General features: G+C 42.8%; 1 protein-coding gene across 1 annotated transcript; it reads left to right on the top strand.

The window, feature by feature from the left end:
* Positions 1 to 14,265: 14,265 nt before the first annotated feature.
* Positions 14,266 to 38,311, top strand: LY86 (lymphocyte antigen 86). Its single transcript, XM_010227034.2, has 5 exons — positions 14,266 to 14,423; positions 27,452 to 27,538; positions 29,155 to 29,283; positions 35,862 to 35,914; positions 38,161 to 38,311. Exons 1-5 carry the CDS (start codon positions 14,303 to 14,305, stop codon positions 38,254 to 38,256), a joined length of 486 nt encoding a protein of 161 aa, XP_010225336.2. The 5' UTR covers positions 14,266 to 14,302; the 3' UTR covers positions 38,257 to 38,311.
* The last annotated feature ends 33,778 nt before the right edge of the window (positions 38,312 to 72,089 follow it).

Here is a 72,089-nt window from a genome sequence, read left to right as displayed (position 1 = left end):
AGATAAAGAATATTACTATATTAATACATATATGTATATTCCTGCCCCTCCCACCATCTTCCTCCCTTGCCATCAGCAACTAGCATATCTGATGAGAGATGCAGCAAGGAAACAATTTCAGGTTAAGTGCATCACGTACTGACTCACTGCCATGAAGCTCTACACTTCAACAGAATTCCTGGTGAACGACTATGAAATATTCATCATCTCATATTTGTAAATGGCCCGGGAACATACTGAGTAAATGACCTCCGATGAAGCGCCTCACATTAAAATGGAACAGCAGCCAGCTCGAGCAAGGGAGCTACAAACTACGCATGTTTTGTCAGCACAGACAAGCAGCAAACACAAACAGAAAGAAATCTAGTTGGAATCATCATCCTGACAGGGAGAAACAAATGAGGAGCTAGCCTGTTTACTTCAGAGAGACCCAGCGGTGGGGCTGCCTGAGACAGGAGCAAGTAGGGTAATCTGGGCTAAATTTTAATCTCCGCCCTCTCTCATCATTGGGAAATTAACTCAGTGAGGAAGGCGCATGAGCTGTTCTGTCCTCTCCCTGTGTATATTGGCCACAGTTATCAACACCGTCCCCTCCCTTCTTCCTGCATTTACACTGCATAGTACAACTACTCCTTAACCAAGGGGTCTGGTCCCTAAGACAGGAAACACAAGTCTGTACCTCCAGAGCCAAGGGGGAGTCTGGTCTCCTGCAGTAGGTAGCCAGACCCGAGCAAAAGCAGCCCCACACTTTGCATGTCTTGCCTTCCCTGCGCATTTTGGTGTGAGTCCCTTTCCAGGTAGAGCTGGGGCTGTTCAGGGTGCAGGCTGTGAGAAGAGGGGATGTGTCCAAGCCTTGCTTTGTTGGCTGCATTATTACACAGTGATGATTTAGGGAGCAGAAGGGTGGATTCTCTGTCCTGCTTTCAGTTCTCATCATTATTCAGGATGCGTGATTCCCAGGGAGGTTGCCAGCACTGCACTGCACCGCTTGTGACGGTTAATCCCTGTAAGGGAAAGCTCCACAATGGAAATTGTGAGGAGAATGCGAAATAAATTAGGCAAACCTAGCAGGCGATTGTAAGCCTCCACAAAATGCAGAGGCAACCAAGCTTAGCTTCCCCCAGACCTTATCCAAGGTGCTTTCTTGAAATCAAACTTAAAAAAAAAAAAGAATGTTGCTTCAAGGCCTTGCAGAAAGGTGAGATCCTACACCCAGAGCCAGATTAGGATGCACGCTTTCTTATTATTTATTTATTTATTAATTAAATGCACTATGGTAAGGAACATTTGCATTCAAGTCCATAGTTCTGCAGGACGGTAGCGCACACTGCAGCTGAGAACTTAAACAAACAGCACCATCAGGTGGTTGATGTAGAAATAGACGCCCAGAGCCACCACTTTGCAAGTCACCTGCTTACCTCAGGGGAGATGATGCCCCAGCCCCTCCTAAGAAAAACTGTCCACATCCAAAATTGTAAGAAAAGGTTTTGATAACAGCAAAATATATCCAGGCAAAACATCAGGGAAAATATCCAACACCCTTCTTTCATACATGTACATCCTTTACAGCTTGTCCTACTTATTGCTGATGATTGAATATATCTCAGCTTTAACTAAAAAGTTCATTTAAACAGACAACAAACAATACACCCTGGCAGTCAGAATGCTGATTTGAACAGAGCTGAAGTCTTAATCCATCTCAACCCCTTCAGACGTCTGGGGCACTGGAGAAAAAAACCATCCTTACTGTGCAAACCTCTTGGAGCTATTGCTGTTATCTACCTATTCCAGTTTCTACAGGGAAGAAGAAGGATATCCCATTTCATCTCAAACAGGTGCTCTTACACCAAAGACAGCCCTTGAAATAACTTGGCTCCTTGGCTCCTCACTTTCCTCCTTCTCTGTTCACACATTTGGTTCGTGCAACCTGTGAGTCGAACTCTTGCCCAGCAACAAGCCAGAGCCCCATCTATTTTATGGGAATCATGGATCAAATACTGTCCCAAAATATTTCAGCAACTGGATGAGCATAAAGATGAAGCAACTTCAAGTCCTAACCTTCCAACTTCGAGAATGTCATCTTTGCACTCACAGTTTCACAGATACAGTCCTCACATAACCTTCTTTGGATGAAAGAATCTGAAGAAAATCAAAATATTGTTTTTCTTACAGGCCTGTAGTCCTACTTGAATGCAACCATAGCCACACTGTTCACATTGCTACCAAGGGAGAAATCTACCCAGTCTCAGTTGCTTTCCTCATACCCACATATCAGAAGATTTTTGTTCAGAGTATTTCCCAGTCTACAGTATGAGATATTTTTGTCTCCTAGCAGAGCTTAGATAATCGAACTAGGAATAAACATAAATATGTATAAACAAGTACACATACAGCCATGTTCATAAATTTAGAAGAAAACTACTCAAATACATGGTTACTCAAATACTTTAGGAAACACCACAGTACACATTTCAACTTTGAATACCCAGTTACAGCAGCCACCCTGAAAATTAGTACCTTCCATAGTTACATTTGTGTTTATGTATATGCATATAGAAGGGTTGATTTACATATCATATTTCAGTCTAATTTTCAAAAATTTGTGGGCTGAACAGGAAGTCCTATGTTTCTAGCTATGGTACCTCTGGGGACATTTCTGTATGAAGTGCATCATCCAGTCACCTTGACGGGAGATTAAAGCATTGGAAGTTGTTGACAGCCCATCTCAAAATCTCTGCCTTCTGTCATAAAGAGACCTCCGAATTCCCAGATATGCTCAATGCAATAAAATTTCAGAACATCCCACATCAAGATGATAACAGAGCACCTAACACAAAAGAAGAAAAAATGAAGGAGATTAGATTATGTTTCTCACAATGGCATCTACATTAAGCTAGGTATTGGCTTTTTTCTGCCATAATTGGGTAGAGACATTTTAAATTTCATTTGCTTTATGCACCTTGCTCTGAGACTGGGAAAAAAATAATGCATAAAACAGCACTGAGGTGTACAAGGCAACCTCTCACCAGTTGCTGCTAATGATGTCAGAAGAGGTCACATGGACATAGAAGTCTGAAATATCTCTGCATTTGTACATTTTTGAGTTAGTAAACAATACCCAGGATGGTTGAAGTAATCCTAGGACGGGAGAAATACAGAGAACTAAGAAGCAATATCTTTTTTTTTCCTGTCACCTTAATTCGCTTTGCTTTTTAAGTCCTTATGTAGGCCTTGCCTTAAATTATTTAACTATAAAAAGAGAATGTGACTCTAAGGCAAGTCAGCTTGCAGCAGGGCTGGTTCATGGGAAATCCTACAGAAGCCACCTCCGGGTGGTTCTGCAAGTACATCTGTACTTTTCTATGCTGGGCTCTCACTTGTGCTGCTCTATTCTAAGTGAAAAGCCATGGAGCAGGATGCTTGGGGTAGGTTTGTTGGCAGATCAATAGGAACTCAAAATATGCTTGCTAAATTCTTTTTTTTTTCATGTGACCTGAGCTTAGGTTGGAACATCGGTGTTCCAAACAGAGGGAAGTTTGAGCATCATTGGTAATTTGAAGGCCAAGGGATCTGCAAAGCTTCTCTCCAGGCAGTACAATCCTATTTTCTTATGTCATTCTTTGCAGCTAGTGTGGAGCTAAGGCTAGGGTGCTCACAGCAAACTTGAGTCCTCAAAACCAAAGTAATTGCTCTTTCTCACCACCACCTATTCTCTGGAAGTGTTTGTTACCGAAGTGGAAAGAAAGACAAGCTCATTTTTGCTAGGAAACAGACCCTCATTGAACAAGACTGCTAGCAAAACTTTCCCCTGCTGGAAGGAGCTCTGAAGAAATCCCACTTCATCATCTCACAGTAATTTTGAACTCATACTCAACTACTCCAAACTGTCAGGTCCTAAGTCTGAAAGTCTGCACTTGCCTCCTTCCCTGGGAAGCAAAGCTATTGAGCAAAGATAGATAGACTTTTCTAAAGCAAGCCATCCCTAGCCACACTGGACTGTCAGGACGAGAACATCCATACATTAATTTTAGATTTTCGGCAATCCATACACTAGAAATAACTTGTGCTTCTGATCCATACTGTCTTCTATTAAGGAAAGAGAAGCTGGAATGAGCTGGAACCTCTCACAGATGATGCTCCCTGAATACCCATTCAAAAAAAAAATCTGCCCTAATACACCGCTTTGCCCTAATACAGTCATACAATCATAGAATCACAGAATGGTTAAGGTTGGAAGGGACCTCTAGGGATCATCTAGTCCAACCGCCCTGCACACGCAGGGTCACCTAGAGGCACAGGACTGCGTCCAAGCGGTTTTTGAAGATCTCCAGAGAAGGAGATTCTACAACCTCCCTAGGCAACCTGTTCCAGTGCTTCATCATCCCCACTATTAAGAAATTTTTCCTTAAGTGCCTGTGGAACTTTTGGTGTTTTGTTTTGGCAGTACTTGCCCCAACCCAAAAAAACTTATTAAACAAAACAAGTTCAGCTTCCTGATGAGGCACAAAGATCCTCTGAGCATCACGATGAGCTCTCAAGCCATTTTTTTTCTCAGAAGCAAATAGGGGTAATACACAGCTTATTCTGTCTATTTCTGAACTTTCTAAATCTTCTTTTACCACTGCGGAGGTTGGACCAATGTTGTCCTAGCCCTGACACTGAGCAGTCTCATCCTCAAATGGCTTCTATCATTCTTTCTGGAAACATTTGAGAAATGGAAATGGCCCTTCACACGTGTAATCCCGTATCTATAATTGCTGCCTTGTTGGCAAATTCTACTCACAGATTGCACTCAGCTCTATTCCATCCTCATATCAGATGCAAACCACACCAACCTCTGACTGATGGGGGGCCTGGCTGAGGTAACTGGGTGGAGAACAGCTCACTGTGTTCACATGCCCAAAAGACTGAGGAGTAACTCAGATTTCACCAAGCCTGAAAAATGCCTCTCCTCTGAAGCTGTCCTTGCACCAACTCTGTCTGCTGTGCCTGCCTGAGGAAGGGATGTAGCACATCCTTCTCCCCACCTACCAATGAGATGTTCTCCCTCCTGTCACACTGAGATTCAGTTGAGCTCTCCAAGCATAATTACTGCAATTCTTCATATGGAGAAGGCTAAACCTTCCATGAAAGCAGTATTTGAAAAGATAGCATAAGTCACTGAAAAAAATTACCTCCCAGCATTCTTATCATGGCATCATGCTGAAGACAAGGTGGCATTCAAAAACCTGTTGTTTCTACAGTGTGAGAACAGCTGGATTAATTGAGGAATGGTTTCATGAAGAGCAACTGTGAACTCCCTTACCAAAACACTTCTGCTGGAGGAAAACAACTGGAAGAACATCAGCACCAGCCATAAAACTAACCTGCAACAGAAACACCACTTTTTGGGAAAAGGCCAACCAAAGTTACTCTCCGCATCCATTACAGTCCAATTTTAACTTAGTCCTCCTTTTCTATGTTCACCTGTTTTTCCATGCATCCCAACAAATCCATCCTCACCACCCATCAAGCAAAAAGGACAGCAGACTACGAGCCTAGGGAACACCTGCATACCAAATGGGATTCAGTGCAAGAGGTAGCTTGATGAAATTCAGAATCATTGTCTAATCTAAGTCCTATTTTTTGTCTGGAAGGTCTAAGCAATGTTCCAAACCCCTGCTCATGGATAATTATCCAAGCCAAAACCACACTGAGCTGCTAAATTCCCGAAAATATTACTTGTGTGACTATGAAATTTTACACTGCTGATCACCACTTCCTGACCCTTCATTTCAGTCACCTACAGATAGAATTTTTAAAGTCAGAAATTATCTTATTTGCATAATCATTAAATAGATCTTTGCTGAATCAGCTTCATCAGGTGGTCTCAGGCAGGTATTATGAAGGGCTGCATAGATACAGCTGAGCATTTCACCAGCAATGGGTTGTGCTGACCCTATTCTACACAAGAAATTACATTAGCCAAGATGCAGAAATATTCATTTCCATTGACTCCAACAGAAGCCACAGACTATAACTGTTAACACCACACTTCGGTTTGTGTGTTACAAATGTGGGTAGCTGCTGCACCTTAGAGCCAAACCAGTGCCAATTTGCATTGTTCCAAAGTTGCACATCATCACAGCATTTGTTGGCAAACAAATTCAGTCTGTGCAGCAGGGCTGCAGGATTTTCATGCAGGCCATTGATCCACTGTGATTCTGATCCCAACACCAATTTAAACATATTGCCTGGCTGAGCAGCTGCTCACGAGCACAGGCATGAAGCACAAGACAGGCTGCAGTGTGAACTGCAGAGTTCGGGCTAATCCAGATGCTGTTCTCTTAGCTAGTTGAAGTTTGCTCACAATAGCAACTCTTCAACATGTTGCTGCCACTGCCAGGCACAGAGAATCAGTCCACAGAAGAGACATAAGAGCAGAATGAAACACCCTTTCTCTTCCCTCTGCAGTTTGAGGTTTCAAAGCTTCCTCGACTCTGAACTGCATCTGAACCGAAAGAGGACATCATATGGCAGTTGGGAGTCTGTTAGCGCAGGAGAAATCCACAAACAAATCCTTGCTTTGAATTTCAGCCCCACAAGAAGTAAAAAATTTCATTAACTACACAGGATAATCTGGAATAGGAATTTCCTGCTAAATACAGTATTTACTCTTGTTGCTGAGAAAATTCTCCCACTGGTCTGCACATTCCCACCAAATTGTATGAGTGTTTCCATAAGAACTTTTGGACTCAGTAATGTATTTTTTTTTCTGAGAAGAAAAGTATTCACTAGAAAATTCCCACCCACTTCATAACCTTATTTGGCAAAGCAGTAATTCTGTACAGCTATGGAGATGGGCTGGCGGAAGCCCAGAGGAAAGATGGAGAGGCAGATGATTTTTTTTTTTTAAATTTTCACCAAAAACTGTCATTGTTGCTTCCACCTCTGCTAGGATTAGAGAGACCACATGCTTAAAAGACAGTATTTTCCTTTAGCCTTAGGCTCATGTGCCTTTGCCTCATGTAATGGCAATGCAGACCACAAGTAAATGCATGCATCCATCACGGTCTCTGTTCTCAGCCATACTAAGTATGCTCCCCTCCTCCTCATTTCTTTATTCAAAAGTACACACTGCAGAAGGAGTGGGCAAGCCTGGCAGCACTCATCCAAAAATAACATCCCAGACTTTTCAGACTCTCACTGCACATGTGGACATGTCTTGTCTTAGCCACATTACAAACATGGCTATCCTCTACAAAGAACAAACTTCTACATTTCCTCTCTGCATGCAAACACAGGGCAAAGGGGTATGATATACATCCCCAATCCCCATGTGCTTTTTTTTCTGATGCTCTCACAGTTTTTCTTCTCAAAAAAGGCAGCATGACAAAGCAAAGTGGCCATGCAGGAAACAATCTATTTTTCTCCACTTCAGCTCTGTGGGGCTGAGCACGGAGTTCGTACTACCAAAGAACAACTGACAACTGAGGGCAATACAAGAACATAATGACAAATGAAAGCTGGAGACCAGACAATTCTCTTGCCTAGGTACCACTGCCTCTTCCTAACTATGTTTCAAGAGCTACCTTTATTGCTAGTGGAAGCTTGCAGGCATGTAAGTCAGAATATTTTCAGTCTGTTTTTCAGCATTTTATGAGTAAAAGGGATGTTTAGCATATAATCTATGTTTTTATATGAAGACACTATGTAATCACAATGCAGGAATTGCATTAAAGCATTTGAAGTACTGGACACTATAAGCACAAGGATTCACATGGTAAAATCCAGAAGTAGTCAGCATGCTTAATTTATGACAGCAGATTGATTTGCCCCTTTTCTGTGACTGACCATCAAATTCCTCCTTAAGAAATGCTGTCTGCAAGCAGAAGGAAACAGTGCAAGGCTTCCCTTTTGCACAAAACTGTTACAGTTACACAGCCTTTACTGTGAGCTAATGAGAGTGCATGCCCTTCTGCGGGAACCTTCAGTCTTTCTTAGAGATTGTAGACTCCAGGTACAGTTAGGAAAGGCTCTAGTGGGCAAGGTATGAGAAACACAAGCTCCAGATGACATCAACATTACCAGAATTCTAGGGTTGGAATTAGTACTTTCCTCCATCCTCATGTGTTTGTTTTTCGTACCAAAAAAAAAAAAAAAAAAAAAACTTCCTTAAAGATACTGCTTTAAAGAACGTTATAACTACAAACAACCTTAAGTGGATTTATGAATATTTAATATAAGTGATAAAAATGAGAATGCTATCTCCTTTTCTCCAAAGCACTGCAAATTTGAATTTTAAAAGGAACAATTAAAACTAGCAAGGTATAGAAGTCTGCTACTAGTTGAGGCACCAAAGCAGCCAAAACCTGACCTGCATAAAAGCTTACAGTCTCATGCTATATACAACAGCACCAACGTTTTCACAAGTAGCAGGTATTCCTGAGGAGCAGTTCAGCCATTGAACAGCCACAAAGAGCTTGTGCCAAGAGCACACCAAAACTGTTAAAGCTCTGTTTTATGGTGCTCAGACAATGCACTAAACAGCATTTTTAGCAGAGATGCTGCTTGCATCTTGTTCCATAGCTCTGCAACAGCCTTGGCCCTGGCTCTTGCTTTGCTCTTAGAGGAATTGCAGGGACCCCTTGGAGGATTTGCAGAGACCTTCCAACTCTGTGAAACGGAAATGCCCTTGTGAGCTCAATGGCCCTGCTGGTCTCTGCTCCCACCAGGCTTTCCACTGGGCATGAGCCCAGACAAGGGCTGGTAGTGCAGCAGTTTGAATAGCCTCGAAACTAAATGTACAGCTGGAAAGGAGCTTTCACTGAAGATAAATGAAAGAAATAGACTTTCTGGGCACTATTTCTTTTAACTAAAATTTTTAAAATGCTGGTACAAACACAGTAAGAAAAGCAGATTTTTAGAGAGAGTGAAGGTATCTCCTCCAAAATGTCTCTTCTGTATGTTGGGAAATCTTCACCCACGGTCCTTCACTAGTGGGAGACCTGCACTGAGATATCTCAAGCAGAAAGCATTTGTTCAGAGGGCATTACAAGGAAAAGGAAGAAAAATCACTGAAGCTTTTAGTGTGAAGTTTTCCCTATGGAGTTGTTCCATGGTAAGGTACACAAGTACATAAAGAAGCCAAAGGCAAGCAGAAAGATTCTGATTCAAAAGAAAAGAAAGAACCCAAACTTTGGTTAGGGCTCACCTTATAACGGACTTGCACATATAGAAGAAATGCTTTATAGAAAAGAAACTCTTAAGGGGAAGCCCAGTTGCTGAGACCAGATCAAGTGTTAAACAGGCCTACCTTTGAAAAAGTTTTGCAAACATAACTATTTGGCTAGGAGCAAAGAAAAAAAAAATTTAAAAAAAAGCAAAAGTAGGTGGGTAGATGCATTTGCACGAATGTGAGCAAGAGCGCCATTGCTGAAATGAGCTATGGCCCCTGCAAGGAATGGGGAGAGTGATTAAAACAAATAAAGGGCAATTCGTTCAATGGCAAGAAAACAGCACAAAACAGGCTCTGCAAAACACATTGATTCGTTACTCTGGCATGTAGATTGTTCCTAAGATGAGAAATTACTTGTGTTTAACTGGAGGTAGGTAGAAGAACCAAGGCTAAAGTAGATTGTTTGCCTTAGTGAGTGCATGAAGTAAAAAAACATATATGTTATACCAGTGTGAGACTTGGATAATTGTAGGAGACTTATGGGCTTTAGTTTTGTGAAACTGTGACCATGCCACTGTACCCATAAAACCACATAAGGACAAAATTGCCTAAGTAACAATATTAAAAACACCATACTTGGCACTGAGGAAAGTAATGAGATGGACTGACTGTTTGGGCAGAGAAAGGGAGGCCTAAGGGCAGCAAAAAAGTGGGTTCAAAAATAGAAAAAATGGTGAATAAAATCAGGTAAAGAGGAAAAGAGGGTGTAATCTTTCAATAGTAGGAGTGCAGATGCCTACAAATGTACACATTGTCTCTTAAATCAGTTATGTCTCAAGCCTGAAACCTAAAGGCTTAGAGCTGGACAAATAAAAAGTAACCAAAAAAAATCTCTTTGTTGTTGTATTTTCTCTCACTTAAGCAGCTGGGACTGGCTATTGGTAAGAGAGGATATTGATACAGGCTATTGGTAAGGGAGGATTTGCTGATGAAATTTTATCAGCAATCTTGTATTGACAAAATTAAGAAGTTACAGACATGGATTTAAGATTTATTTGCTGATTAATCTGCTATCTTTGTGTCTTTTGTATCTTTTACAGATATGACAATCTTCTTGTTCAGCAACAAGAGGTATTTTCAATCTCTAAAACCCTAGAAGCATCCAAGCTAAGTGACGAGTGCTCTAGATACGTGAAGGCACTTCCTCGCTTCAGGTAAAACATCTTTCCTTATAGGCAGTTTTTGTGCTGCTTAGTTCCATGGTCAAAGCCTTCATTCAGACAGATAAAGAAACATGCTTGTTGGCCAGCCAAGCACCCTGCCAAAACAAAATTTCCACTGCCAGCACTGATACCATTTCATTTTGATGTAGCTTCTCATCCCACAGGTTTTGGCTGTTTAAAGGGAAAGCAGTTCTCAGAACAGATGGAGTTGGTAATAAAGCTCTTTCTAGGAGATACAAGGATTACACAGGGAATGAAATGGTGAAACAGTGTCTACAGTACACGCTGTAAGCTTAAACCACACAAAGTAAAATTCCCTTCCCACTGAGAACAACATGGTGGGGAAAACTGGAAGTGACAGCATTGCTTTCCAAAATGTTAAATATCAAGGTTGTTTCCCCTCAGAACACTGGCTATTGAAACTATTTGTGAGATGCGTTCCAGCCTCGCACCCACAAAAAATCTTGTGACTTGTCATTTTGAGTCAGTGTCAGGAGAACTGCCAAAAACAGGAATGAAGTAGCTGTCTCAAAAGAGCAAGAGAGAGTCTATGCACCAGATGGGAAAATGGTGCAGGTTTTTGCCTATGTGCAACGTAGCTCCTGAGCTCTCATTTGAGTTCTGCTGGGAGATTTGCCCCAGCCACCCTACTTTCAGCAAAACAGGAAGACTTGCACCTGAAAAGCCTCAGGTCCTTCAAGTTTTTCAGGCTATCTACTTATGCTTAGACTAAAATCTCTCCTAGGAATAGCCCATACTTTTGGACATGTGGACAACAACTACCACGCCGCTTCTCCAATGAGGAATGAGTGTTTCGAGCCAGCATTTCCAAAGCCACAGCCACCATAAGCACCATTCCAAACTGAGCAGGGGGAGATGGGAAAGGGAAAGGAGCTCTTAAGAACAAGCAGTGTCCAGATAAACCATTCCAGTCCAGACCAGGGCTCCATTTAACCTGGTAATCTGTTCCCACGCATGCCTATAAACCAACATGCAGAGAAGCGTTAAGGGCAAAGCAAGCATATCTGAAACTTCTTACGCATCCTTTCCCAGCTTCCAAAAACTTTCATCTCAGGAGAGGTCCTGAGCCTAATGTGATTTGTCTATTTAGAGATCCCCAGTGGATCTTTCTCAAGTATTTGCCCTATCATTTGATTCGCTTTGTTTATTGTTATTGAGAATTTAGCTGGCATTTTAAATCAAGGACTCTGATAATGTCATTCAAGAAAATGCTGTGGTTATACTTTCACGCTGCTATTCCACAGTGCTTTGCATTTTGTAATAAATTGCAATATCCAGTTTTAACTGCCCTTACAGACCTTAGTGGGAAGGGACTTTCACTTTATGTGATTTAAGTTTACATGTACTCCAGTAATCCTAGACATTATCTCTCCTTATTATTCCCTATGTAATTTCGCTTTTATCAGCTATTGGCTGATTATGACCTAAAGTCCATTCAAAGCAGACAGATCTATAACCCCAAATCTCTTTACATGGCTAATCTCTTTACATGCACATGCTTTGTGCTTAAGAACAGTTACTTGGCTTCCCACTCTTGCTCTGGACATGTAATTTATCATTATGATAGTATGCAGAAACAAGAAATGGGCCTGAACCTTGCTATTCAGTGTAAGGTCTCCTGGATTGCATTGAATTGGCTTTTATATTTAATACATCATGGCTGAAATATTGGCCTTCTCCTTGATCTATAGGATTACTTTAATTATCTTAATTGAAGCCAGGATTTCACCTCAGGAAAAACTCTAATTTTTGGTGTTACTCCCTAATGATCTTGTAAGATGCTTTTCTGTTTGCTAAGGTACATAGGCTTTGCCTCCTTCAGGTTTACTCAGGGACAGAACAATTGACACCTGTAGCTTTCAGACCAAAAAAGACTGAGATGGCCAAATTAATGTTTTATCCAGCTCTGCCACACTACAGAGACATCTCTCTCCTTTTCTCTCTCTTGCAGAAAAGTGTTGCAGACTTTGCCTTTGGGTTGATCTCAGTTTATAGCTTTTTTTTTTTTTTCCAGTTGTCACTTTGCTCAGGAAAGTCCTTTTAGCAACTGCATTTTGAATTTCTATTCCAAATTCTGAATCTGAGAAGTCTTCTGGGAGATGAGGCAATCCTACCGCCCTTCCCTATTGATCATTCCTTGCCATCTGCAACATCCACTGATTTTTGAAGGCAGCATAGCTTAAAAAAATAAAATAAAAAAAGCTAGCCTGAATGCCAAGTCCACAGTGTTGGTAGTGAACAGGAAAATAATCATTAAAAAAAAAAAAAAAAAAAAAAAGGATAAGCCTAATTTTACTTGAGTTTACTGTTAAATAGCACATTCTTAAGAACTGTCAAATAAAATGCAGGAAATGCAATTTTTAGCAGAAATGCAATTTTTAGCAGAGTTAAAGGAAAGTACGCATTTCTAAAAGTTTGAAGACTTGTTTTTTTGTATCGAACAATGACTTGGACAAGAGCACAGAGTGCACCCTCAGCAAGTTTGCAGATGACACCAAACTGGGAGAAGTGGCCGACACTCCCGAGGGCTGTGCTGCCATTCAGAGAGACCTAGACAGGATGGAGAGTTGGGCAGAGAGGAACCTCATGAGGTTCAACAAGGACAAGTGCAGGGTTCTGCACTTGGGGAGGAATAACCTCAGGCACCAACACAGGTTAGGGGTTGACCTGCTGGAAACCAGCTCCACAGAGAGGGATTTGGGAGTCCTGGTTCACAACAGGATAACCATGAGTCAGCAATGTTCCCTCGTGGCCAAGAAGGCCAATGGGATCCTGGCCTGCATCAGGAAGAGCGTTGCCAACAGGTGGAGGGAGGGGATCCTGCCCCTCTCCTCAGCTCTGGTGAGGCCACATCTGGAGTATTGGGTGCAGTTCTGGGCTCCCCAGTACAAGAAGGACATTGAGCTTCTAGAGAGTGTCCAGCGGAGAGCCACGAAGATGATTAAGGGACTGAAGCATCTATCATATGAGGAAAGACTAAGCAAGCTGGGCCTGTTTAGTCTGGAGAAGAGAAGCATGAGAGGAGATTTGATCAACATGCTCAAGTACCTGACGGGTGATTGTAGGGAGGATGGGGCTAGGCTCTTCTCCATGGTGGCCAGTGACAGGAAAAGGGCTAATGGGTGTTAAGTTGAAACACAGATGTTTAATCTCCGTATGAGGAAGAACTTCTTTGCTGTGAGGGTGACAGAGCACTGGAACAGGTTGCCCAGAGAGGCTGTAGAGTCTCCTTCTCTGAAGATCTTCCAAACTCACCCAGATGTGACCTTGTGCCACGTCCTCTAAGTGTCCCTGATTGTGCAGGGGGGGTTGGACTAGATGATCTCTAGAGGTCCCTTCCAACCTCAACCATTCTGTGATTCTGTGAACAAGCCTCCATTTCTTCTAATGGAGAGATTTGCCAAAAGGAACACAGAAACCTAAATGGCCACCTTGCAAAAAATCGTACAAAGTGTACTTTAGAAGGGCCAATTTGGTTCATAATGTTTTGCAGACAGAAGGGACAATTAAGCTTTTCTGAAGCCTTGACCTAAATGCTTTGACTTCCAAGAGAAGAAACACACAAGAAAATAACTGAAGTTTGGTGTATTGTTCCAGCAGGCACCAAGACTGTGCTATGCAGTGCTGTGAGTAGGTGTGATTAGCTCATTTGTCATTAGTTGAAGCCAGCAAGAAACAGAAAGCAGAAGTCTGAGCACACGGAAGTAGCACCCTCCAATTCTGATTAGCTTCTTTTTTATACCACGTTGTGGTAAGCGACAGGCTGCATTTGCTCCCTTAACCCTTCTACAGGAGTGAATGTAGTAACTCCTGTACCCCCTGGAGAAAAAGGAACAGAACACCTCCCTCCACAGCAGCTGAGAGACAAGAAGAAGTAATTCTGCAAACTGCCATCACCACCATGAAGGCGTCCAATGTTCTCAAGCTCATCTTAGTCCTGCTCTGCATTAACGTCAGCACAGAATGGCCTACGCACACAGTCTGCAAAGAAAGCAACTTGGAAATATATTACAAAAGCTGCGGTGAGACTTTTAAAATTTCTTTTTCTTTCTAGCTGGGCAAGACGGTGGTTCTAACACAGTGACAGCAGCTTACAAAACAGGCAATGAATGGAAGGGCTATACTTCTAGGCAAGCACTGGGTTTTGTTGTTAGAATGTTTTCAGTCTTCTAAGTAGAGATGGTTTGATTGACACACACACAAAAATCTGACTGTATTTAGTTAAAAGACAACAGACAGGAAATAATGTATGCAAATTCAGATTAATAACAACTGTAAAAATACCTTCAATTCAGCTATTGAAAGAGAGAACTAGGATTTGTATCTTAAAGCTAGGTTAATAACAACAAAAAAGCAACAAAACGACAAACAAACAAGCAAAAAAATGAGGTAGACCCTGAATCTTTACCTTTTTAACCCTGCGATGACACTGAATCTTCAATGCACTGATCTGCTGTTTTCATAAGGTAATCTTAGGCTATGGTGATGTGTTCTCTGTCCTCCTACTTAGTGCCAAGGGACCTGGTGTGACAGTAGGAAGGAATCGTGTTCTTAGACGTTGTCACCATGCTTAGTGAGACTTCAGCAGCAGCACTTACCAGAGGCATTTCCCAGAGACAGTAGGGTTTGTTTGTTCTTTAAATCTGTAGAAAAGAAAAAGAGCAAGCAGCACTGGAATGACTGAAAATGAATTCACTGAATGGTGCCTGCTTCCCAGCGCTGCCGCTTTGCTGGCCTTGTGCCGCCCCTATTGTGCTGATCTGCTTTACAACTGGGACAAAGGGAATTAGATTCACAGACGCCTCATTCATTTTCCGCACGTGATGTGAAAAGTGATTCATGGCAAATGAGCACCCTAGAGTTTGTTTTTCCAATTCATCCAGATACAAAGGGTTTCCCAGGGGGCTTTTTCTCTTGTGGAGCTTTCATGCAGTTTTGCACACCCATTAAAATAAAGCCAGTGAGGGACAAGAGAAGTAAATAAATATTTGTAATGCAATTCTTTACTGGCCTGCTCCCAGGAGAACGAAGTCAGGCGTCACATGCTATATAAACGGATGTCCTGTATCAGAAAAATAATTAATTAGATATTGAATACAAGCTTTTCTATTACTGCTATTTTAGCAAGAATTCATTGTATAAATTAATTCCATTCCCTCAACAGGCCTCACTTAGCATGAGATGCCTTAATAGAGAGGCACACGCTAGAGCTGATCCAAATGATGACATCTGTCTGCTGGGCACGTGTCAGTCAGGCATTTCTTCTTACCATGCACACCACAGGGCTCAGTAACAAAATGCATTTTTTTAGAGCTCATATATCACTTATTTGAGTTTGCCTTGCACAGAAGGGTAACAGGTACAATCATTCAGGAGGAGTTCACAGCTTGGGAAGCACAAGACAGACATAACACAGTTCTCTCAACATGAGAGAAGGTTTCTGTTCTCTTGGGCACAGCCACGGTAGGTGAGAGGATTACATGGACGTGGAAACAATGTGAGAATTAAATCAAATTTCTTGTTTGAAGCTGATCCTTCTCCCTCAGCAGCTTTGCAGAGTCAGTTGTGACCATACTCCCAGCTGCCATCCCTGTGATCTGCCCTGCCTTTTTTCCATACCTGCTACTATGCCTGTAGTGGTTGAGCAGAATGCATGTCTGCATCTCAGCTCCAGTTCATTGTCTGGTAGTTTGTATAAACTGAAATATCATGATTTCTGTAAACAGGTAGGATACAGGCATGCACTGAACCCCCACTCTCACTCCATATTCTGAATGTCATAGAAGGAAACCTGAGTCTTTGGGGGTATACAAACATCCCATCACAAATCCCATTCCCACTCAGCCATGTCAAACTAAACCTTGAGGGACCCAGGACATACAACATGAGAAAGGGCTGGAAAAGATGCACTTGCACATGCACTTGGAAAAAAATCATTGAAAGGAAATCAGAAGAAAATTCTTAATAACAAGTCCTTAGCAAATAACTCAGCCTAAGAGATGGGTGGTCTAGAAATAAAGTAAATAGACTGTATGCTGCCTCCTCTGTATAACCACAGGAGACATAACACCGAGACAGTCTATAAACAGCTAGCTAGACATTTCCCATCAGAGCCACTCTTCCTCCCAGGAACAAGTGACAAAAATGAAGGAAGATCTTAAATGACCACAAATCACTTTAGAAACCTGGGCAGGGATCCTAAGATAAAAGTGGTGCAGGTTAACATCTAACTGAGAAAAGAGAACCACAATTGGCAAGTCTATGCAGAGACGTGAAAAGAATATGCTACACAAATGGCTGATTCCTATCCCTTTTTAATTTCACAGTGATTTCTACAATAATCATGCTTTTGATCTTTTCAGTTGCACTGTAAAGGCATTTCTCTGAGAAGGGAAAGTCAGGAAGGCAGGGGTAGCTGAGTGCCGCGAGCAGATTCCAGTGCTCTTTGAGTGTCAGGCATCTACTTGAACGTGCAAGTACAAAATATAGCTCTTTGACATGTCTAGCAGCACCTGCCTCTAGACCATTCATATAAGCTTAATTGCAGCACTCTCTGTTAAGTAGCCATGAAAACAGTTTTACATTGCAGCACACAAATGAGGCCTTCTTCATAGCACAAAACAAGAGATTATTGCTGCAGATCCCTAGAAAATATTTTCCAGCTGCTTTTACAGCTCTCTTTCATGAAGTGTTAGTTGGGTCTATGTCAACAAGTCAGAATTTTAGATGTCTGTTTTTGTTTCAGCCAACATACCTGGACTGGTGTGCTCAGGGATTAATAAAGCTCTCTGTTTAGGTTAGGACCTCAGAGATTTCAGAGCTGCCTAGTGCTTCAAATCAGAGGTTCAACAATGCAGAGAGGCTAGCTAGAGGCAGGTGGTTCTTAGAAAGGGTCTAGAGAGCATCTACCATGAAGGACTTTTTGTCTTCTATGCTCTGGAGGAATAAACAGGGAATGTCAGGGAGATCTGCAGGAGAGTCAAAGTAGTAGTATTTGGAGATGGCATCTTGAAGGAGAGTCCCTATGCTTTATAAAACACTGTTCAGACCACATGGGATTTCTGGCTATCAGACACAAACAGATTTCCTAGTTCATGCCTGTCTTTTTTTTTTTTTCTTTTTTTTTTCCTGTTTTGATCTGAAGCAAGACTAATAGCCATCAATGGAAGTTTCAGGAAAGAAAAAGTCAATCACTATTCATTTCAGCCTCCAGAACCTAAGTGGGAAACAGACTGCACCCTTTTTTCAGCTTTTTATTTGCATATCCATTACTACTACTCCTACTAAAAAACATATTAAGGGATATGAGCTACTTTTTGCTTTGATTAATGACTTGATTAATGATTAATTAGACATAGTTGCAGGGTCCTCTGCTCCTGTTTTGGAAGTTATTCCTAAATGCCAATGTCCTTTCTTAAACACAGAAAATTTAGATGAAACCTACGTCCAATGAGCTTGAGAACTGCTTGCATGGCATTATGTCACACTTCAAAGAGGGTCACCTCTGTGAAGTTTATTCCTACCCTATTGGCATACAGTAGGAAACAGGAGCATTGCTCCCTTCAGTATAAGATAGTGCTGGACTATCCTGACAGATAAACTCTCATTTGTACTGTCTTTCCTTGAACTTGTGAACTCAGATTCTGATTTCCTAAAATGGTCACTAGAATTCAACAGGGTTATTCTGGTGTAGAATCTGGCCTTTTCACCTTATAGGGTGTCTATGCCCTATACCCTAACAGGAGTTAGGCTCTGCTTTGAGACAGTTTTTGAATGCTAAAAAAAAAAAAGAAATAAAAGTGGAGATTGATATACTACATAGATTGCAATTTTCTGATAATGTGTTTTTCAATACTGAATAGTTTCAGTCTTATTGGGGTCCTGTCACAGAGTCAGTCCATCACATTCTATTTCCTACATATTGAGAAGTCAAATATATTATTTGAGAGCCCTTTTTTTGTGCTTCTTCTTTTTCTTGTTTTATATATCTGTAACATCCCTGATCATTCAGCAATACCAACCCGCATTACCAGTCTTCCTAAATCCTCATCACTGTAACAATAATTTAGAGCAAATCTGTTTCTGCTTTCTATGCTAACCCATCTTAAGCTAGGTTGCTGGTTGCTTTTCCTCCAGATATGCATTCCCTGGCCACACACTCATAACCTTAAGTTAAAAGATATAAGTAACTTGATAGCTTTCACTGGAAAAGGAAAGTCTGCAAAAACTCTCACCTCATGCATTTCCAGGGCAAATGTTCTCCAAGACATTTGGTAAAAGACGATTTTTTTTCCATTATTCTTTATTTTTTGGCAGATGGATTGAACCAGATGTTTCTCTTGGACTTATTTATTTATTTCCCTCAAGCAGTCTCCAGAAATTGCTTCTGCTTCTAAATTATTTAAAGCCACATGAGCCATCAACTCCCCTCTGATCTCTGTTGCATAGATTGCTAATGGGAAAATAAGCAAAGAACTTAAGAATTTTACTTCAAAACATTTTTGTGCTTGTTTGCTCTGTCCAAGCCATCTGAGTGTCATAGCCTGGCTGCCAATCTGGTATAGCTTTTTCTTATTCCAAAGGGAAGTCCAGGTGTTGACAAGTGTATTTCTGACACCACATTCTAACAAACCAAAGTTATCATCAAAATCAAGGTAGCATGTATGTGAGTGTACATGTAAATCTTCCTGTAAATTTTTAGTCCCTCCATGAATTAAAAGTATCTGATATGTTTCATTCTGCACTCCATCAGAGAATTAGAAGTTTCTTTTCCAAAGTGACCTCACTAGATGTTCCTAATTTAATTCTTTCTTCTCTTTCAGAGTAAAGAGAATGCTTACTAAGTTTTAAAATGCAATGTTAAGGAGGAATGGGAGACAATTTCATACCTCCAAGGTACTTTGGACAAAACATTAGGTACAGTATCTAAATTTTGAACCATTTAGCAAGATCAATAATGCTTTCGCTGAGACAAGTCGTGGAGAGAATTAACCTCAGTTGTTCGTCCCTCATCACAGTTTAAATTTTCCTTTCTAGTTTGGTTCTCAAAGATTTCTTCTGAGTGCCCACAACATCCATTCCTCACAAAAGCAATGAAGGTCCTGCATCATGTATCACAAACAGGTGGTTGCCCCTGTTGCATGACAGCCTTTGCTCCTTATCACTTGTTGTTAAATCCCACTAGTAGATGCTATATCCAAATAATGACTTTTGCTATGTCTTCAACTGCCATAGCCACTGAGAATTGACAAGGTATCGCAAACAGGAGGGGTAGCAGCCCACAGTGCAAGCTATAGAAAAGTATGCTCTCCCCACTGGAAACAGACAGGAGAAGCTTATCCTTAAAGCAGTATATTGCATTACAGTTAAGAAGTACTTTGGACCAGGCAGAACTGACATTTGCTATTGCATGAAAAAATGGAAGAAGCAGTCTAATTTACTAAATAGGTGACTCACTGCTATATTAACAATATAATAAAACTTCGAGATTACCTTCATGTATTGCATAAAGTGGAGGCTATCAAAAAGTACATTCGCTGCATCAGGTTAAGAGCAAGAACAAGCCACAGGGTCTCGTAAGTACTCGGGTATAAAGCACTTCGTGTAAGCATATGAAGTGTTCTTGACATGACCACATCATCTCATCTAGAAATCTCATCAAAATCTCCAAATAGATCTGGGTACTTTGATCCTTACAGTTTACCAAAGCAAAGATGAGGTAGGAGATAGGATTCTCCCAGCACTTTAATATCAGTTGCCCCGAATATCCAGAACATTCCAAGAAGAAAGAAAACACACCTCAAAAAGACTTTTGCATTACTGCAGGCTGGTGTCACTGCACCAACTTCAAGAATACTTATGTCAACATAATACTGGGGTAGCACATTGCCCATCAGGGACAAGATGCCCAAATACCCTGTACAAAATCATTGCATATTCAATCCCAAACTTCTGATCTGTCCCAGATGCTGCATTTGGACTCAGGAGAGCTTCTAGTTGCCAAAAAAACAGGATCTTGAAAGCTATCACAAATTAATTCAATGCACCACTTTCCTCTTCACCCGAAGATGGATGGCTTCTGTCAAGAGATCCAACAGCAATCAGGCAGGTGGGAATCCAGCTAGTTTCCTTAGCAGAAGGAGCATACCTTTCCAACTATAGCTTACTGCCACACTCCTGCAGTGGATTTCAAGCCATCCTGGGAAAATAAGAACATTTCATCCATTTATATGCTGCTGATTACTGTTCTGTTTAATCAGCCTGCTACCCTAGACCATGGCATGTCTAGAAACAGCAGGGCAGTTTCTAGTAATGTCTAGCTGTATTTCTGACACAAGTCTGCGGGTTTGTTGTGAATCCCCAGTCACACTGGCAACTGCTGTTGTCCAGAGATCTCTCTGTCTTAGGTAGAGGAGTTCAAAGAACATTATAAAACCACCCGAAGAGAGAAGAGACAGATCTGATTAGGGATACAAGCAGTTATTGTATGCATCTTATTCATGCAGCGCTTGGTGTTTTCTTATCAACAGAAGAACAAAGAGTTTCTCACTCTAATACATCCCCTGCTGGGCCCAAATTAATGCAGTATTTTCTTGTTAAACCACTGTAGCTGAAGCCTGCCCTACCTCCCTTTCTCTCTCAAGCTAACTAGGACATATCAGGATTATCAAATACAAATACAGATCTGTATCTGCTGTCTTCGAAACCCAGCATCTTTCAGTTTCATGTTGTCAAACAGGTTTGGATGAAGCTTTGTCATACAACACAAAGCACTGCAATTCCTCTTTCCAAATACCACCACTGGGAGAACTAAAGAAAATGTCCATTAAAAAAACCTTGAGACATTGTCTGCCCCTCCAGGCCTTCCTGCTCTAAAAAGCCCAATGTCAAGAAAAATCCTATGGGCAGAAAAAGGCAGGCAGACTCAAGTTAAGTCTTCATCAAGAGCACTTTATGCAGGCCAGGGATATCTCTGTCCCCCAACACACCCCTCCAGCCTTAACGAGCCCCTGCCTTCACACAGTGCTGACCACAGCACTCCCCACCCAGACTACCAGAAGGTCCATGGCTGCAAGTTGCCACTAGCTGACTTCTGCTTGGTTCCAGGGCAAATACGTCCCTTATTCCTCCTTCTGCTACAACGCAAGCTCTTCAGTATGGGCTCAGCCCAACGTCCTACACCAGTTGCTTACACCCCAAGTCCTTTTGTTCTTGTGATTAGAGTCTCAGCAATACATTTGAAGAAGTTACCAACCTTCTGAGTTATTGTTTCTGAATATTTGCAAATGCAGACTTTGGTTATACTCAGCAATGCATTTCTTTTGAAACAGCAAGAGACAGAGACTTATTTGTTTACCTAAATTAGCTTCATAAGACTCTGGAATCATCTGGTTTCAAATCAGGGCCAAAACCCAAGGTAGTAATGCCTGTACCTTAATCTAACCAAACTGTACATAGTTGTTATATTTATTGCCAGTATTCCATATTCTTGAGAGAGGAGCTGATTTAAGTATCACATGAACATGCTTGAAAAGAATTTTTTTTTAACTCATGTTTTAAGTTTTTTTGCTTACAGACTGCATTGAGACTAAAGCTTCAAGGTTCTCTCTAAAGTCACAGAAGGTTTGTCAAACAGAAGCTCCTTTACTCAGTTACTTGTCTCCAGAAAGATATAAAATACAGGAGATAAAAGGCTTCAAGTTTTTTTTTTTTTTTTGCATAGGAAGCCTAAACTAAGCAAAAACCCAAAGCTGCTCATGTCTTTGAGGCAAGGGTTTTGGGAGAAAGCGTCCCAAACACGAGAAACTACAATTAGCCAACATGTAACTCACAATTTATTTTGTTACCCACTGAACAGAGGTCACTGTTTTTCCCAGCCCTGTTCACACATGGCAGTGGTTTGCAGTGAATGCAAGCCCAGAGAGAGATACGCTCAACAGAAAGTCTTCAGTAAAATCTAAATGGGTAACTGCAGCCTCTCGTTTCAGCTGGTGCTTCTTTCTCAGTACATTACAAGCAGAGTCCCCAGTGTCAAATATAACCTTGAGCATCCAGGTTAATTTATTTAAATAAACATTAAAAGAAAAGTGTTAAGTGAATATATCAAGTCTGGGATCCCAAACAGTTCCTCATTCTTTTCCTCTCCTTTCATCACCTTGAATGTTGTAAGGACTAATGAGTTAATTTTATTATGAGCTTTGAAGGTGAGGAGTGTTGGATAATTACTAAATATGATTCTTCCTTGTGCTAATTTCCAGCACCAGTGTATCCTTGAATGACCCTAACAAAGTGCAGTTATATCAGTCTATTGAATTCTACTGCTTACGCACTCCTAAAAGTGCAAATTGAAAGACTCAAAGGTGACCAAATTGGGAACCTTCTCACCACTGCAAGGCTTGCAGATATGAACTCTTGCATGCAGAGCTTGCTTGCTTGCCTGCTGCTTCTGTTCTGTGCTCTGTGTCCACATTAGTGCTTCTAACCTCTGGTTTTCATACTCATGGAAACAATGGGATTTTTACAGGAGAATCAGATGAGAGTGAACCCAGTAGCGAATAGTCAATGAGAGAGGAAAAAGGAAAGAGGAATAAAAGACAGGTGCTCTTCTAGAATAGCCCAGCAAAATTCCTAGAACAGGTGCTTCCCATCTGGCCCTACAATTTCTGTAATGCCCTGTTAGTGGCCTGGCAGGCAGGCTCTCAGGGATTTAGCCATAGCAAGTTAGCACATTATCATTCCCAGCTGCCCTCTCCATCTCCCTGCTGGAGATCACCACTCCCACAGCACAGCAGGCAGATGGGACATGTGCTGGAGATCAGCTGCCCTAGCTCATGGTGCTTGGTCTCATGTTCAGCCGGAGCTGCCAGCCCAACCCATCAACTGCAGTAACTGAGGCATGAAAGTGCATTCCCTCCTGTTGTCCCTCTAATGGGGATAATATTCTCCTTCAAAGGTACTAGGCTTGTATCCTGAAGGATTGTATACAGACTGCTATAGATCTATCTGACCTTATTCAATTAGGACTTTCTATGAAGAAAAAGAGCAGGAAAAGAAATTCTTGCAAGAAAGATTCAGGAACTTCACTGAGCATCTAACTAGTATTACTCCTCTCTATCCTGTCTTCTAGAATAATCTAGCCAAATTCATTTCTGCTAGCGCTTCACAATGTTAAGCCAAAAATCGTGCACAATGGTGCCAGGCTAAGCAGCGTGCAAGGAAAACCACGTACCAAGCCAATATTGAAAGAAATCACCCCCACAGTATTCAGGAAAGGGTGAAATGGAAGGTGGGATGTGTGGGGTCGGCTGGCACTATCCCAAGTGGCTGGTAATCAATGGCAGGATGCCAGCGACATCCCAAATTTACCTCTCATAGAGTAAGGTTGTACTACAGAAGCTCATCTTTAGTGAAAGCTATGCATTCAGTGCTGGATACACTTGAAAGCTCAGCATTAGCTTGTGGCGCTGATTTCAAATAATGGGTCTAAGAGATCTGACAGGAAAATGATTAGTTACAACAGATGAAGACTTGCCTCCTTCTGAAAACAGTAGCCTAAAAAGTTTTTAGAACTGTCTGGAAAGAATCTTGAATCAAAATCTTCCTCCTAGGCTCGTTACAAAATCTTACTCCTGCTAGTTACAAATGTTGCAGCCTTAGCCCTTTTCATGCAAAAATACATTAAAAATGCCCTTTTGACCTCAATAAGCACATTTTCACTGCTAAACATCAACATGTTTGCAAAATTTCAAGCATCGTTTTAAGTCTTGGTAATATATCAGAGCTTAACTGCAAAAGCAAAACTGCAACCAGTTGAAGAGTTTCTAGCTTTAATTATGGAAGAGGTAGCAGATTGAAGGGAGTGGGCGGAGGGAAGTCTGGGAACATAGAGTACTGTGCACTATGAAATGTTGCAGGGAAGTGGAAGGCTGAAGGGCAGCCCCACGTATTTTAGAGATTTAATGGTAAATGTTATTGCTCTGCACATGTGAAAGACATAACATGTATTTTTTTTAGTCTCTTCAGATTGAGGCAAACAAGGAAGAATAAGTATTAAACTTCCATAAGAGACACAGTGACTCATAGTTGTGCATCTGAAATGAAACACGAAAGTGGCAACTACCTCGAGTTGCCTTTGCCACAACATGAGACGCCTCAATGCTTAAAGAAAGAGAAGCACAGCAAAATAACTCTGATCACACTGCAAAGCTGAATTTAGAGACATTTTCAGTTATCAAATGGTTAAAAAAGACTTTCTTATTTAAATTACTTTTAGCTGTACACATTCTGCCTACTTGTTTTGGAGTCTAGACTCTCTGGCACCATGGCTCTGGCAATAAAGCCGTCCTTTCGGATGATAGCAGCAGGAAGCCCCCATGTGCACAATGTCTCTAACTTGTTGGATTGCAAAGTCATAGTCTGAGTTTCCACAGGGAGACGGTGAGAAAATTAATTGGAGTTTCTTTTGCCGGTGGAAAAGTTTATGTTTCTCAGCAACAGAGCAACAACACGAAATCCAAGTATTGCTAATTCAGAAATTCCCCTGGAGTTTTTCACACAAGTGCTTCCACACTCTCTTGTCTCTGGGGATCAGAAAACACTTTTCTGGATGCACCAGGGTCCCTCTATGCTGCATCTCTGCAGTGCAGCAGGAGAGACTCGTGGCTACAGCACAACATGAGAACGATAATCTGGTTGAGGAGCATAATCTATAGCAAAGGACAGGCTCATTGGATATCAAAAATAAACTACTATGAAGTCCAGATTCATCATATAAAGTTAATGCTTTCTATGGAAGCTTAGCTTTATGAACAAACCCTTCCATCCAAATGGATTTATTGATGGGAAAATTTCAGCTAAATTTTTAAGCTTCTAGTCCAAATACAACAATTCAGTTTGCTGACTAAAGCACAACTTAATCTCTTTGGAAAGCAAAAGAGCATGGTATACATTGCAGTGCCATTTTTTTTTTTTTTTTAGCATAGCTCCCTCTGGGAATTACAGAACTGACAATTTTAGTATTTTGACAACCAGCAGTGTTTGTGGGCACCAGTACCCAATATGCTCAGAATCTGAGCAGCTGCTTCCTGAAACTTATCACCACACTACATGCTAAGAACAGAAATGAGAAGGGCTCTTGCAGAAGTCCAGAGGAAAACGGAAACCAAACCCTGAGGGTTGCTAGAGACCAGAGGGTTAGCAGGCACAACTGCCCCAAAGAAAGAGAAGTTTGACGCTATTTCCATCTGGAGCAGGAAACTGCTTTTCTAGGTGGTTGCAACGACTTTTGAAGTTGCAATAACAAAGCAGGAACTGGCAGGAATAAGGAAAGGGAGATGAGACAACCCTCTGACTCCTATCATGCTTGAGCAGCTGATAAACAACTGCAGGTGGCACCTTTTCACCCCTGACTGACCATGCAACTGCAGAGACTGGTCTTTTGGGGTGGAGGAGAAAATCCAGCACAGGAGAACAGAGCTGTGGGCAGTCACTGTCATCTGTCTCCTTTAGTTAGTTAAATTTAGCAGAGCTTAAAAACTTGGGAGCTCCATTTACACAACACGGATAATTCCAGTAGGGGAGAGCTGGGCTTAGCTGGAGCCCCCAGCCCATTCTGGCTCTTTCATTCATTTCACACTCTCCTCTAGGCAAGTAGGCTTTAGCTACCCATGCCTGTTCCCTGCAGACTTCTACAGGTGTGGAAGACGGCTGTAGAAATAGGGTCAAACTGGGAGCTAAGGCACTCCGGACACATCATCTCAGGTTCATAACAGACATTCTTGATGCAAGTTTCACCACAGCATCAAAGTAAAATTCTCCCAATTAGTTATTTTCAATTCAGTGAGAAGTTTATCTCAAAATACAAGTTTAGAAACAGAATTCAATTCCCAAGTCCATATTTTATCATGAGCAGCTTTATCTAAACTGAGGAGCCTACAGCTGCTTCTGCATGTACCATAGTCGCATGTGGGTACATCCTATGACATCTCTGTTTTCTCCAGAAAAAGAAGTGGGATTCATGGGCCAAACGAGAAACCACTGTAAGGACCAAATATCTGCCTAAATCAGGTCTTGAGTCTTTGGCATACATCTAACCTATTCATCTATGGGTTAAATAAGATGTAGCTGAACTGGCCAAATTTTCCATCTCCAGCCATGGTCTGGGAAACTTCTGAACATGTCTTTCATTGCGGCAGCTCCAGCAGCAACTGAGCTGTTGGTTGATGTTGACAGCTGTCATAAGATTGAAACACTGCCAAGTCTTCAAAAGTCCCAAAGAGTTTAAGCGAAGATGGTGCTGAGGGACAGCAAGGAAGAAGGCAGAAGCAGAGAGAAAGCAGTTGTATTTGTGCAAGAGTTTTGGCAGCTTTGTGCTCAGAAAGGGAAACCGTGGAAACTGGTAAGAACCACGTTCAAGTCAATCATCAGCCACCGGGATCCCTTGGCCTCCCACTCCGCTATCCATCTCCCTCTCTTGGAGATGCGTTCCTGGGTTAGAAATATTACATGATGGTGGATCCAGAATGAAATATTGCAGGATCTCACCATTTTATTTTAAGTTTAGACTTCTCATCCCACTTCAGGATTCAGTTTCCCAGGAAAGCTCAAAGCTACTACGTAACGCAAACAAACTAAAAAACATCATCACCATAAAATGCATGTCACAGATGAGCAAGGAATAGAAATGTGCAGACCCTGAAAAGAGTACCTGTGCTAAGGTTTCAGTGTAGAACGAGTAATGACTACTCACCTTTTGGTGAACTTGGTTTCCTTAATCTCCCTCCCTTCTTTCTACACAGTTGGTTTTAGCAACACTTAGGCTATCTGCTGAATGAAGTTCACATTAAGTGGCAGGAAAGACAGAAGTACTGATTAAATATGTGGCACGATCTCTAAGCATTTCAAAGAAACATGTAATTTGGTTTTCATAATAATCACATAGTTTTATTGTTGTTTATATTATATTGTTATATTTATTGTTATACTGTTACTATATAGTTAATATCTCATTAAAAATATGAGTAGTTACTCACTACCTTCTCTCTCCTGACAGATCCTCAGCAGGATTTTGCTTTCAGCATTGACCAGTGTCCTGACATCCCCTCCCACACCTTTAACATTAGAGCTGCCATGATCCTAAGTAAGTGAATTGCTATTTCTTCATGCCATAAACAAGTAATCCCACTGTGTGAGTGCTGGTAAGTGCCCTCACAAGTAAGAAGCAAGTAAATGTCTGAACCTCTGACTAACGATGAATTTCTGAGAAATTTCAAAAACAGGGGCATCATGTGGGACCAGATAAATTTCAGTTCTGTTCTCAGATCTGCCTTAGACCTTCCATGTGAACTTGGGCAGGCCACATCTCTCTGGGTCCTTGCTCAGTTCCCTTTGTATATATAAAGCTGCCAAGGTGACAGCTGCTATAGAGCTTGTCTTCGCATCTAAGCCATCTTGAAATAGTCCAAATGAAGTAGCTATAGCACCCAGAATTCTGTGCTCACTTGGCAGTGCTCTCCAAATTCCCAGTGGCTGACTCTTCCAGGAAAGACACCAAGTGAACTGCAGGGACGCTGGGGAAGTAGGGTGGGAGGACCTCTTTACCCTTTCTGGACACATAGGGAGTGATGCTTGGACACACTGGAGAGTCAGAGCAGCAAAACTGCTAGCCTGAGCCAATGCTGTGCCATCAGCTCACCGGATGGGCTAGCCAAAAATATATCCTGCAGTGCTTGACTTAAGAAGGTCAAAAGCAAAACTGCCCTCTAGTTAAGGGGCTGGGTGCACAAGCAAATATAAGGTATAGCTTGACTTGTGACCCTAGCCTTGCATGGACAAGAGTGCTTCTTTCAACAAAAGAGGCCCCAGTCTCACCTTGAGCCTCCAATACTGCTGGAATACTACTAGATACTACTACTACCAAATACTACTAGAATATAAATACGAGATATTTGGCTCAAGTTTCTGCATGCTCCCTGTGCTGAAAAAAGAGTTTGCTATGTCACCCTCTCATAGCCCTTCCTTGTGCTTCAAGTGCTTCCTTGTATGCAGAGGACTCGTGGTAGGAAGAGCTAAGCACATGCTGCCTGGGAGCACTGATTTTCAGGGGGCTGCAAAGAGAAACAGGCCTGCGAATGGGCATTTGCAGATTCTTTTCCGCTGGCTCAGATTACAGGGGTTCTTCTCTAAATCCAGTAGCCTCACCAGCTGTATTGATACAGGGCATGAGTGCAAGCAGGCAAGCTCCTGGCACTGGCCGGTCCCCAGCACAGTTTTCACCCAGGCCAGCGAGCTCTCTCCCAGGCAGCAGGCGTAGGGGCTGGCCTGTTCCCAGCAGACGCACCAGACAGCCACTCTGCTGGAGGATGTGAGGGAAGAAAAAGAGTTTAGATGTATGGACACAAGCTTTACTATGCTAGCTGGGATCAGAGAATGGTCACTAGTGTAGTTTATTTAACAATAATGATGCAGCTATTATGACTCTTGTATTTGGCTGGGGAGACTTAAAGATCATAGAATCATTAGAATCATTATGGTTGGAAAAGACCTTCAAGATCGAGTCCAACTGGTAGATCTGTCCCTGAAGCATAGATTTCTACATATCAGGAGTTCTCAGTGAAGAGAAAATAACACAATAGCTTAAGCATTGGAGGAAAAAAAAAGGTGGGTTTTTTTAAAAATAAAATAATAAACTTGTGCTTCCTCTGAGCTCTCCTCTTTTTTTTTGTTTTTTTTTTTGGTTTTTTTTTTTGTTTTCAGGACACAGCATCAAGCAGTTGCATGCAAATATTAAACTGATCATAAATGGGAAAACCGTCTTAAGCTACTCGGAGTCACTTTGTGAGCCAGATGATCCTAAAATTATTTTCTGTGGAAAGAAGAAAGGAGGTAATTTAGGTGGCAATCTAAATGTTTTATGGCTACTGAGCATTGCAAGCAGGATGTGCCTGCTGTGTTGCTGAATGAACTGATACAACATAATGTTCTGTTTATTTCAATAGCATGTTAATGTATGACAGAAACATAATAGGACAGACATTTTAATTTTAGAGACCTCTTTTTCCTTAATATGTTTGCTCACCTTTTTTAAATCAGAGTATCATATACACATTGGATTTCAAGTTCATAAAAATACTATGGTAATATTACCCCACTTCACAGCACAGAGAAGTTGTAAGCTCTCTCTCTATATATAGGTATGTATGGGGCTCTGTCTCATGACTGTCACATGACCAACGAGTATTGCAGAACTGGCCTTTATTTTTGTTAAAGGAAAGTCTGTGGAATGAAGTTCTGAATGAAGTTCTATGTTACTAATCAAGTAATGCTTCCTATCCTTGAAGGCAGTTTTTAACTTACTTAAAGGGAAACTATGCTTGAATAAGGATATTTGGATCAAGATACTGTTTTACACTATCTGTGGTTTCTGTCTTGTTTCAGCTTAACCCTTGTCTATCTTGCAGTCAGAAGGTGTGAGTTTAGTTCATGCCCATCAACCCAACGCAGCCTAGTTATTTCACAGTAGCATTGGCTACCCTGGCAAAATATCCACCTTTGGTCACAGGTGGGCCTGGCCATCCCAAGGACCTCATCTCAATATCGGACCAGGTGCTATTAAGGTAGCCATGGTGTTTCCACAGCCTCTAGGCTGTAATATCAATATAGATATTGCGAACAGATATCAGTCACTGTGAAGTTCCTTTTCTTTATATTATAACCATCTCTTTAGGCTGGTTTTAAGCAATTATAACCATCTCTTTTGGCTGGTTCGGGAAAGCTTGTCACAGATTTGTTAGTGAGCCAGTTAGTTTCAGAAACTCCACTTCCTTTCCATTCACTTGCATGTCCATCATAATACTCCTGCAATAATTCATGTGCAAACACCAGAGGTTTGACAACTGAGCATACCACTATTGCAAAGACAGGCCCTGGAAAAAAAATCACTAAGACATTTCACACAGCATAGAAATATCACAAAGAATAATAGAAAAATGCTGCATGAGCAAGCAATTATGTAAATCCTGTGAGCCAGATAGACAGAAGAACAAAATTTAGAAGCATCTTCAATTTTTGAGCTTTTGAGTATTGAGTCATAAGACAAAAAAAAAAAAAAAAACACATACACACCCACAGACCTACTGAAAAACTGTCTTATTCTGATGAAGTACTTAATAACATCCTTTAGAAAATACATTAAGGAGAAGTAGAGTCAATCCTGAGACAAGCACAAACTGCTATTCACACATTATGCCTCAAAGCTAAATTCTCCTGAGGTTTCCAAGTCCTTAATCTTGGACTGGCAGAGGATTGTTTCTCCTAATTGAAGTACATTATGATATAAAACCGTAGCTGGTTATTTAAATAGCCTCATGCATCTTCATTTAGAACCATCCCTAGTAAGTGCAAGGACCTCTGCCACACACTTTTTTTAAAAATGCCACCTCCTTCAATAATTATTTTTATTTAGTAATTAAGTCACAGTGAAAAAGTGAAGTTTTTCAAACCACCAGAGTTCGAAATGAAACTGTGGTATTTTTTAATTAGTTGATACTTGATTTTAATCTATGTTATAGGGCATCCAAGTGAATTGAAGTTTGACACAATTCAGTGTAGCCATGTTTTGAGTATAAGAGCGTGGCTGTAAATCTGACCTAAAATCTATGGAAAAAGGACAACACTGTGAATGGTCAAGTATGTATCTTAGCAAAGATGACGAAGAGTAGATAGTCCTGAAGCTTGTTATGTAAAGTTCCATTTTCCCTGTTTTACAGGCAACATTTCCAACAGAGATCTGACCTGAGTTTAAATATAGTTCCACACAGAATTTGTTGGCCACCACAAGAAGGCAAAAATGGTGCATCCCTCCCTCTCCTGATGACAGAGTGTATTTGTACTGCAGGTTTTATTGGACTGCTTGTGTTGACAAGTGAAGCAGAAGTTACAAGGAAAAGAGATTTATAAGAGCTGAATGTGAGAATTTTTCTCTGCTATTTTATAATGCTACAACTTTGCCACAACTGGAAAAAATGTTAGGAAAACTAATATAGCTGGATGCTTCCCTAACATATTTATTATTTATTTTAAGCAAAGGTCACATCTGGCACAGCTCATTAGGGATTTTAAACAGGATTCCAAGACCTTTTTCTTTGAGGTATAATCCTCTTCTGAAGCTGCAGGCTCCAAGGTTGCAAGGAAGTGGGCCATTTCCCATTTAAGAACAAACAATAACAACAACAAAAACAGCCAAATTCTTTGTGGTATAACTGGAACTTAGCTCTTCCGCTTTTTTTAGTAGGAAGACCTGCTTACTCCACATTTCCTCTAAAGAATATTGTTGCATAAGATTTAACAGATTTCCAATGCAATAACAAAAATCAGAGAAACATACCTAGTATGGTAATATTAAGCAATGTGCTAACCACAACTTGCAGGCTTAATAAAAACTTCTTGATGAAAGATACTTGGATATTCTGCAAGCCCACAAGTTTTCCTCCGGCCCCAACTGATAAAGGCACCACCTGACAACTTGTACTGTCTCTCGTGCGCGCTGTTGTGCTAAACAAAAACCACCCCTAACTCTGGGCCTGCATTTTTTAGATTACCTCATTTGGTTAGGTATTGCTGTATGTTTGTTTCTAAAATGGTATTTGAAGATAAAATAGAGAATGGGACATGGACTGGATCTCACTTTGAGAGTTTCAGTACATGTTTGTGAGGAATCAACTACACCATAAAGTTAGGTCTTGACTGTTAAGCCATTGCTGTTCCCACTAGGCTCTTCAACTCAGTTTTTCCTTCCCAGTAGAGAGAGTGCATGTTTCTCATTCAGCTACATATTTATATAGATTTTTCTCATCCATCTAGCAGTTGGGTGAGATGGCAGTTATTCAGATCATTCCTCCATCCCTAAAATTCACAGAAGTTCTATACCAGAGCTGCATGGGTGCAAGATCGTGTCCTAGAAGAACTCCAACATGGCGCATTTAAGTTCTAAAAAGATTTAAAACACAGAAAAAGGAAGAGGTGGGTGCAGATGTACAGGGCCTTTATATAGTACAAGAGTGTGAGAACGTTAAAAGATTTTCAGTGCAAGGAAGATCTGAGAAAGAGGAGTGAGAATTTCATTATAGGTGTTTTGTCAGGAATGAGAGGCATCTTCATGATAAATGATAACTAGTAACTTGAAGTAATTCTCTGGAAGTTCTTACACATTTGAAAGCTCTGCTTCAGACTAGAAGCTTCCAGGGGCCCAATCAGCAGCCAGGTAAAGGACCAAGCTACTTTAATAAGAAATAATAGTAAAAATCTGCTCCAAAATATACAATAAAATCACCCCAAATCAGCAATCCATTAGAAATGTTTTACAAGATATTCCAGAAATCACCTCAATTAGGTCTTCAAGAAAAAGAGTTGAATGTGAAAGGCAGGTTCAGTACACCACTGATTACAGAACACTGACAGATGCTGTAACTTGCAGGCATATAAAGAAACAGGGGGACTTCTTATTTAGAAAAATGCAGCTCTGCATATAAGTGTGTGTGTGTGTATAATCACATATTTTCTCAGCTATAAAAGCATCCAAATTTAGACAGAAAAGCTCTAAAAAGACCACACAATTCATTCAATCAGCTAGGCTCACAGTCTGTGAAAGTTACACTTACTGAAACAGTTGTGTTCATCCTCTTTCAATGGAGAATATAAAAACATACAACTGTATGAAGGCTATTATGATAAATTACAGCCCTTAAAGTCTAAAGTATGTGTACAGAAGAACAGTAAATGGGCTTTAAAGAACTTCATCCAACCACTGTGCTCACTGAGAATGTTGCTATGGTCAGAAATGAGCATAGCCAATAAAATTCAGCAGATTTATGTCAGTTTCTGGAAGGCCTCAACTAGCTGAAAATTAAGAAAGCTTTTCTTTTTTTCAGCAGGACATGCACCTTCCCCGGAGAACACCCTTTTCCCATGCTAGAAACAAGGAGAGTCACAAGGGTTTTCTAGAGGCCTGGCTGACAACATAAGCCATTGCAAGATCCTTAGTTAGAAAGAACTATGCGAGGACAATTTTGAGGAATAAAGTAGTAAATGTGGAACTCAAACTGAGTGCACAGGACCCAGGTCCACAGTTTGAACTTCCCCAAAAGACAGCATAGCCCAGAGTGTCCTTCATTACCAACAGCACAAGGAGTACAAGGGTGTAGCCACCATGCACCAGCCACTATGCAGGAGCAATCACAGAGACTCTAACAAGGAGGGTTGAGGCAGAGCCCTAGATCACACTGATGTAATCAGATGTAATCACTTTGTCACGGTAAAGTGAGGAAAAAAACATCTACCACCTTCACTAAAGGAGAGATTAGTATCTCCATAATTTCAGAAGCAAATGTATGAACTGATGATACCTACTTCATTTTGAAATATATACTTTGCAAAGCTTCAATGCTGCTTCTTGACATTTAAATTCTGGATTGCTTTCTTATGACTTTGGTAGGATCCTAATGAGCCACCTGAGCCAAGAGGAGTTTCCATGTCCCACTGCAGATTTCAGGGGAAGAAAGGGTTTTTTGGTTGCCCTGTTTCCTCTTTACTATCCTGTGCTATTATCCAGCAATAGTCGGGCTCAGACCTGAGGTGGATGCTGCTTTTCTCTCTCTCCAACAAGGTCCACTTTAGACCATTTACTGAAACAGATTGCATACAAACCATGACTCATTGCACTGCACTGACCACACATGGGGCAGCTCACAATATGTCTTACCAGACATCAGCACATCTACACTCCAAGTCCCAGGGGAGTCACTCATCACACAAGTCGTGCAGTATGCAGTGTCTCTAACTACCATTTAGGCTCTAGCAAGTTGTGAAGTGAGGAGTGGGTTGTGCTGTATTTTTGAAATCTTGAGTCACAGCTCTGCAGTGGAGATGTGTCAGACTACAGCACTCTAGTTTTATGCATGGAAGCAAACAGCAATGGCAACCACTCTTTGAAAAGAAATAGACTTCCTGTGGTTCAGGCAAAGTGGCCAGAAAAACAGAGAACAAAGGGAACTTCTGCAACTGCTCTAGTTAATCAGTTTGAGAGTAACAAGCCAGAACACACAGATTCTAGTCTCAGTTTGGGTAAAAGGTTTTTCAGGGGAGCACTCAGAAGTCATGCTCCACCTCCCAGGATCATCAGGGCATGACTTCTAACAAACTCACCACTAATGCAAAGCTGTAGGACATTGATGATGTCTCAGGTTTCTCTTACTCTCTTCCTGGTCCATATTGCAGTCATGAATCTAAGTTTGTTAAAAAGCATTAGCTAACATTTCAAATATGTGTGAGGAAGACATTCTCTGAATACTTTTCTGAATTGTCGTGGGATGGACCATGGGGCACAAACATGTGACAAAACCCCTTTTCCACCCTTTAACTGGGAACAACTCAAGGCATACAGAGTGAGATGGGACTAAAGCAGCTCTCAAGAAGTAACAAGCATAAGGATGCCAGCAGATACTCATATAAATACGATGAAATGCTTACTCCCGTGTCACTGTCAAAGTAAAGAATATTTCATGACACCTAAAAAAGAGAATCCTGAGACAGTTCTCTGAATTTTCTATGACTTATGTAAGGCAAGTTGTTCAAAAAAAAAATCTGTATTGAAACATTGAAGAATTTTATTTTCAATCAATCAAGACTACTGAGTTTGGGCCAGTAAGTTATGGGAAAGTAGGAGGAATTGCAGAAGAGCTTGTGAATTCCCCAGCAGGGCTGAAATCAACTTTTTTCCTACAGTGAGGAGAAAGTATGTCTAGCAATGAGGGAGATGAAGACTTGAAGGTGGGACTCCTGGGCTCTATTCCAATCACCAACACAACTTGTGTTGGCTTTAGCACATCACATAACTTCTTGGTGAATGTTCTCTCAACAGCAAGATAGACACGTTCTTATTACTTTAAGGTCATGTTCAACAAGCAGTCAGAAGCTTACACCTACAGAAGGACTCATCTCAGACCTTTTTTTTTTTTTACTTAAAATTACCAAAAACAGTATAGGTTGACTCTTGCAGCTCCAAATGCTTAACAGGCACAGGCATGGATTTACAGATCATGCAGATCATGCTGCTAAAGGATTTGTGTGTAGCAAATCCCAGTCCTTTAATTTCCTCACTTGTAGGATGCACACTGACAGAGGAATATCCACATTGTTGGGCAAAAACACATCCCCCTTCTCCACTCAAACACAGATTGTATTTGCTTCTTGAGCCATGGCCCTGCCTTCCGCATAAGACAGCACATGCCCTGACATCTCTCTCAGGAGGGCTGTTGCAAGACCATGCATGAGCACTTTACAGTTCTGTAACACTTGTCACCAAAGCACTTTGAAGTGCTATTACAAAATATCATCTATTATCAGCCGCTTTTTTCTTTCATGTGTGGAACAGTGTCTAACCACCCATCATCATATTTATCTTTCAGAACATATCTACTATGAGGGACCAGTCACACTAGGAATCAAAGAAATCCCACAGGTAAGTTTGTCACAGCTATACTCCCAAATAGAAGTACTTTCTAGAGGGCGCATGGTTAGAAAACTACAAACCATCATGTCAGCATATGCGAAGCTCTCCCAGTCTCCACCTGGAAGTCTCCACCTGGTGTAGGGTACAGCGGTCAGAAGATCTCGCGATGAACGGAAAGAATAGTGGAAAGAATAGGGGAAGGTGGGCACGTGGAATGGGAAGAAGGGTTGGCCAGGGATGAAAATGATAATGCTGATTACTTGCTAATTGCTTGATGGACTAAAGGATTTTCTGAGGCCAACTGTTAGATGGTAACAGAGATATAGGATACGGCGGTCAGAAGGGGGCGTGCCTCCACACACAGGTGCCCTACATAAGTTTGGATGTCACAGGTGCCCTACATAAGTTTGGATGTGTTAGTGAATAAGTGCCAAGTGCTGCATCCACCATAGTGGTGTGTGTGCTCATTTGGCCCGGGTTCCCGGGTGGTGGAACCCGTGCCTGCTCGATGCGTTGAGGCAATTGAGGTCGAAAGGCAGCAACCTGGTAACGTGTGGACGCAAATCTTTGTCACCATGAAATGAAACAGATTTGATTAAAGCACTAGGAGAGTCATTATCATCCAGAGAGAGACAGGGTGTTTCAGGATGCTGAATCTTCAGCCAGTGCTAAGGGATGTGCTCATGCAGTTCTTTTAGTAGACTGCTCTCCATTACTCTTAAACGGGCAATAAACAAATCCTCCAAAGGATTCCTGAGACAGTAGTGAGCTGAACAATTTGGAGACATTCATTCTCATTGGCTGTAAGGGCTATTTAGATAACTACTGCAATTGTACTTTTTCCACTGTAGATATACAGTGTTAGATCCAAAGATAGGTCTCCTCTAAGTTGATATTGACAATGCAAGTCATGAAGTCTAGGAACATTTTCTCTAGATTCATGAAGCCTTAAGATAAGAGATGAATTTCTTAGAAAGATGAGAAAGTGCTCTAGGCACTGCTCATATTGAGTTTCCTGCTTATCCACCAAGGGTGCTCTTTGTGAGCAACCTTCCTCCACATCGAACTAAATCTCCTTCCTAAACTACAATCAAATCATATTGCAAAGCAAGACAGGTCCTAAATGCTAAAAGTTCCATCATCTCTCAACTGGGCACAACTTGAAGCTATCTATGTTTGACTAGTGAATAATAAAAGGTTTTTAGCCAGGTACCTGAAGAGCCTAGATTGAAAGGGAGAGGGCAAGATACAGATCATCAAGACATCTGGTTGAGAATGTGAGGGAAAAAGAAGTAGTCACCACCATGAGAGCTTGCAGTCCAGATGTAACCATGACAAGTGGGTCAAACACTCTCTTAGATTTACTGAGACCTTCAGTAGCTGACATAAATCTACATCACAGTCTCAGAGAAGATCTGGGGCCTGCTCAGGACCTGCTTGATGCAGGCACAGAAAAAAGAGGAGACAGTGTCAGAATGGGGAAACAGAATGAGAACATAAGTCCTGGAAAGTTGGGTTTGCTGAGATCTGTTCTCTTGAGAACAAAAATGCTATTTCATGGAGAATCAAGCCTCTGTAACAGCTACCAGCACATTTCCTTATCCAAACATCTGAAGGGAGCAGTTTTGACTATTTTTCAAAAAGCTAGAGCTTCTTTAAGATTGAGATTTCTGTACTGCAATGCTATAATTCTCCCACAAAAGGAATTACTAGTTCTTTCAACCACACAATTTGAAATTAAGCCCCCTCTAGTTTTATTATATAGTAATTCATCACAGATCAAATCATCTACATATATGCATCCAAATTTTATCTTTATAAAAAATTGTATAAAGTGATAACAGTGTATGACTGAACCATGGGACTAGAACAAGAGAAGTGCCAGAAAACTGGAGGCTTCTTCCCTTTCTTACTACTAAATAGCACATGCCATACTGTGGTTGCTCATAAGGAGCATGAGAAACCACACAGATTCAGAAAGAATTTTTATACATCAAAACATTTTGTTCCCCCTGCACTGTTTTAATTTTGAACTTCTTGTGCTGTCAGTATTGATATTCCTGATGAGAGTCTTTTGGCAGAAAATATGGATAACTCCTTTACCAGTTCTGTATCGCATTTGGACTGCAAGATTTTTGACGGATTTGATGGGAAAAGTATTATTTTGCTACTAGGAAGAGGACTCTATCATAGAAGCAGCAACAGTTATTTAATACTTGCTGGCTAATCTCTTATTTTGTGCTTGTCTCACGCAGGGAGAGTACACTATTTCAGCAGTGCTGACTAATGAAGATGGCCTCACTGTCGCTTGTGCTGATTTTAACGTGAAAAATTATTTAGATTATTATTAGCAACAAATAAACAATGCGCCCGAAGCCATTTAATTAAAGTTACAGATCACCAAAATTGTGCAAACCAAGTGAGCTACTTGCATGCTACAATGATTTTTAAGGAAATAATTTGCACATGGTTGTTTGGATGCTATTTCTCTTTGTAATTCTCTCTTTTCAAGATGTCAGTAGACCCTCTAGTGGTAATCTTATCTCTAAATGCACACTGTAACACACTTTTTGCTTCTAACATACACAGTTGCAAATAGCTGTTGATACCAGCATTCTGGTCTCAGAATGAAAACAGCACCAGGCAGAACAGGCGAGAGCCTAAACAATTTTTTATAGTGAGTCGGGGAGTAAACATTTTTTAACATATGCTAAAGACAACTTTCATATGTATTACCTATAGTTACAGTTACAGCACTCCACATTTTGAAATCTTCCTCAAGGACTGGACCTGCCAGGACTGCCAGATTTTGTTACAGCCACTGAACAAAGACCAAACATTATGGATATGTCTTTTTTTCCCACAGTGTTCCATGTCCAGTCATTTCACTCACATCACTCCAGTCCTCAGGAGTCTACTTTAATTTCTTTTTCATTTTTTTAAAATGTTTTCAGCAACACATTAATCATTCTGTTTTTAAGCTATGCATTCTACTTGCTTCTCAATAAATTCATAATAAACGAATATTTTTCCTCAATTATATGTAAGAGCATTCCAAAACTTAAGTCAAAACAAAGTAGAAAAAAAAGAGTGAAACAAGTGAAATTCCCCCTCCTCCTCCTGCCCTCTTTTTTTTTTTTGCTTGAAATATCAGTCATGTTGATGTCCATATACATATATATATGTGTGTGTGTGTGTGTGTGAGCACATATATATATATTAGCAGTGGACAAAGCATTTGAACAGAACCCCCCCACACACAAAAGAAATACACACAGTCACACCTCAAGCTCCCCAGTGCAGCACATCACTGAAACCTCTCCCTGTACCAGGAGCCTTTGCAGATGACATGACTGATGGGTAGGTAACAGATCACAGGGGTTAGCATCTTGGGTTGGAGACCATGAAACTGGTGACCTATTTGGTGGAGTGGAAGTCGCCGCAGGGGAAGGATCAGGACTGGGGTTGTGTGCTGATTCAGAGAGAGGAGGGTGGGAAGCAGAGCCTCAGGAGTGTCCTGGAGATCAGTGCCAACTTACAAGGCAAGGTAGCAAGCACAAGACTGCGTGCCTTGTCTTATTCTTAACATGTATGGCAAGGGCAGCAAAGGTTGTGGCCGCTTGGGAGCTCTGGCATGAGATCTCTTTCCTACACACCCACATAATTGTGGTAAAGACAAATTCCTGAGCAACAAGAGCATCCCTGCTGCGCAGATGACCGAGACAACAAAGCAGCCAACAGCTAGAGGGCACAGGATAGTCGCTTGTCTCCCATGTGTGTGGTGCAGCTCTCGCTCACCGTCCCAGCAATCCCAGCAATGATGAGCATCTCCTTGAGACCTGGCTCATGTTAGGCAGGCTTACCACTGTTGAACATAAACCAGCCAGCACTACAAACTGGGACACAGCACATTTAACATACTATAGTTTCAGGCCATTTTCATTAAAACCTGATCGGGAGGGAAAAAAAAAAAGCGGGGGGGGAGAGAGAGAAAAAAAGAAAAAAAAATGGAAAAAAGAAAAGGAAAAAAAAAAGTAAAAAAAGAAAAGAAAAGGCCAGCATTCTTATCACAGTTGTGGTCACCACTCTCTAGATCAGGGTTCGGTTACGCTTACCTGATGCTGTGTTGGAAATTACTATTTCCAACAGTTTGCACAAGTCACCACAGTTGCTATGTTTTAGGTGTTTGTAACTAAGACAAGGGTGTCACAATCAGATATAAGCCTGATCATGTGTACTCTTTCTTCTCACCTCAGTAGCTCAGATTTATCATTCTTTCCATTATTCCCATAAAACATCAGAAGCCAGACCTCAAGAAGCAACAGCAGAAATGCATTTGGCAGTTAGCACTCACACAAGAGTCCGCTTGCTCAACCCTTTTCCACCGCAACCACAGAACAAAAGCATGACTGAAATCCCAGTAAGCCTGCCACCAACTCGCTTTGTCTGTTATCTGATGAGGGATTTGCCAGATGAAAAACAAAACCAAGGGAAGAGAGAAAAGGTAGTTTAAACACTTCCCCTCAAAACCAGTCCTATAGTAGCCAAGTTCCTCTTAGGCAAATTCAGAAGGTCCCTACATCCTGGACCATGCGTGGAGACTTCTCCAGGCGCACAACAGCAAACAAGACAGCCTTTACCTCCATGTGGTGCGAGGGCTTTCCTGGAACATCTAGGGCAGGAGCTGCTGGAGAAGGTCTCAGCTGACCAGAAAGGGGGAATTTAATCACAAGAGTGAGCGACTTGAGATCTTTCATCACTCACCCCTCACTGCCTGCCTCACACAAACACTCATTGAAGAGCATCATTCCATCTGAACAGTATTTGGCTTCCTATCACAGTTTGCTCTTTTTATGTTGCAATTAGCCTGAAGAACCAAGACTAAATCTTAAATCCACACTTCAAGGATTAAACTGGATCTTCATCATAGCAGGACACTTTGTCATACCACAAAGCCGTGGAGCTTCCTTGTCTAAAAGTCATTCAAAAATTAGCAACTCAAGGCCTCAGTTGCTCTCTAAATCAAAAAGGGATTCGTCTTCAGCCTAAGAAATACATCAGATTTTCCTTAAGTTCCTGTTCCTGATCAGACATTCTTGTACATGATCAAGCATCACAAAGAAGACTCATCTTCCTTAATTCCAGCACAGCTAATAAATCTCCCAATGTCTCAGGTCTGTAATATTTAGGTTACTATTGCACTTGAATTCAAATACATTTGGCAGGTATTGAATTCACTTACTGAAATAGCCTCAGAAAGCTAAATAAGGGCCTGATAGCAACATCCAGGCTCTGAATATAGCTCAGCTGTGCAAGCGTGAGAGCAACATCCTCTAGGGGTTTGTGGCCCTAGTGAAGAAGTAGTTGGATTTTGCAGAAACAAGGACTCGTGAAATTCCAGCCAGCTCTCCTTGAAGTCAGGAGGATGACACACGAGTAAACTGCACAGCCACAACATGGTGCCCAAAGCCCAGTATCAGGCAAAACTGCCTGAATTAGAAAAATCTTTGTATTGTTACTTTTGTTGTTTTAGAAAATGTTACTCTTTTCATTAAGATCAAACTTTTCAGCTATATTCTTCTGTACTGTTAGTATAGCCCTAAAATAGTACCAGATTAGCTCTATTTTATTCCTCTCCCAGTGTTCAGCAGCACGAGGCAGGGAGGTGAACAGGTCATCTAAAGTATGCAACTCCAACAAAAGCCAACAGGAGTTTTGTTTTGGCTTTTCTCAGGACAATGGGAAGGAGAGTACAAAAGTATCTCCATGCCCAGTTTTAGGCAAAGGAATATGATGAAGGATCTACCTAAAGTATAGACTTCCAGTCTTTTTAATTCATTCTTCTGAACTAACCTTCCAAGGAGTGAGAAAAGCCTTGCAGAAATAGATGGGACAAGACCTCAGCCCCAGGGCTCTGGCACACATAGAATCATAGAATCATAGAACCATTATGGTTGGAAAAGACCTTCACGATCATAGTCATCAAAAAAGTCATCACACGAAAATAAAATCAATAAACAGTTAAAACAGAGATGAAACAGCTACTGCAATATTTCTGTTAAGAAACAGCCTCATCGTGACTTGAGCATGTGACTTGAGCCACATCTGCCCTTCACAGAGCATTTCTGACAGGCAAAGTTCAGGATTACCGGACACGAATGGAGCACCCACCACTCCTCTATGTCAGTGTACCCCTTGATCTGTGTAAAAATCCAACTACAAATACAACTCTTGCCCATCCATCGTTATGTGGCTGTGCACTGCAGAGACCTGGTTTTCTGTGCAGTAATAGGGTGGGACTCTCATGGAAGACTCTCCTAAACGACAGTTCTTTACCAGACGAATGTGATACTTGTAGCACCATTTAACCACCCTGCAATCAAGCACCTCAAGTGAGGGATGCAGCAACTTCCACAAGTGACTTAAGAGAGTTGGTTGTGGCAGGTACGAGGATGGAATCCATACACAGATACACAGTCCCCTGGGACCGAGAGAGAGAAGAATCCTGCTTGTATTGCTCTGCCAGCCTTCCAAATTGCTCTAGTTTCCATCAATACCCACATCTCCAGGGAGCCCCAAAATAACTATTCTGTCCTAGCTCAGGCTGGATAATGTGGACTGATTTAAAAATAAGAGTCAAAATTTTGAATTTAGTAGTAGTTCTCTGCAGAGTTAAATCAACAGCTTAGTTTCCTGCTGTCTATTCTCTTCCTTCACTGCTCCACATGGTCTTTTCTGTCTTCTTTACACAAAGTTCTTTGTGGCAGGGCCTATATATTTTTATGACACTGTCCTAACCTGTCATCAAAAGCTTCTAGATTTATAGATACCATCAGCTTTTCCCCCTAGCCGTTTCACAGCCCTCTCTAGCTCAAATGCACAGGGTGCTGGTCTTAAACTGGCCCTGTTCTCAAAGTGACACATTCACCAAGGGATGGGTCCTGAATAGGTACCAATCAGCCTGAAAGACTCAGAGAGGAATAATGACCATCAGCAAGAAAATTAATTGACAAACAGGATTCAAGCATGTCCAGATGGGGGAAAGGGAGAAATCCTGAAGAAGAAAGTCAGAAAGACAGAAATCAGGCAGAGAAGATGTTCTCAAAAGGCCCAGTATAAAGGTTCAGAAGGATTTCTCTCTGTGGAGTGTTTTATTGCTAAAGGTCACAGAGCCAATCAGCTTGCCAGGCATAAGCTTGCAAGATGGCAAAACATTCCTTGTTGGCCTTGTGATAATGCCTGTACTATCTAGTTATACAATATGCCCTGGGTTGTTTTCCTAAACCAGGCTGCAGCTGACAGAGGAAATATAAACTACTGTTGTCTTGCACTACAGTAAAACAGCCTCACATGTACCTTACCTCTCCCGCTTGCTATCTGCCTTCTTCCACACTCACCTGCACAGATGCCATCAGTGCAAGAGCATGGCACTCCCAGGTTGAGCAGGGAACAATTTAAAGAGGTTCAAACTCCAGGTGCTTTGATCAAGAGAGCGGTTCCGCCACAGCCAAAATAAATATTTACTGATAATCCCGTGACTTCTGTTTGCTTGTGAGGCTCCCATTTTACTAGCTTTCCAATGGTAGGTTTTACAGCTGGGGTTATCAGAGTGATAAAATGCAGATTATTTTTCTCTGTGCTGATTTGTTTCTCCCCAGTTTGATGCAGCTTTGCCTTGAAAAACAGATACGTTAATCAAGGATGCTCTCTTGCCCCTTGCAATTCTTCACCACCTCTTACCACCTTAAAACATCAGGGCAGAAGGGAAACAAGTCATAATTAGGTTTCCCTGCTTAATACTTGAAATGATTTTTACTAGAGTTTCCAAAGCAGAAAACCCCCTCATCCCTTGAATTACAGTGCTGATGGTGATTTACCTCTCCTCCCCACCTCGCTCCCAGCACAGTGTTATGCCTGGGCTCCCACAGGACCATTTTGGTGCTGAGGCATGAATGACCATAGGATCACAACAATGTCAACTCATAAGATGCCAATAACTTATTCTCCCTCACCCACCATCTCTGAAATGAAAACTGCAGTATCTGCACAAGAGCTTTTACTTCAGCGCAGAACACAATGCCCATGACTTTTACATGTTCTTTCAACTTGATTAATTGAAGTTGTGACCCGGCTATTTCCCATTCTAAAAGTCAAGAGAGAGAAGCCAAAAGAAAAGAAAAAAAATGATTTTTGTTTTGTCTTTCTCTAGTTCAAACTGCTCAGATAGATAACTAAACCAACCTGCATCTGTCAGCTGGAGTCATCTTTATTTTACCTAAATAAAAATCAAAATTGAACCAATTTATATGTTAACTGTGGCACAGCAAGACACAAAGCTATGAGTAGCTTTCTGGTCAAAACATGGAGTTACTATTGCTATGTAGCAGGATGAGAAAATACTACTCAGCCTTCACTGTAGAATTTTATGGATGGAAAAATGTTTTTGCCCCAAAGCTTGTATTTATTATTCATAGTTTGATCTATTTCTTAAGAAACAGGAAAGGAGTTTCAAATTTTAAGTCTTACTGGACATTAGGGAAATGCAGATCCAGATCAGGAATACATGACACTTTTTCCATCTCTAATTCTTTTATCAACATCTCCAAGGATAAACACATGACAAAAGACATGTATTTTTAAATACATCCGTTGCTTGTGGATGATGCATAGAAATAATCAAATATACCTAAAGCTACTACTAAGACGAGCTTTGGTATAGCAATTGTAGAAAATGGCAATGTAACAACATTGCAGTATTTTTCACCTCCAAGCCACTCTGCTTGTCCATTCAGATCCCTCAAAGCCCTGTCTAGAGTGGCAACTTGCTCTGACTCTGGCATTTACAGAAAAAAAAAAAAAAAGGCAACATGAACACAAAACCAGGCATCACCAAGATAAGATTTTTTTTTTTCTCAGTGACTCAAGCAAACTCTTAGCTATCTTGGAGTTTACCACTCAGCAGTGTGGTTTCATTTAGGATGAAAATCCCAACAGTAGTGACACAGCCAAAAACACAAAGCCTGGAAGATCTGCTCAGTCTCAAAGGATGAGCATGCAGACCAGGCAAAGCAGTTTTCCTACAAAGAGTGGTGGCTAAAGGATGGGTTAAACAGAGGAGATTGCCACACATGGGTTGGGAACACATAGCAGCAATGGGGTACACCTTGGTAGGAGGAAGATTCACTCATCGGCTATTTTGAAAGAAGTCTGAAACTATTAAACAGCATCCTGATGATAACAGCTTCAGCAGCAAAACTGGCCAAAGGAATTCCCAGATGTGTCAACACACTGGAGTAATGCTACAGCTTTATTTACTTGTTTTCGGCTCAGTCAGCTCAGAACCAGTTCAGAACCTGCCCTGGTTCATACCATAAATCCTTCAGCACAGCCGAAGGACTGAGGGACCAGAACGCAGCATTCCTAACGTCACACGTTGCTGAATCATAGAGTCATAGAATCCTTAAGGTTGAAAGGGACCTTTAGAGATCATCTAGCTCAACCCCCCTGCACATGCAGGGTCACCTAGAGCACGTGGCACATGACTGCGTCCAAGCGGGTTTTGAAGATCTCCAGAGAAGGAGCCTCCACAACCTCTCTGGGCAGCCTGTTCCAGTGCTCTGTCACCCACACTGTTAAGAATTTTTTCCTTAAGTTCCTGTGGAACTTTTAGTGTTTCAGTTTGTGGTCATTACCTCTAGAGGTTTCTGCATTACTCCCTCCCTCCCTCCCCCCAGGCTAAAGAGCTGTTCCGGAAGCACTACCATGCTATGGGGCTTCTTGGCAAAGCCATTTCAAGAAGTTCCTGCCTTTCCTGGATGCTTTCTTATGCTCCCTCGGTAGTAGCTACACGCACAGAGAACACCACAGATTGGGACGAAGGCAAGGAAGATGCAGGACTCCAGGAAACATGGTCATAAGTACCAAGAATATGCGTAAGTGGTACAACATGCATTATTGCCTATTGTCTATGCAAGTATATTTTTATGCCATCTAAAACAAAAACATTCTGTTACTGGAATCTCTACAGAGATGAATGGGTTTCCATTAGAGAGAGTCTTGTCTAAAGTCACAGGTGCCTCCAAATGCTCTTAAGGGTACACTAAAGCAGCTAACACACTTTAGGAAACCCAGTTTGGTGCTGCCAGCCCATATTTGCTGCATTAGACGCCTCAGGAAAGTGCTGAGACCAGTCGTGCCAAGCTCGTACCCTCTCCCTCTGTTACGTGCTCCCATCCCCTCCCTCACCTCACTACTCAGGACAGGGTCACCCTGCTGCAAGTCTGGTACCCAAATGGAATCAGCAGCTCTTCAATTCTGCGTTTGCCTCACGTTTCTGGCTGCTTTAACATCTTGAACTGGCTCTGCAGCAGTCACTAGTGCCATGGCCAGGAGCAGGGGGATGAGGCAGGAGGTTACAAGCAACTTGAGCTGCTAGGGGAATGACAGCTATGTGCAAGGCAGCCCTGAATCCTCCTCATGTTCACAGAAATTCAAACATGTCAGTAAAAAAAAAAAAAAAAAAGGCTGTGATTCCAGTCCAATCAGGCTCTGAAAAAGGATCCAGAATCTCCTCTGAAGCTCAGGCGGCTCAGCTACAGCCACGCTGCCAATGCAGGAAGCAGGGACAAGGTGACCTCAGCAAATCCAGCCTTCTCCTGAGGAGGAGGCCTCAGGCCTGCCCTCAGCCGTGAGCCCGCTTCACCTGCACAGTCTGCAGCAAGGCAACGCTGTCTGAGACAGACTCTTCGTGGAGGCTTTCCCCTCCATTGGAAATCAGCTGAAATAAAAGCCACGACATCCTTCAACAACAAAGCTTCCAGGGCTAGCGCGCTCCAGGCTTTTCATCAGCATTCGAACAAGTCATCTGACCTTACTAAAGGAAATCCTTTCCTACACCCATTATGAGTAAAAAAAAATTATTTTCAGAGCCCTTCACTTCATTGAGTGGGGCAGAGGGAATAAAAAATAAATAAAACAGGATTTCTCTTTTCATCCCATGAAGACCAAAAAAAAAAAAAAAAAAAGCAGGCTTGTGGTTTTTCCATGAAGTGGAAAAATCCTGCCGTGGCCAGCCTCTCCACACCCAAGCCTTTCCCCGGCTGCTGTGCTGCCTAGGTATAAGTCACAGCTTATTTTTCTCTTTGCAGCCCAATGCCACTTGGCAGCTGGGGAGATGCTGCAAGAGACAGGAGCTGCGAGGCGAGTACCTAATGAGTGTGAGACACGTCAGCGCAAGGCCTGCGGCAAGGCCGGGGACACCCCTGCCCGCCGCGGCGCTCCGGGAGGTGGCACTGTTCGCCTTCCCAGACTGCAGTGTCCCCCACCATGCACACGCATGCACAAACTATTTTTGAGGATGCCAATGCACCATTGAAAAAAAATAGAAAGCCCTTAAACAGACAACAGCGTTTTGGTTGCACGAGCGTTTCTCTCGTGCACCAAAATTTTAAAGGGCTGTCTGACTAAGATGTCTACTTGGTATAAGGTGATGTTATACAGCAATCTTCCTCTGGCAACTACCAGAACTGTTTCGTTTTTAACCCTCTGACATCTCGACCCGGCCCATTCAAAGTCCTTTTTTAATTTCATTAACAGCCTACACCCTTAATGCACTGCGAGGCAGAACACCTTGCTGGCTCCAACTGAGCAGGAAAACAATAAAAGCACTTTATCACTCGGGATGTGTTATCGCAGCTCAGCGTCCTGACTCACAGTCCCTGAGCAAACAGCAGCGGTGGCTGGGGACAGCAGCACTCGTCTGCCAGAGGAGTGCCACCCTGCACCCAATGCCCAATATACGGCTGCTCCAGGTCTTGGGCAGCTAAATAGCACAAACTATCCTCCTCAGCAGTTTGCAGCAAGCTGAGCTGAGGGGACATATTCCTTCGTGCTGTGACTCGAAGGGTCCATAACCTCCAGGGAAGAAGTAGCAGTGCTGCAAAAATTACCAGAACTCCTCTGTCTGCACTTTTATGCCCCAGCTTGTCCCCACAAGAATATGGCTTGCTCACTGAAGGAAGGAAACTGAATGAGGTACTGTCTCACTCTTCATAAATTTGGAAGGAAGTTCTAAGTGAGGTGAAAACACTGCTGAAACATACTGAAATCATGTCAGTTTATCACACTTGGATAATACAGACAGAAATTTTCCGTGCAGACCTCACCCTTGCCACATTCACCATAGCACAAAGCCCTTCCATCCATTTATTTATTTATTTTCAGGAGAAAGATGACAACAAGAAAGTATTTGCTGAATTTTAACTTCTGAAACATGTCTAGTAGCAGTGGAAACAACAGTCAGGAAGAAACTAGCCAGCCATGATCTGCTGGCTCTTCCTGAGCTGCACTTGGCAGCAGTCAGAAGAAAATCAGCGGTCAGAGGCTCAGCATGGGAACTGCTCACCTACACCAATTCTGCTATCGGGCTTCAGCAAGTTCACAAATGAGTGTTGCTCGAAGGTCTATAGCTGGTTGGCCTCCCTTTTTCGAATAGCCCAGATGAGGCATGGTAAAGATTGCAGTGTCTTTTTTTTAAGAGATTTAAAAGTTCTCATAGCCACTTTTTTTTTCTTCCCTGAAACTTGGCCCTTCTCTATCACAAATGCAGAAACTACCAGCAAATGAGGCTTTGCAAGCTACATGCTCTGGGATTGCAGTGCCCAACTTTCTGGCCAGACAGGCCACAACTTCCTCTCACCACATGTGAGTGCTATACACGAGGCTCTCCCCAAGCATAACATAACACACATGGATGGAAGTGCTGACCTGCATATGTGCAGTTGGCTCAGTATCTCTCAGAAAGGTTGCCTTTGCTCCCTGAAAGTGAAGTCTCCCTCCCTGCTTCCCACCTAGGCCACCAGAGGATGATGCAGGGCTGACAATACCAAAGAAAACCACTTCCCAAGAGCTTGTGCTTCCCAACTGCAGTGTGGAAGAGGAGATGTCCACAAGCACTGATCCTCTGGCAACAAGCTACTGCCAATTACCAACTTTCCTGAGCAGACAGGCAGCCACTACCACCTGAGGCACCACCTCTGCCATCATCAGGAGACAAGAGCTGTCCTACAGCCCACTTTAAGGGCCCTCTGAAAGAGGCCACAAGGATTGGGCCATGAGCCATATGACTTGTCTTACCGGGCCCTTGCTTGTTGGTGCACATCTAGCGTAACACACCAACACAGTGCAAGTGCCATGGAAATAGAAAGTTTCCAGTTAAGCAATCCTCTTGATTTTTATCAATGCCATTTTCCTAGGACATTTAATGTGTGAGGAGATATTCATCACTTAAGTGTTAATGACTTAAAAATCATCTGTGTCCTCTGCGTGAGACAATTTCAACCTATGTTATAAAGAGAGAGCTCCCTCCTCAGTAACCAGAACAAGTGCTCTAACTCTAGTGCTACTGTTACCCCCTCTGACATAAGCAGCCAGCCAAAAATTCAGGGAGCGGCAAGTTTCCGTTAGAAGTGGATTTGGTAGCTAAGGTGTTCCTTCCATCCCTTACAAAGAATGTATAAATTCCATTTTTCTCCACACCTCCCTTCCCTCCTCCCACTGTGAATACAGCAATGATCAAACAAAACAGAGCACTGTATTTGCATTCTCAAGTCCCTTTCCAAATTCATACTTGATTCAAAAGCCTCTTCAAACTTCGTCAGAGACTCCAGTTATTCCTGCTGTAAGACTGAATGGTGCCACCAGTTACGGCTGTGCCAGAGATTACTGCCCTTCCAGGGGGACAGCGGAGTACGGTGCGTATCTGCTCCCAAGCCACCCCATTTATAGGCTGATATATTAGCAAGCTCAGTAATATCAGGCATTAATAGAGCTGCCTACCAACTCCGTATTCTGTTGGGTAACATCTTCAATTGCCAGCATAAGAGTCCTTAGACTTTTTTTGAGCATCACTCTCAAAATATTAGTTCTTACTTGCTGTCTTCTCACATTCCACTATTTCACAGCTGCCCTTCTCCTGCAGGCCAGCATTGACACCCATGCCATCACACACTGAGTGGGTCCACGGAGCCGATTCTGTTGAAAAAACAAAGTTGAGAGTGTAAGGGGTGCTGGGTTAATTTCTGGCTCCCCGAGCAGCCCGCTTCAGAGTAAAGGTGGAGGAAGGGAGGAGAAAAGGAATGCACATTCAACAGCAGTTAACCATGAGGACAGTTTTCTTCTGTCACTGGAAGGACACCATCATTTTACCTGCTCCTTTCAGTCCTTTCATATTTGAAAAGCTAATAGCCAGCTGAAATCCCTCTAGCCTGTCACAAGCATGTTTAAGGCAGAGGTTCAAGTATTTCCACCTTTCAAGTTATATTAGGGACCTTATTTGTTTCTTACTATTAACATAAATGGTGGGCCTCAGATTTCCTCTCTTCAGTCAGTTGCAGTGAGGTTTAGTCTATTTGCAATCTCACTTCAGTCTATTAGTGTCTGCTGAAGCATTTACTGAAATCAATAGGAAAAGCTCATTTCACTTATTAAGGTAGGAATTAAATTCTCCTCTCTTTCCAAGCAGCCCTGAAGTATTGCTTTCTCCTCTTTATCACTGAGTCTCACAAGAAGGGACTAAAATAGTCCCTTCCACTTCTGCTCACTTACACATAAATGAAAACGAGGGAGGATGAGTATGATCTGAAAACTGTACTTCAGTCTGTGTCACTCTGAATAAGAGCAAGACAATGCTTTCAAGAAGAAGTTTGAAGAAGTTTGATTATGTCCTAAATTCTCTTGTTTAGAGTTCAAGACTGTTCGCAAAAAAAGAAAAAAAAAACACTACTAAATTTGGTTTCTGCTCTTTTTCAAGGCAGATTCTTATGGCTTGAGAAGTTTAGAGGGAACATTTGCTCTCTCTTTTTTTTTTTTTTTTTTTCCCCCTTCAGCTTTAGGAAGACTAATACGGCTAGCCAGAGACTTCTCTGTTTTTAACAGAGAATATAGGTGTTTTGGAGTTTTGTACAGAACGCTCACATGCATCATGTGAGACATGTAATCACCACTTGGTTTCTAGGGGAAACTGAGGCCCATAGCACAGCTGGGAATTTCCTACATTTCCGGATCCCCACTCCAGCATCCCTTGTAGAAACCAGTTGTCCCTTTCCTCACACTAACATATCTTGGATCCTCAGGCAAAAAATGACACAAATGAACAGGCTGCTGTAAATAGCTGCCATAGCACCTAGTCAGAAAGACTGAATTACTAACTCAGATATGAAGTAGTGTGTTGCCCCAAGAGCAAAGAAGGAACCAGCCTGTGACTCAGCTGCCCCCAGTCTAGTTTCGTCCTCCTCCATGCCCATTCTCCAGCAGCAAAGGAGCTGAATTGGACCAGGCACCCAGCTCTCCCCACCCGTATGCACTGGGGCAATGCAGGACCCCAGAACCCTGTGAGCTTTGCTGGCAGCAGAGGCCCAGGTGAGCCACAAGCACATGCTGGCAGGGGCTCCTGCCAGCAAACGCCAGTTTCTTGCCCAATCCCGGCAGCAGCAGACAGCACCAGGTGTGCTATTTAACCAGCCCGGGTGGGGCTCTTATCCTTTACAGTCAGTCCCCGAGATACTTTGCTCTGAGTCAGCTGCTGGCAGCAGTCCCGGCAAAGCAGTCTGCTTTGCATCTTCCGTCCCAGGACGGCCCTCGCAGCAGGGGGAAGATGGGCACGCGGTGGTACGCCTCGGCTTGGGAGGATGTTGTATCTTCTTTTTGCCAACGTACACTTTTATAGAGGGTAATAAACTAGGTCTAGAAGCAGCTGAATCAAAACAGAGTTTGAATTGTTTGGCTAAACCTGCACGAACCCATATGAATGCACTTATGTGAGCTGACAACCGGTTTTTATCTGGTTAATGTTCATCAATTAATTACAGACCAGCATGTCCACACCAGGCTTTCTCTGTGATTTAGCCAAGTCAATTTTCAAAAACAGTTTCAACTAACCCAGCTGCAACTGAACTGTGGAACATATTTCATTACTCAGGGCACCAGTGTATGGCTGGTACTCTCAGGCATCCAGCGTGCATAAATGCTGCTCTTACAAGCTCCTTACAGAAACTTGCTGTGCCTGATTATATCATCAGTGCCTATCCTAGCCCTCTCCCAGGGACTACCATGCTCCACCACAAAGTTAACAGAAAAGAATACATGCCCTTATCTGCTTCAGCCAGGAGCTTAAACTGCTAAGAGAGGTCTGTGCTAAGACCCCAGCCTGCAAAAAGAGGGTAACAAACAGCTGAAGAGCAGTAGCATCTTAAACAGCTGCAGCTGTTTCCCCAGTGAACGTGATTCAGAGCCTCAGTGTTCAAGAGCTGAAGCTTAGAACATAGCAACAATTCTTGCAAAATATTTTGCTTCTTGTCCTTTTTTTTTTCCCTCTTCCACACAACTTTTTAACCTCTTGGTGTCTGTGCTGAGTCCCGACCTAAAATAGGTTTCATGGTGGAACATGCTTGCTATTTGATCTGTGGCTTGCTAAATTTAGCCAAACACAGCCTGTATAAAATGGTTCTCTGGAAATGTCAGTAGCCGCACATACAGTTGCCAATGTCCTCCAGGAAGTGGGACACCATGGCAGTTACATTGTGTACTTAAAATAATAGTAAGACTCTGTGGAGATGCAACCATAAAATTGACTCAAAAAAAAAAGGCAAGCAAATAAGAGTAGCTTTTTGAACTTGACTGGAATCACTGAAGACTGAAAAAAAAGAATGACGTGCTTCAAGTGTCTTTGACAATAGTGAGTTAAAATAGAAAAGGGACTTATAGCCTAAAGGAAGGGAAGATGTGAAGGAAGAAAAGGAGAATATACCAGCATAACATATAATTCCTTTCCTTCTTCTTAAGTTACCAGCATACAACTTTGTAAATACATGACTTTGGGAAAAGTATCAAATACATAACTGGTACTCCATCTGACAAAGCACTATGATCCATGGAAATGCCTTTCCTAGGATCTTTGCAAGGGTGATACCAGCAGCTGCTAGAAAGCTCTCCTTTTGTACTCCATAAGTAGCTGCTGCTCCCTGTGCAGCATCACAGAGAATCAAAGTCAGATGTGGGAAGCATCAGCCTAAGTCTATAAATATTCCAAAGCGTTTTTTTTTTTTTAAGCAGCAGAAAGAATGACTGTATATGAATTTAAGTCCATGTTTAGAAGTTTAGAAAAGCAAAAACAATAATGACTTTTTTTTTAAAAGAAGTTACTCTGATAATATCTGAGGAGTCATAGAAGCACCAAGCAGCAAGAGAAGAGGCTCTTGCTTCTGTAGGCACACAGAGTATCAGCTCAATTTATTCCATGTCCCATTATACGAGAAAGAGGACAGAAACAAGTACTACTTGCCTCCCACCTTAATCCTGCCTAAAGGAAAAGCAAGGACCAGCCTATGAAGCTAAACTTGAACTCTGTTTCCTAGCTAGATAGTGTAATGAAATGTAATGAAAGTGGTAGGTTGCATCAACTGCTGCATTGCCAGACCAAAGACAGATGAGCAAGCTGAGACAGCCCTAAGAGCAAAGGAGCACCCTGTTAACCCTGCCTTGCAAATCCTCCCCTGTCCCCACACACCAATGTCCTGCCCAGGCTCAGTTAGGCCTTGAAATGGTCCCAGAGATAAATAAGCTTCTCTCTGTAGGCACCTAAGGCTCGTTAGCTGCTATACAGGCAGGTATGTGATAAACTGAGGGTTGTGAGCTGGGCTAAGTGATGGAAGGAGCAGCCTGAGTGCAGGTGCAAATAAGGACTCATTACAATACAAAATCCTTATGGTTCCCACCCAAGGCCTGTGGCAAAGCTAAGCAGGAGCCAGGCTATGCTGGCTTAGAGGTCCTGTGATTCTTGTCCTAGGAAATGCCCAAAAACAAGGCGCCTAAAGCAAAGGCCATGTTAAAGAACAGTTCTGCTGTAGGATCTTGAGGGAAAGAGGTATGGAGGGTATGGAAGGAAATGTGTTTGGGCTGGAGAAGGAGCTTGCTGTAGCAGCGCTGTCTCATGTCTGCCTGATACCTCAGTCAGCAAAATATCATATATTTTACTCTTGGTAGATAAAGCCCCCAGCTTTAATGATGTGAAACAACCCACTATGCGTCAGATATAGCTAACTGAGTACTAAAGAGCCATTTTCAAGGCTGAAATGCTTGAATTTTTCCCACTGTGAGAGCAAGGTAAAGGAATGAGGGATTAACTGTGAAAAATGCATGCGTGTGAGGAAACAGAGCTGTTATTCAGTGTCTTCCTATTTACGGAGCTGCCTGACTCTACAGATAGATAAGCTTTTGGCTCTGATGGGATGACTGTGGGAAGGGATAATGTAGGGGTTTAGAGAGCAATAGGACAAGAACATGTTTGCTATGCAACCACCAGCACAGATGCTGCAGTGTTTTATCACCACTATTTTGCAGAACTCTCCATAAACTAAAACTGTTGACCACCTTACCCAAAGCCATGTGTAATTATCTTAATATCCAATATAAATTAGCAAGATGTGGGTGTCACTGATATTGGGACAGTGTAACTTGTATCATTTCTGGCATTCAGCGATGAGTAAAATAATTTTAACTACATGTAGAGAATGATTACAGCGGAAGAAAGGGGAAAATGTATGGTTAGAATAGAAGGGTGGGGCAGCCAACATCAAAAATGTGCTGATTCATTTTCCCCCCATTTTACATCTTAATCTTATGCTACTTTCTTCCCCAACTAAACATCTCTAGGGTTAACTGAAGATTCTGTAGGTATATGGTTTCATCATCCCAAGAGAATAATAAAATAGTACAATTTTTTCTTCAGTCTAGTTACAATTTTTGAGTCCTGATGACTATGGCGCAAATGAGAAAATTCAAGTGAATCCTGTGGAGATGCATACCAAAGTAAGAGTTGCAAGTTAAAAGGGAAACAAGGCCTTTATTTTTAATTAATTCTTATTTAACTCAATATCTAGCAATCAGTTGGAATAAAATCTCTCTTTGTTTAAACATTAAACAGCTGCTGTTCCATTAATGCCTGAATAAGCTACTAATCTGGGTTCCCCAAGGAAGACCTCCAGCAACAAAAATCTGAAAGAAATAACAGATCTTTAAAAATTGTGTGGGCTTCTTTTTTTTTCTTTAAGAATGGGGTGGAGGGGGAGAGTAGATGAGATGAGGAGCACTTTACATGTGCACAGCATTAAGGGGCTTTGACTAAATTCAGAATTGCTGGTGGAGGGCTTCTACTTTTCACAGTCAACAGCAAGCTACATCAGGGCATAAATCTGCCAAACAGTATGAAGAGGGTAAGCCCAACATGGAAACCTTGGGTATAGAGCTAGACCTGCCCGTGTCAACAGATGCTGTCAAATTTGCAGCTCTGCAAACTTTCCACTCATAAGAAATGAACCTGAAGCATCATCATAGATTTGAGCTTCCCAGGGTGATAATGGTCTTGAAACCTGAAGCAGCCTTTGACTGCAAGGGTACTTACTGTTCGTGGTATAAATCCTACTGCCGGTCAAGAGGAGGCAGAACTGCCCCAGACCTGAACCCGACAGCATTAGCTGAGTTACACTACTGCAGGTTGGCCAACAGTGGGGTAAAACAACCGTCATTTAGTCCAGTGCAAATGTTATCCTCATAAAGCCCGTGCCAAGTGATTTGCTAGTTCAGCTAATCTGAATTGGCTGTGGGTATCTGAATACAAAATAAGCACTTTCCCTTCTTTAATTATAGTCCTTGTGTTTCGTGATTTAGGTTGCTTCTGTCATTGTTTGCAAGAGAGGATGGCATTGCATAACAGTGTGTAACACGATACAGCTGCAGACAGAGCTGCTCAACCAGTGCAAGCCCAAATAGAAAACAGCTTCTTCTGTTAACCAACAGCTGAGCAACAGCAGGGATACCTCACCCATCCCTTTTGCACTGGTAAGGGCAGGCCTGTTGGCTGTCCCTTTGCCCTGTTTGCATCCAGCTTACTATAGTCACCACGACCTTGGTGAGATTTGACAACAGTCTCGCTGGTGGGTCTTGAATAAGGCAGGAAGGCGAACTGTTCTGTTTGGAGTGTTTTTGATATAAATATTAGCATGTTTATTTTTAGAAAATGAGAAAGTCACCCCTACAATTGCACTTTTGATCCACAAAATGTGAAACCTTTTTTTTGAATAAGCTCTGTATAATCCTGTCCAGCAACTCTTCAGCCGTCATGTTCAGGTCTGGGATTAGTCTGTACTTGACCAAATTCTCACTCATCTGAAGTAAATACTGTAAAATGAAGGGAGAGAGTTGTAACAAACAAATGTAAATGACAGTTTATATGTTTCTGGGGCCTATACGAGATTCTGAGAAAGAACCCAGGACAAAATTTTCTTCTTGCATACTTCAGTGCAGTACCTCTGAAGTCACTGCTACCAGATAAGCTATGTAGCATAGCACAACCTTATGTGGAGACTTGGACTGAGTGACTTATTTTTAGCTCGCATCTCTACCTTAAGAGGTGCCCATTCCAATAATCCAGTACAGCCCTTGATGATACCAGTGAAACTTTCCCAACCCAAGGTGTTATACTTAGTTGAAGAATATTAAACTAATTCATCTTAAAATCATACTACTGCTTTAAAGTGCTTCATACCCATATGCACAGATTAGTCTGGCACATTGCATCCTGATGCTTTACAAAAAGCTGCACAATGCAACCATTTTAAAATCAGTGCAACTTCTAGAGTAAAATCTACAGTGCAACTTTTTGGTTTCGCTGCCCGAAATAGAAATTTTAAGTATGTTGACCTGTATTCTGGAATATGAGGTACAGGATTTGTCAAATGAAATGAACAGTTGTACATGCTCTTTGTTCCACAGACAGAGACTGGGAAATTTAGAACCTGGTAAGTGCTACTAGATATAGCAAGACCACCTGAAAATCCTATAGCTGCCAATTCACACTTACAGAGATCTGACCTAGAAATCCTTCTCACATGTGGTTCCCAGTTCAGTGTGTTGCACTGAACACTCTGAACACACTGTGCATAATGGCACAACTTAGAAAATGCAGCCCTTCTAACAGAGCAGTTTTTCCATCTGGTACATGCCCAAACCTGATTGAAGCATATCCCATAGCACCTTGGCTACCAAGTGCAGGTTGCTATTAAACCAACTGCCTACATTAGTCGAGAACATTGCTTACTAAGTATGTTCTGACTTCTGGTTGTCTTACAGCTGGCGATTATCTGATCTTCAAAAGCTACCCAGGATTCCTGTTCTGGTGAGTGCTACGCACACAGCTCCGTGTCAGAACTGCCGTTTTCTGCGGACCGAGCTGCTTTGCTGCACATCGTTCTCAGTTCACACAGCAAGACAGGAGGCGGTGTGCACAAACACGCATCTGAAACACAGCCAGCAAAACATGATTTCTCCACTTGTTCAATTTACTTGGGATTTTCCCAAGCATTATTACCCCAAGTGTTTGCAGTAGTAAAAATATATATATTCAGATTCAAGACTTCTTTTTCTGGCCTAGGCATCCTAATAGTTCTTAAAACTGACTGCAAAACTACATAAACAAGGATGAAATTCTGGCACCATGCAAATCATGGCAAACTCCTATTGATCTGAATAAGGCCAGATATTCACCCCACGCCTTCCAAAATGTACAAGCCCAGATTTAAAATGCATTCTATAAATACAGCTCTAAACTATTATTTCTGGAGCTGGACACTTGAAGAGGGAACATCAGAGTTTTCTTTAGACATTCTCCGGGTTTGACTAACTGGAATGAAACAAAATCCTGTATTCCCATCAAAATTAGAAGAATTATTTAAGTCAAAAGAGTGAGAAAGCTATGAATGAAGTTAGGCTACAGCCCCTGGAATTTTCCTCCAATAGCTCTCAGAGTATTTGTTTGTCTGCTTAACTGCAGTTCATCTTTCATTTTCTCCTGTCACTTATGACCTCCATTCCTCAGTAGGATGCTAGATTCCTTGGCAAAGAGATGCAGGCTGTGTCAGTACCATTTCTCATACTCCACTGATCATTAACTCATCTGCAAAATTCCTTCCAAATATTTTACTTCTTCCCTTGTGTTTCTGCATTAGAAGCAGTGTACCTCCGGGCAGCCTTTTGTGGAGAAAACCAAAGAAACTTAACAACATGTGATGAGCACCAGGCTTTCCAGAGAACCCATTCTGTTTGAGAAAATGCTCCCGAAGGAGCATTGCACTCTATCTACCCGTAGATAAGCAGCGGCAAGCCATTCAGCAGTAAACTGCATGGTCTCCACTTGGGGAGAAACGTAATCCCTCTAAGTCAACAAGTCAGGCAGGACACTGATAGGTTTCTCAGAACTGAACAGACATTATTATGTTTCTGAGAGTAAACTTGCAGGAGTTGACACTATGTGTGTCCACTACCACATTACGGTGTTTTACAAATTGTTTGTTGAATTCCCTCCAAGTGTTTGGCAAGTCCAGTATCTCTCAGATTATGGTCTGCAGGTCTTCTGTGGTGTGCAGAAAGTTGATGGGGTTCAAGCGCTGCACTGTTCTTTACGTTCGTCTGTCCCCTAAACTGCATCTAATGCAGTTAGAAAAGGCTTCTCCTAACAGGATTTGAGCAGGATGTGACACAGCAGAAGCCAGAAACAAAAGATGAAACATGCACTATGCGAATGAAAAGGGACACATCATATCATGAAGACCGATGAAGGGATTTCTCCCTCTACAGAGATTTGACTCATGCTATGAAATTGCTGGAAAAAACTTTGAGCTAGGTGGATTTTTTTCCACTGAATGAACAAATACTTCGCTGTCACAATGCCTGCAGATAGAGGCAGCCATTAGAGGGCAGCAGGTATCTAACACATGCATTAAAGACCTCCTTTTCCATACAGGATGCCCCAACGAGAACAGCTCATAGGGCAAAGCAAGAGGTATTTACAAAAAAAAAAAAAAGAAAAAAGAAAGAGGAGAGGAGAGGAGAGGAGAGGAGAGGAGAGGAGAGGAGAGGAGAGGAGAGGAGAGGAGAGGAGAGGAGAGGAGAGGAGAAAAGGCAAAGAACAATGTTATTAAAGAAATCACTGTTAACCAAGCACCTACCCACGGGCAATACAGCCACATACAATCCTATGCCAGGAATAATAAAAGTGTTGTAACGTCTCATCCTGAATGAGCCATCCACCATCCTGCCCAGCTATTCTCCTGTAGATGTAAGAATTAGATCTCTGGCAAACATCCTCATTTAACAGCTCAATGGAAGTCCTTCGTGAAATAGTCATTCTGGGGCTTGCCCTCAGCCTCATGTAATAAAAACTAGGGGGGAGAGGGGAAGTCCTGTAACAGATGAGCTGGCAAGCTGGGATACTTGTGACCCTGAAGTTTCGTTTTGCAAGGAGCAATAAGAACTGACCTTGCCATCTAGTTCTGATGTCCTTTTTTTTTATGTGATCCCATTCTCAAACTGACACTGTGGCTGCTGAAGATGCAATGTGTTCAGAATATGGCATTAGCAGATTGCCCCGAAAGTAAGTACATCTCCATCTTTTCATCTCCATCTTTTCTGGAGATGAAAGGCAGATTTGACTGCTGCTTCGTCTGTTGAGTGCAGCTCTGGTAGGAGACAAAACCCCTTGCAGAGATGCAATGGGCTGTTTTCCTCCGTCCCAGTTGTTCCAGGCACACAAACCCTAAGAAGTTTCTTAACACTAGGAGCATATGACATAGGGTGGAAATAAAGCAGGACTGGGGAGCCAGGAGTGACTTGGCTCTAATCACCAAGAGCAACTTATTTGTCCCACCACATTGCTAACATTTTTCATCAGCAAGATCTGATGTACAAGTCAAGGATTTGAAGCATGAGATGGCATGAGGGATTTTGGGTGCCAGCCGCACCCAGCGAGGTCTCCTCCATGGCGGGCTAAATCCAGAGGCTGATGTCGCCCTGCACCGGGAACAAAATGTGAGCTGCTCTGCTGGGACTGCCCAGGCTGTCTGCCCGTGACCACGTGCTGCTGCTGCCAGCACGGGGATGCCAGCAGAGCCCCAGGGCAGGGGATGGGGACTGGTCTGGGGACTCGGCAGGGATGGAGGGACCCTCGGGGCCTCGCAGGAGGGAGCTGCAGATGCTCCCAGACCATGCTATGTTCCCTGTGGCACACGTTGGAAAGGGCCAGTCTGCTGTCTCTCTCTCACTGGGACCGTAGCCATGTAGGGACGCTGTGTCCAGCGCCTGTGCTCGCAGCTACCTGCCATACAGTCTCCCTCCTAAACTGCTGGGCTCCCCTCAACCACGTGAGCGGAGGGCTAGTTTGCAATGTCTAACATTTACCTAGCTTCCCACCTCAGCTCACGCATGCCAAGTTTGTTACTTGGTTTTGTGTCAGCATTGTCCTTTAACTTGAATAGCTCCTTTTCCTCCTTAGCATTAACCTCCAGGATATATTTATAGAGAGCAATCATATCCCTCCCTCAGCCTTCATGGTGCTGGACTAAATAAGCCAAGCTCTTTTAGTCTACTTTTATCACATCGGCTCTCCAACACCCTAATCCTCCCTGCAGCCTTTCTTTGCACCTGTTCCAGTGTGAATCAATCTTTTCTGAACACGAATGACCGTAACTGCACAGCATTGTATAGATGGCAGGTCACATTGCTTTTTACAACAGAACGAGCATTTCCCTTTCTCAGACACAGACATTTTACATCCTGCAGCCAGGGATCTCACTTGCCCTTTCATCAGCCACAGCATTACAGTGGATTCAGACTTATTTGGAATAAGAAACTGCTACAGAAAGTTCCACAATGTGCTAGCACAAAATACCCCCTGGCAACAGTGACATGAGAAAGTACCAGATGCATCGTATTTAAAGCAGTCCCAGAAACATGATATTTAAACAACTAACACCACAGAAATTATCTTGGGTCAATGTCACAGACAGAATTTTGAAACATTCAGGAGTCAGAAAAATCAAAAAGTTATTTTTCTGTGACAATCAAACACAAAAGTCTTGTCGAATTTAATATGGAAAAAAAATGTGAGAAGGCTGTATGGGCAAGGAACGTCTTGAAAATCATTCACAGGTTGTAAAATAATTCTAAAAACAATACAGCTAAGTATGATGTGTATCATAAAGAGCAAATGACGACCACTGTTCCCCATGCCTTTTGTAGTTTCCCTGACTCACTATGTAATTGCTCCCATGTTGTTGCTGTGCTTTTTTTCTCTTCCGGGATCCTTGTTGACACCTACCCCAAAGAATCCCACTATTTCCATCTTTGATCCTGAGCACATCCTGACTGTGCTCAAGTGGGGAAGGGATCCAGTCTCTCTATGTACATTGTAAATTCTGGACATCTCTGTCCTAAATACCACAACCCAGAACAGCTTCAGGGCTTTTCTGAAGGCCAGTTTCGCGCAGTGCCCTGCTGCAGATCCCAGCCACAGCCCAGGCACACCACAGCAGAGCTGCTATCGCATCTAACCAGGCCGTGTCTTTCCTTTCTGAGGCCCTGAACACCAGATGCTTGCACTGATAAAGGAAGATGACCGCTCCACGTGCCTCCAGCTGCTTGCCTTGAAGTATCTAGTAGGATGTTACAAAGGGCAGGAAAAAGCATCCGACTTAGTGCCCTGTGTGCCAGCCAACTTGGAGGAGCTGAGTGAAAGGTACCTCCACCCTGCATCCTTGTGTCTTCCTGCCCTCAGAAACACTAGTGATTTAGTGACGCCAAAAAAGCTGAAGGGTGATAAGGCAAAATTATAAATCTTCAAGACCCTCAGTTGCATCAACCTTAGCCTTTTCTTCTCCCATTTGTTTTCTGTACTAGATGGGTCTTGCCTGTTTACAAAAGGTGACCCCGGGGAGTGCACAATGACCTCCCCAAAGGATGCAGAATACCCTCCATCCTGCCAAGCAGCAGCCCGCCTTGCTAGTGGTCACTAGGGGCCACTCTCCGAGCTGCTAAGGACAGCCAGCAGCTGTGTCTTGTCACTGTCCTCCCCTCCCATCCCAGCTTGCTGCCCTGCTCAGTGGAGCTTAGCTGGGAACTGGAGGGGAGCGCTGGGAGGGAGGCATGGATAACTGGCAGAGCTGGTACTGACTGGAAATTGTGGGAGGGGGGAAAAGGAGAGGAGCCGAAGCTGGGAGAGAAGGAGCAAAAACATGCTGCTGCAAGTCCTTCTCCCATGAGGTTTGAAGAAAGGGAAGCTGATTGCTGACAAGGAAGATTAAGAGGCCCTCCCTTGCCTGTGCCAGCCCATCCCTGCGGAGAACTGCTGCTTCAGGTCCTGCCCCGAGACCTGCGGCACAGCGCAGAGCTGGCACTAGGCGCATGGGAACGGAGGTGCCTCGCGCTTGTCTGAGCCAGGTCTTTGTACATCCAGGTTTCATCTTCCCCCAAACTCCTCATGGAGGTAGGACCCTTTGGGTCCTCTACTACCCTGCGGCTTCCTAAACAAGGGAGGATGTATAAGTGAAAAAGCAGCAGAAAATAAGGAGGTGCAGTGGAAGGCAGAGAGCAAGTGAGGCCAAAGCAGGTCCTTGCCCCTGGAGAATCCCAGCAGACAATTCTGAGACGTTCTCCTTAATATAGCACCATCTGCCTGGCTATTTTCTCCCCTGGCTCGCATGCAGTGATCTCCACATTGCAATCAGCATGGCTAACATACTTGAGGGAGCTGCAGCCTAGTGAGGTCAGGCAAGGAGCAATCGCAGCATGTGCACAGCACTGAGGACTTCAGTCCCGTCTCACAAACGCAGTGAGTTCTCCAGGTCCCTGAACAGTTTTTGTTGAAACCTGCGCTGCTCCATTTTTCCTGCTTAGACTCATACTGACTGGACTAGCCAGTATGTGCTGACTCGCAACCATCTGAAAGCAATAGGGTCCCTGGGAGTGTATAGCCATGCAGCAGGGACTGGTGCACTGGAGAAAGGACGATCTACTACAGCAGAACAGGTACACTTGGGCACTGCAGAGAGAAGCATTTTGTCAGCTTTCATGGCTTTACTGCAAGTCACATTATTCTGTATTTTTTCTTTACACCTCAGAGCCAGGAGGCGCATTCTTTTACACAAATACTATCTTGCAAAAGAAGCAAGGGAAAAGAAAGTAAGCCAAATATGTGGCAGTTTGTTTATGTCTTTGAGCCTGACAGTTCTGAAACTAAATTGATTTTTTTTCTGAGGATGCCAGTAGAAAGAATACTAAAACAAAGAACATGTATCTTCTCAAAGGGTGTGTTTGCCTATATCTCTTTTGTCTTTTTGTTTGTTTTATCTACACAGGCTTTTTGCTCTCTGATGCAGGATCAGTACCTAACTTGTCTCTGTATTTACCCTGCACCTCACAGAACTTGCACTGACATACAAATTATAATTACAAACATTTATATGACTGAGCAAAAGCCTTATTTTTTCTTTTTTCCTAAAATGGGTGTGACACAGGGATAGACTGGGCAAAGTTTTCCAAATGTTTTGTACCATGTAATGATTGCTCCATCTTTTAGGCTCAGGTATGGCTCCCAATAAGACAGAGAATTTGCCAGGGTGCTTCCAGTGAGGACCAGTGACTTGCCCGACATAGCAGAGGTCTGTACTTTGCCTGAAAAGACAGCGTGATGTCCATCTACATACACTGAAACCTAATCTGATGATAAATTTCCTCTCATATGAAGTAATCCTATAGCACAAATCAAGATTAATTGACATGCCCGTGTCTACCACAGCTGCACAAATGGTCTGTACAGCACAAGTGGGGCCTGTTTGCTAATCATGAAGGAGCTAAGAGCAGACCTTGAATTACTGTGGTCTATAGTAATATATCACTTTCCATAAAAAGAAAAGAACATTGTGCTCACTTTCCCAACACTGTTTCACCCCAGCTCATCAGTTGCCCAGAAACACTCTCCTCTCCCAACGCCTGCATTGCAGAAGGGGTGATTTTTAATCCTGGAGATCTGCTGTGCTGAACTATAGCAAAAGCAAGAGGAACAAATGGATGGGGGCAAGGGGAAAGATCTTTTTTAACAGCAGCAAGAAACAACTGGGCTAGGGGAGTTTCCAGGCTCAAGAAAGTCTAAAGGCCATTCTTTTCTTACGAATGGCTTCAAAGTACTGTGCTGGAATAGTGGCAGGGAGAATATCTGACAGAAGTGAGCTTACTTTCATCTCTCACTCTCCACTGCTGAGAGGAGTTACTGTTCCATTTCAGTTATAGTAGCCTTTTAAAGCACATACATTACGTACTTATATTGTGAAACTAATCATTTCGCAAATTGGGTAAAGTTTTCAGTCATTTTGCAAAATGACAGAAGTTAATAGGTAGGCACATTAAATCCTTACCTTCTGGCTATTACTAAGTCAGTAACTCAGAGAGAGAGAGATGTAAAACTATTCTTATGTTCATTTCTATAACCATGCAATCTTTTGTAATTACTTCTGAAGCCCATCAGTAACACCCATCACTTGACAATACTTGACTGGTATTTTCACAGCTGAGTCTATCGTAACACCAGCCATTGCATCTCAGTCTTGCCTGCAACATCTGCCTCTGTTTGTCTCACAGTCCTCTGGCACACTGCAACTCCATTATCCAAGCCAACTTCCACCAAATGAATACTGGAAACCATCTGAATTCATCATAAAAGTTTATTTCTATAAATATCCTTCTCACAAGGAAGACTGAAGAAACATCACCAAAACAAACAAACAAGAGAATGCAATTAAACTGACCCAAGAACAAGGGACTGCATCAGGCAGATGTGCCCCCCCTCACAACTAGGAGATGGAGGAACACCTGGTTAGGTAGCCGTTATGCAGTGAATGATCAGGGTCATACGCTGAATGTCAGTCAACAATGCAATACGGTTATGAAAAAGGCAGACAACACGCTAGATGCATCAACAGGAGAAAAGTCCTGGAGACAGGTGAAGTAATCCTTCCATCTTACCTAGTACTGACCAGGCATCAGCTGGACTACTGTCGCCTTTTGAACATGGCATTTCACCAACAGCAAACTGACTGAAAAGAGCCCAAAAGAGAAGAATAAATAGATCAGAAACCTAGAAAACATCAGCAGTGATCAAAGCACTGCAGCCTTTTGAGAAAATCCTGATAAACACAAAGTTGCTGAAACACAGGTTCCCTCAGAAAAGTCTACTTTTGATAACCAGTATGCACCGAGATGCCCACAAGGCCAGGTTTACAAAATAAGCAGTCTGTAGGTGCTTTAAATTACAGTCATTTTGTGGGGTGAGCAGCAGTGAGATAAAATGTCTGCAATTCCTGTCACAAAATGTTTAAGCTTTCAGTCTCTCCCTGAGTAAAACATTCTGCCAAGTTAATGAAAGCTGTAGTCATCCATGAAATTCCACCCATGAAATTACCAATTTTATAGTGTCACTAAATGTTTATGAAAATACTTCTTAAAATTATTGTAACCAATTGGTCCACTCTGTCATAATATCTAAACAGCTTCCAATGGCAGAACCCTGCTGAGACTGAGGGAAGCGTCACACTTGTTTTGCAAAAGAAGACAGTGAAAGCGCCTTTGCAAGATTTGACCACAGAAACCACAGAAGCCTCTGGTTGAACCCCAATCCAGAAGCGAGTCTTCTGAGATCAGGGTCCCTGTCCTGTTCTTTGGAACCTACACTCCCTCCTCACCTTCCATTCTAGTCTCCTCATTCTTCAGTTCATAAAAGTGCAGTGTCGCTACATATTTCACAGTATTGCAAACTACTTTCATCCTATGGGATGTAATACAGGTTACTGCTAAGAATAGGAATAAATCTAGTCAACATTGGTTTTATAGGGAAACTCAGATTCAGAATTAAGGTTGGTGACCTGAGCCACCTCCCACTATAGCCCCTGCCGTTCAGATGCACACTGATACAATTCATGTCAGATTAGGGCAGAGTAGGGAATGTCTTTCTTTACTCTTTCACCTGATGTGTAGGTACAAACCAAGTACAGAAATACCGAGAAATACCAAGAAAGGCATGCAGTTATCGCAATACTTGTTGTGCAGGGTAGAAAAGGTCTTTCTAGGCCTAGCTGCTCTCCATTTAAATCCTTGTTTGGCTCGAGGCATGTGTATACACAACTTTCATTTCCTCTCCTCCTTCCCTGCGCTCGTGCTTTCTCACACACACACTTCAGTCTGGAACAGGGCTCCCTGGCACTCCCCAGAGCTATTTTCTGACTGTAACATGCATATCTCTCATATGAAAAAAAAAAAAAGTGACTGCAGTCAGACTTTTCCTGGCAGTGCCTCCAGTGTTAGGCAGTCTGTCTGTCCAGGGCCACCTCTGCACTGCTGTGGGCCTGGCAGTGTAGGTTGGATGTAGTCAAGTTGGATGGCAGTACCTTCCCCAGGTACCATTAACGGTGTAGCTACAGCAGCATGACATAGCAAAAACCACAAGGCCTGGCCTGCAGAGTTAGATGAATATTTCAGCAGCGAATCCTTGCGCTGAACCTGTGCTGCCTAGGCTGTGCTGACAGCACAGCCGAGCCGGGTAGTAAAACGTTAACCCCGCTGAGTTGGCACAGCCTGCAGGGTAGATTGATTGCGCTGGAGACACATCCCAAATTTCTAAGCCTGCTGGTCAGGCTCAGGGCTCTCTACTAACATATCCTCAGGGAAATATGGAAAAAATAACTGATTCCATAAAAGTAGCCCATTAGCTTTAACTTTCCAAATGCTTTTTCCTCCAGTTTATGCTGATAAACACTCATGCTTCCCCCCCACATTGATCACGACAGCCTTGCCCCTATAGGACATGTGGCTGCTGCAGCAAAGGTGCAGATTTACGGCTCTGGTTTTTGCAGAGTATAATGCTGAGCCTCAGGGATCAAGGGTTATGACATTTTTATGGCCTCTCCCCCCACCCCATATGAATATGAAGCAACCGTAAGGAAGAACATCTGGTTTCACTTTTCTTTTCTCCACTGCTGTTCCCATCTGACAAAACCTTCGAGACTTGCCAGCGTGCTTGCTAGCTGCGGGTGCCAGCAGTCTGTGAGGAGCCAACACTTTTTTGGTGTCATCACAGTGCGACTGCGCTGCCCTGGGAAGAGCAGCCCCATCATTGCTAGAAGACAAGGGATAGCCAGGCCTTGACCCGCTAACAGCCGCACGGGCCACATTCCACCATCTCTAGAGCAGGCTGGGGGTTTCTGGAAGGTTACCCTCCATCTTGATCTCCTGACAGGATGCGTCTCCGAAGCGAGAAGGCTGTGAGAGGAAGCAGCCCTTGGTGAGCGCGGGGGAAGAAAGCCACGAGGAGGAGAAGTCCTGCCTGCCCACTGCCCTAAGGTCTCATCTGACCCCAACGCTCCTCAGAGCAGTTCTCTGTTGCCACAAAGAGGGGTTCTTGCTTGCTGGAAGGCGGCTGGTTCGGACCGGGGATTCTCCTTGGTGCTGGTGGTTGATCTGGACCAGAAAAGAGAGACATGACCCAAAACCCACGTTCAGCTCCCTGACAGGGCTGGTCTGCATCATGCCTGGTGCCAGGCAGGAAAAGAAGCTTTGACTACAAACTCCAAAGCTGATTTGGCAAAGTTGGGTGAGCTCCTGCTTTCAACAGCTAGGAATGAGGTAGTGCTGACACAGCAAAAACTGTTCCCTTGGGATATCTTTTTTATTGTTATTTAGAGAGAAAACAAAATTAAAATGTTTCACAGAATATGAAAGTATTTCTGCCTTATCTAAAGGAGGGCATGGTATATATGTGACAGGCAAAGAGCAGAGTACCAGCTCTGGAAACCGGCAGAAATAATCTCAGATTTCACTTGCCCATCTCAGAGTTCAAAATCCCAAAGGAAGCCAGGTAGACCACACAGATACCCCTAATGGAAGAAAAACAACGTAAAAGCACAATGCGCTGACCACCAGGGATGTGCTGTTGAATATCATCAACTGCTATGGAAGCCACTGAGATGAGAGGATGCTAAGCAGGGCTGAGATGCCAGGATTGAATGACAATAAAGATAGTATGCTAAGCATTAGAAGCAGATCTTAACAGTGGGACACTCAAATAATGAAGATGGTCCCCAAGAAAGTCCTCTAAGGGACTAGAACCAAAAATGTTCAAGGAAAAGCATTTCGAATGTCAGGACATGCAAAGAAAAAATCTGTTCTGTTCTGTTAACTGCAAGAGAAGACCCAGGGTATTGTCTTCCAGTTTTCTCTGTCTTCTTTGACTCCCCTTCTTGACTATGCCAATAAAAAAACACCACTCCCTCCTCTTATTCTTTTTCTTTGTTTACTTAGCTTTTTTTCCTCATAGCAACTGCATAAAGCTGAATCCATTTGATATTTCCAAGTAACCAAGATCATTATTCACTGAAGGCACTGGCCTGGATCCTAATTGCTGCTGGTCTCATACTCAACCCAAGAGTAGCAAACAGCTGTAAATATCTCAGTACAGTACTCCGCTCATGTCAGGCTGACCCTAATTCTTACAAGTCCCCTGGAGTTACAAATAAAACTTCATCAAGACTGTGTTAGAGAAAATAGGTGTGCTAGGTATACTGTGGAAGGAGATGCAGCAGCAACAGAGGGAACAGAGTAGAGAGATTGTTTTATCCCTTTTTCTGAGGCACAAGAAGAGAAGGCAGGTGAAAGAAGTAAACAGCTGCTGATATCTATAGGCCACATGATCGTCTGAGAAGATCTTACAGCAAAGTGACACTAGGATAATAAGGACATTCTAGATCATGGAGTGTCTGTGGCCTGAGTGTGTTTGTCAAGAAGCCTGTAACTTTCCTCCTTTTCATATCATCTTCCACATGTTTGTTCCAGACCTGCTGCTATTCTGGCATGTACTTCGATAAGTGCTTTGTTCACCTGAATTCACCCTATTCACACAGTATGTGTTTCACACAAATCTTTGTTTAAGGCTAAAGAGCATCATAATTAGCAGGTAACAACATTGCACTGTGCAGATGATGAGGTCACTGTAAAACCCCTAAGGCGCAGGAGGACTTTTAAGCTCACTGTGCTTCACTTCTGTCTTTGACAGAGTCACAGAGAGGCAAGGACAGGACAGCAAAGCATATGGTGAAGTGGGGGGCATAACGCTGTTGTTTGCAGTCCACTACACTGCTACAGCCAGAGGAACTCAAAGAAATAAATCATAGCACAAGAACCGGACTATTTCACACCCCTCAAGAAGATAATCACTAAAATATCTTTTTTTTTTTCTTTTTTCCTTTTTGGACGTGAGAGAAAAAGAGCCCAGTTTCCTACCAGCTGCCTCAAGGCTTAGGCCCTTATAACACTCCCTCATCTTTTATTGCCCTTATTCTTCAAATCCTGCCCATCTCCTGGGGGTTTTTCACGTTGCCCTTCTGCTCTCCCGCTCATCTATCACACAGTATCTCCTTTTCCCACTTGCTTCCTCCTCCTCTCTGATCTGCTCTCACATTCCAGTGTCCCTCACTCGCCCCAGTCTGCATTAGGAGATCAGCATTCCTCTGATGCCTTCGGCCCCCTCATCCCACATGGCTAGCTGGGCCCGGCGTGCAGGAGTCTCAACCTGCTGCTTCTCGCAGCTGTCTCAATTCAGCAGCAGAGGAGTCAGAGGTAACCACAGCACAACCTCTGGCAAGGGATTTCAACTCAACCAAGGGAGGCGAAGAAAGCACAGTACAAAAGTCCACTGCTGCATACTGGGAGATGGAAATCAGTACAGCTGGTACTGTGTGTTCAGCTCACAGCCAAAGTCCTTTCTCTCAAGGTTGTGCTGACAGACTACGAAAACAGTGACTGAAAACACAGCATGAAAGCAAGAGATGGGGAACTTTCCGCAGAACACAGAGTCTGCAAAAAGGAAGGTTCAAGGTATTTTGTTTATAAATCAAATCCGTGGCAGGGACAAAGAGGGAGAATTAAAGGCATTAATCCAACATACACCTAATGTTCTTTGAGATGTGTATGTATTTCTCTCACTCTTCCCATACAGACTCTCCCTTTCAGACTCCGTTCTCAGCGTGTGACATTGCAGGAAGATACCAGAGCACCCCCTTGTCAGCTCCAACCCGGGAGGGACATATAAGAAGGTGTGTGCTGCATATTAAGACCTGTTGCAAGAAGATTTTTAACATGAACAAATATTTACCATCATTCTGGATGGCTGCTGTGCCACATTATATTCTTCTTGGCACAGCAGACAGGACAAATATTCTTGGAAAAATAAATAGATTTCTGCCATTACAAACGGCCGACAAACACTTCAGACCATGAGGCCCTGGGTCCTCATTTTTCTCTGAGCAAGCTGGAGGCCCTACCCTGGGTAGGAGTATGCATAGACCTGGCTTCTCAGGTGTCCTGACAGGACCAAAGACCCACAGAGTGATACAAATAATAGTTATTAGAAGGCTGCGGACACCCAGCATAGCGAGACCTGCGTTAAGGACTGTAGACACATCACTAGCATTAGCTAGTGGCCTCTTAAGGTCTCCCAAGATTTCTGCTGACATTTTATTTAATCTCTTGTTCAAGTGCCACGTCTACCAGGCAAACGATTTCCCCGCGTGCTCTCCAGCCAAGTTTCACTCCAGCATGTCAAAACTGCTGCTGCAGACTGCAGCGATTTTTTTCCAAGTGAACTATTTCTCCCCCCTGCAGGTCTTACTGATGGCAGCATGAGGTTGTATAACTATTCACTCACTGCTTGCTAATAGCAAAAACCAGGATTTCCTGGTATGCCAGAAGTGGGTTGAGCCCTTGCTGTCTGTGCGAAAGGGGTGGGACAGGAGGCGAAGCAGCCACTGGGTGCTACAGCTCTGGGTTCTGTCTGTGCACCTCGACATCCTGCCAGGCTATAATAAGAGAGACCTGCAGGGAGCAACATATGTCAAAGTTGGTAATTTTCCTTCCTGCCTTCGCTCCTCTAAAACGCCTCAGCTGGATAAGCGCCCGCCCTGTTCCTTCTTTGGACAGCCAGTGAAGCATACACACCGCACGGACAAGCTGCCAGCTCTGCTGGAAAATGTGCAGACCCAGGGATCACCTGTGACTCGCTCAGCCTTGGCGTGAGCGGTTCTGCACGTCTGCGGCCCGTCAGCGTGGCCGCAGCTTCCCTCAGTGTCAGCAGCCAACCGCGGTGCTGCCCCGCACCTCTGGAAAGGCGCCCCTTAGAGCAGGGAGGGCAGCCCTGGCTCGTTCAGAGCCTGCCTGAGAACTCTCTCCCCCCCTACCTCCACCCCATTTCTAAGTAAGGCTGCATTAATAGCCCTTCCTCTCTGCTTCCCTCCCCCAGCTATTCCCAGCTTCCCTGGGCAGCCATAGTGTCAGCCCGCACCTGGAAAGGGCATCCTTGGATCATCTGCAGCTGGATCCGAGCCACATGCACCAAGGGCTTGAAAGCTCCATAGCACTAGGCTTTTTTTTTTTTTTTTTTTTTTTCCCCTCACATGCCCTTAGTGCTCCACCAAGACTGCAGGTGACTTTGGCTTGCCCCGGCACGTTGCCCCTGTGCCATGGCAGCTGTTCAGCTGAGCTGCAGCCCTAGGGATGGGGAGCTGGACTCGGAGAACTAACTCGCACGTTTTCTGTAGCGTGCCAAATCTGGCAAACAGAATTGCTGAAAGCTGTGCAGAAGAGCCCAGCTTCTTTTTCCGGTTTTACAGAAGTTTAGATAACTTGTAAAGCATCCAGCTTTTTCACTGCTTCTGTGGACCAAACTCGGATGCCACATCATTCAAGGCTGTCCCTTCCGCATTCAGGTCCAAGCTGGCTTCAGATTCTGTGAGAGGGAAACCAATAAACTCTTCTGGCCAGAGCTGCCATTTCTGAGCTCCTTGTGTTGCCAAAGCAGCTCTGCTTCTTCTGCCCTCCTTCTTCCCCCTCCTCCCAGCTCTGCACACTGCTGCCTGCTCTTCAGCTACTCGCAAATGCATGTGTCCCACTTTACACTTCCAAAGCGCCAGTATGAATATGGGATTTGCAGGCAGTCTGCTCATGTGACATGAATTCCAGGGAAAACAGCAGCATGAGTGTCGTTATCACGTTATGAGTTTCACTGGATTGCCCACATTAAATGCAGCCGGGCTCCCAGTAGCACCTGGTGCAGGAAGGCTTTGCAAGTGGGGAGGGGATAGACCCACATCTTGTTCAACAAGAGCAGGAAAGACCACATACTCACCTCGACTAATTCAGCTAATTTATTTCTGCATGCCGTATCCGGGCAGGCATGTCGCAAATAGAGAAGTGCAAACTTGTA

The sequence above is a fragment of the Tinamus guttatus genome, unplaced genomic scaffold (assembly GCF_059628265.1).
Source record: "Tinamus guttatus ecotype Peru unplaced genomic scaffold, ASM5962826v1 Tinamus_guttatus_pri_ptg000131l, whole genome shotgun sequence".
NCBI lineage: Eukaryota > Metazoa > Chordata > Aves > Tinamiformes > Tinamidae > Tinamus > Tinamus guttatus.
This window is presented reverse-complemented; position numbering and strand designations above follow the sequence as displayed.

Coding starts and splice junctions, on each gene's coding strand:
- LY86 (XM_010227034.2), top strand. CDS start 14,303: ATGAAGGCGTCCAATGTTCTCAAGCTCATCTTAGTCCTGCTCTGCATT. Junction 29,284..35,861: donor CTGTGGAAAGAAGAAAGGAG/GTAATTTAGGTG, acceptor TTTATCTTTCAG/AACATATCTACTATGAGGGA. Junction 35,915..38,160: donor GAATCAAAGAAATCCCACAG/GTAAGTTTGTCA, acceptor TGTCTCACGCAG/GGAGAGTACACTATTTCAGC.